The sequence below is a fragment of the Cryptomeria japonica genome, chromosome 9 (genome assembly GCF_030272615.1).
Source record: "Cryptomeria japonica chromosome 9, Sugi_1.0, whole genome shotgun sequence".
In the NCBI taxonomy this organism is placed as follows: Eukaryota; Viridiplantae; Streptophyta; class Pinopsida; order Cupressales; family Cupressaceae; genus Cryptomeria; species Cryptomeria japonica.
In genome coordinates, this window is record NC_081413.1 from 205,703,177 (window position 1) to 205,775,265 (window position 72,089).

At 34.7% G+C, this 72,089-nt stretch overlaps 2 protein-coding genes across 2 annotated transcripts in view; one reads left to right on the top strand and one right to left on the bottom strand.

Moving 5' to 3' along the window:
- The window catches only part of LOC131044577 (proline-rich receptor-like protein kinase PERK14), a 1,986-nt gene extending 1,422 nt beyond the window's left edge, over window positions 1-564 (bottom strand). Inside the window, exon 1 of the mRNA XM_059211543.1 lies at window positions 218-564. Within this exon, the coding sequence (XP_059067526.1) occupies window positions 218-564 (347 nt within the window). The remainder of the gene's footprint in view (window positions 1-217) is intronic.
- A 39,345-nt stretch (window positions 565-39,909) lies between these two features.
- LOC131044581 (ethylene-responsive transcription factor ERF024-like) lies at window positions 39,910-40,552 on the top strand. Its single transcript, XM_057977936.2, has one exon. It carries the CDS (start codon window positions 39,932-39,934, stop codon window positions 40,526-40,528), a length of 597 nt encoding a protein of 198 aa, XP_057833919.1. The 5' UTR covers window positions 39,910-39,931; the 3' UTR covers window positions 40,529-40,552.
- Window positions 40,553-72,089: the final 31,537 nt, after the last annotated feature.

The window sequence follows — 72,089 nt, forward strand, 5'->3', positions numbered from 1 at the left end:
ATATAAAGTTTTTGAAAAATGGAGGTCAGATGCTCATTCTATGGCTCCCGGAGTGCAAAACCTAGACCTCACTTTGACTGGAAAAAAATATAGTCAAATAGAAAAATTGGAAAAAATTATCAACACCATGAGGTTGGGCTCAGAACCAGCTTTCCGACACCTATTCATTTTTGAAAAAACAACTTCGTATGCCCAAGATAGAGCCAAAAAACCAAACCCCCCCCTGAAAAAGGCCGAGAAAGGAGGTCCGGTGGCTAGTGGGTGGCGGCTTGGTGGTTGGGCAGTGGTCGGCCGAAAAAAATTGAGCGGGGGCTGCTGGGGCAGCTGGCTACAGGTGGTGGCTAGGGAGTGGAGCAGGCTAGGGCTGAGCGCAGGGGTCGGGAAGCGGCGATCGCAGGGAGGCCGCCGACAGGAGATGCAGGCGACGGGGAGATCGGGGCTGAGCGCGGCGACAGGAGGCCGGGGAGCCAGAGGACCGGCAGGGGGCCAGAGACCAGAGGTGCGAGGCCCAAGGCCTGCAGGTTTGCGGGAGTGGCAGGGGCCCCATGGTACCCTGCGTACCATGAGAACGCCCCCCAAATTTTTTTTTGCAAAACAACAAAAAAATTTTTAAACCCTTTTTCGCCTCTTTTTTTTCTTTTGATTTTTTTGAAATTTTTTTTAATAAAAAATCAAAATCTGGCCTGCATGTCGGAAAAAGGCAAAATTTTTTTTTTTGATAATTTTTCTCGAACTGCGTTCTAGGGCCGTACGACCTGGATCTGGAGAAAAAATGCTCCCAGAGGCTCAGGAACCAAAATAGGTCAAATTTTATATGACCATAGGGGTTTTCAGGCCTTTTGAGCATGATGGTGAGGTCCATTTACTCCCAAAGTGCTTAGAAAAAAAGGTCAAACCCTAGGTACATAAAAAATTCCTGAAACCCCATATTTGCTTCCAAAGCAAAATTTTTCAAAACAAGAACAGGTAGCTGTAGATCTGAAGCTCTGATACCATATAGGAGTTGAGAAATAAGACCCCACAGTACCTTGAAGATCTTCTGCAAGCCGAATAACCTGTGACAAGGAGAAGCAATGAAGCAAAATCTGAAGAACATACAAAACACATAAAACTATTCTCAAAAGATGAGAGCTCCAATTTACCAAAAAAGTATTGTGAAAAGATAATACAATGAAAAGAAAAATTAACCTTTAATAGGTCAATAAACCCTAAAAAGGGAAAACCCTAGACTTGCACATAATAATTAATTATATGCACCTAATGTTAGCTTAAGTGTAAAAAGATAATTGGGAACTTAAAGAATTAAACAAATAATGTTTAATTAATCAAGTAAAGACCCAATTACTCTAACATAATTTGTCATTGAAGTTCAGACTTTGCTGATTTTAGAAAAAAAGTGCCATCTTAAGACCCCCTTTTGGTACCACAACTTGGTGCACATACCCTATGGTGTCATTATGAATTGTATGGTGTCCTAAGGGGTCATATGGTGTTATATGACCCCTTAGGACACCATATGGTGTCATTAGGGTTCGTATAGAGTGCTAAGGGGTCATATGGTGTCCTATGACCCCTTAGTTGTTGTTAGGGGTCATATTATGTCCTAATGGGTTATATGGTGTCCTACAACCCCTTAGGACACCATATGTCATCGTTAGGGGTTGTATGGTGTGCTAAGGGGTCATATTCTATTCTAAAGGTTCCTAGGACATCATATAACCCCTTAGGACACCATATGACCCCTTAGGTATCGTTAGGGGTCATATTGGGTCCTAAAGAGTCATATGGTGTCTCATGACACCATATGACCCCTTAGGACACCATATCATGTGGTTATGGGTCTTCTTATGTTCTAAGGGGTCATATGGTGTTATATGACCCATTAGGATACCATATGACCCCTTAGAAAACCATATGGTGTCATAAAGGGTGGTATGGTGTTGCAAGGGGTTGTATGGTGTCCTAAGGTGTCCTATGACCCCTCAGGACACTATATGACGTTGTTAGGGGTCATATTATGTCCTAAGGGGTAACATTGTGTCTTATGACCCCTTAAGACACCATATGGTGTCGTTATGGGTCGTATGGTGTTCTAACGGGTCATATGGTGTTCTATTACCCTCTAAGACACCATATTATGCCGTTATGGGTTGTATAGTCCTCTAAGAGGTCATATGGTGTCCTATGACCCCTTAGGACACCATATAGTGTCATTATGCATCGTATGGTGTCCTAAGGGGTCATATGGTGTTCTATGACCCCTTAGGACACCATATGACTCCTTAGGACACAATATGGTGTCATTAAGGGTCATATGGTGTGCTAAGGGGTCAAACGGTGTCCTATGACCCCTTAAGACACCACATGGTGTCGTTATGGGTCGTATGGTGTTCTAACGGGTCATATGGTGTTCTATGACCCTCTAAGACACCATATTATGTTGTTATGGGTTGTATGGTCCTCTAACGGGTCATATGGTGTCCTATGACCCCTTAGGACACCATATAGTGTCATTATGCATCGTATGGTGTCCTAAGGGGTCATATGGTGTTCTATGACCCCTTAGGACACCATATGACTCCTTAGGACACCATATGGTGTCATTAGGTGTCATATGGTGTGCTAAGGGGTCAAATGGTGTCTTATGACCCCTTAGAACACCATATGACCCCTTAGGTATCGTTAGGTGTCATTTTGTGTCGTCAGGGGTCATATGGTGTCCTATGACCCCTTACAACACAATATGACCCCTTAGGTGTTGTTAGGGGTCATATTGTGTCCTAACGGGTCATATGGTGTCCTACGACCCCTTAGGACACCATATGGTGTTGTTAGGGGTTGTATGGTGTGCTAAGGGGTCATATTATGTCCTAAAGGTTCCTACCCCTTTGATATCATTAGGGGTCATATTGTGTCATAAGGGGTCATATGGTGTCTCCTGACACCATATGACCCCTTAGGACACCATATCATGTTGTTATGGGTATTCTTGTGTTATAAGGGGTCATATGGTGTTATATGAACCCTTAGGATATGATATGATCCCTTAGGTGTTGTTAGGGGTCATATTGTGTCATAAGGGGTCATATGGTGTCTCCTGACACCATATGACCCCTTAGGACACCGTATCATGTTGTTATGGGTATTCTTATGTTATAAGGGGTCATATGGTGTTATATGACCCCTTACGATATGATATGACCTCTTAGGTGTTGTTAGGGGTCATATTGTGTCCTAACGGGTTATATGGTGCCCGACGACCCCTTAAGACACCATATGGTGTCATTAGGGGTTGTATAGTGTGCTAAGGGGTCATATTGTATCCTAAAGGTTCCTAGGACATCATATAACCCCTTAGGATACCATATGACCCCTTAGGTATCGTTAGGGGTCATATTGTTTCCTAAGGGGTCATATGGTGTCTCATGACACCATATGACCCCTTAGAACACCATATCATGTCGTTATGGGTCTTCTTGTGTTCTAAGGGGTCATATGGTGTTATATGACCCCTTAGGATACCATATGACCCTTTAGGACACCATATGGTGTTGTAAAGGGTAGTATGCTGTTGTATGGTGTCCTAAGGGGTCATATGATGTCCTATGACCCATTGGGACACTATATGACATTGTTAGGGGTCATATTATGTCCTAAGGGGTAATATTGTGTCTTATGACCCCTTAAGACACTAGATGGCGTCGTTATGGGTTGTATGGTGTTCTAAGGGGTCATATGGTGTTCTATGACCCTCTAGGACACCATATTATATTGTTATGGGTCATATGGTCTCCTAAGGGGTCATATGGTGTCCTATGACCCCTTAGGACACCATATAGTATCAATATGTATCGTATGGTGTCCTAAGGGGTCATAGAAGGGGTCATATGGTGTTCTATGACCCCTTAGGATACCATATGGTGTCATTAGGGGTTGTATGGTGTGCTAAGGGGTCATATGGTGTCCTATGACCCCTTAGAACACCATATGGCCCCTTAGGTATCGTTAGGTGTCATTTTGTGTCGTTACAGGTCATATGGTCTCCTATGAACCCTTAGGACACAATATGACCCCTTAAGACATCATATAGTGTCCTTAGGGGTCATATGGTGTCTAATGACCCCTTAGGACACACTATAACCCCTTAGGTGTTGTTAGGGGTCATATGGTATCCTATGACCCCTTAGGACACCATATGGTGTCATTAGGGGTTGTATGGTGTGCTAAGGGGTCATATTATGTCCTAAAGGTTCCTAGGACATCATATAACCCCTTAGGACACAATATGACCCTCTAGGTATCATTAGGGGTCATATTGTGTCCTAAGGGGTCATATTGTGTCCTAAGGGGTCATATGGTGTCTCTTGGCACCATATGACCCCTAAGGACACCATATCGTGTCGTTATGGTCTTCTTTTGTTATAAGGGGTCATATGGTGTTATATGACCCCTTAGAACACCATAGTGTGTCGTAAGGGATCATATGGTGTTATAAGGGGTCATATGGTTTCCTATGACCCCTTATGACAATATATGACCCCTTAGGTGTCGTCATGGGTCGTATTGTGTCCTAATTGGCCATTTGACATTATTTGACCCCTTAAGACACCATATGACCCCTTGGGACACTATATGGTGCTATGGGTTGTATGGTGTCCTAAGGGGTCATATGGTGTCCTATGACCCCTTAGGACACAATATGACCCTTTAGGACGCCACATTGTGTCATTAGGGGTTGTATGGTGCCCTAAGGGGTCATTTGGTGTCTTATGACCCCTTAGGACACCACATGGTGTCATTAGGGGTCTTATTGTGTCTTAAGGGGTCATATGTTGTTTTTATGACCCCTTATGACACCATATGACCCCTTAGGAGACCATATGGTGTCGTGAGGGGTCATATTGTGTCCTAAGGGGTCATATGATGTTCTATGACCCTTTAGGACATGATATAACCCCTTAGGAGACCATATATACTAATTTTCAAATAAGGAGAGATATAAAGGTGAAGAGAGATGAAGAACTAAAGAGAGGGAAAAGAACTAAAGGACAAGGACATAAATAAGGATATAGATATTAAGGAGTATGAAGTGAGAGGGAGAAAAACTAAAGGACAAGGATGGATAGAAAGAGGTAGACATATCTAGATATTGAAAAGGAGAGAGGAAGATAGAGATAAAAGATGAAGATAAAGGGAGAGGGAGGTGAATAGATATAGAGAAAGATAGAGGTAAAGACAAAGATAAATATATGAAGAGATGGAGAAAAATGGATAGAGAGGGGTAAAGAGAGAGATAAAAAAAGAAGAGATAGAGAGATATAAAGGAAGAGATAGAGAGATATAAAGGAAGAGAAATATCGATAGATAGAGATATGTAGATAGTGCAAGAGAGTGAGAAAGAGATATAGAGATTATAGATAGGGATAGATAGCGAGGGAGAGAGAAAAAGAGGAAGATATAGAGATGTATAAAGGGACTATAGAGAAGGATGTGGGGAGAGAGAAAAAGAAATATAAGGATCGAGTAAATAAAGAGATCAAAGTAGAGAAAGGGAAAGATACTTCAAGAGGGCAATAGAGGAAGAGATAGAGAAGTAGATTAATCATGTATAGAGGAACATATAAAAAGAGATATTGATAGGGAAAGAGATGGAGATGTGAAGATGGAGATAGAGATAGAGATAGATATAGATAGAACGTGATAGAGAGAGTAAGACAAATGGAGGGAGAGATGGAGTGAATAAGTGAGATTTAGAGATAATGAAATATAAATATACATGAAGATAGATCTATAGGGATAGAGAGAGAGAGGGGACAGGATAGGGTGAGAAAGGAGGTGATAGAGACAAGTAATATATAAATATAGGTAGGATAAGGTAAAGGAGGGAGATAAATAGAGAGAAGAGAGATTATTAGAGAGAAATATAGAAATAAGGAGTGACAATGATGGAGTGGGAGAGGAAGAGATATGAATAGAAAGATGGAGATATATGTAGAGATGCATGTAACTTGGGAATTTATTTATCTACATGGAATGAGAAAATAAGTGACATAAGTAGAGAAGAAAGAGATATATAAAATATATTATATAAGTATAGATAGACAAGTGATAGATAAAGGAGGTGACAGGAAAAAAAAATGAGACTTTGTATGCAAAATTTGTGAGTATTTAAAGTTTTAAAATTGAAGGACTAAATTTAAATGATTATAATTAATTTTTGGTCTATAATATCATCACACTAACTCATCCATTTTATAGGTCTATGAATTACCTTTCCAACGCTTGTAAAAAATCAAAATTTCGATAAGAAACACAAAAGTTATGGCCATTTTACTAAACTATATTTTTTATGTTGATAAAATCGGATATCCGATTTTAAAAGTATGATATCACAATAGTGACATCACAATGTTGACATCACAATAGTGACATCACAAATCAGATATCCGATTTGGTTTGATATTACCAAACCAAATTCAAATTTCGCCCGACCCAAACAAAAAGTCAAAGCGGATTTTGGCGTGTTTGGAAAGGTTGAAAACGCATTTTTTTCTCTAGTGCCACTTTTTGGTCCCCCTTGATCTTACACATACCCATCATAATAGTATCGAAACTAAACATGAGTTTTACAACAATAAGATATTCTTTGTTTATTGATTTTAACATACCAGGGTTTGCATTTTTCAAATGATCTTTGACTAATTCGTAAATTCATTAACACAGATTCATCACTAAATTTTTTAAAGAATTCAATTTGAGTCATGTCAAGAAGATGTTTTGGATGAGGATCACAAATTTTTGATCCCACCCTTAACTTTAAAACATCTCTAGCATTTGATGAAACTCCAGTATTATCATGCCAAAATTTTGCGAATAATAGTTTAGTTTCATCATTTAATTTCATGTCCAACCTTTGAAGTCTACCACTAAAACTCCAACAATGGTTTAGTGGATCAATTTAAATTGTGTCTCTTCTTTTGGCCTCTCTTGACAAGGTTCTATGATGTAAGTTTAAATAGCCACTTATATCACTTAACATTCTTTTACTAACAATTGTTTTGTCAACTATAGCAGTTGTTATAACTCTACGTGCCGCATTCTTATCTTTAGATCGACTTGTTTTTCCAATAGAATCGATGGCACTGGAAACAATAGATACACCTTGCTTATATGATTCATCTTTTATTTTTGGTTTTGCATATATACCTATTTTTTCACGACTTTACACTTTTTTAACATTTTTATTAATTATAGCATTAATTGACATTGAAATCCTAACTCTTTATTATAGAAAAATTGTTTATATAATTTGTTTGCATGTGTTCTAATTTGTCTCCAAGAAACTAACCCATTAAGATTATCTAGCACATTGCTATCAATATTAAACAAATTACATTCATTTTCTTTCAGAGAGGGTGGTGTAATATTTTCAATTTTTATTTCTTTTTGTATTGGTGTATTAAATTTATATCCAACTTCATTTAAATCAACAATTTGATTAGCATCATAGTCTTGGGGATTTAAAAACATACTAGGATTCACATCCACATGAATATTTGCATCAATAGTCATACCCATGTTTGGTTCTACATTGCTTGCATCCATATGTTGGCATTACAGTAAGAAAGATTGTTGGCATTTCAATATCAAGAGATTGTTGATATTCATGAAGGATATTGAGAAGGTTGTTGAAGATTATCAATACACTAGTACATTCAGGTCAAAATTTCGTGGGAAATCGTCGTAATTTCGACACAATTTCATCGCACTACTAACAAAAAAAATCGTCAAAAACTTTGTGTCGGAAGTTCCGACTATCCTTGTGGTCATCGCAATTCTGACATCACCTCCAACCTTTCCGACGATCACCATGGATGCTCATACCCCGAAAGAATACTGTCGCGATCTCGGCCTATCGTCGGAATTCTGATTCCAAAGGATAAAATTCTGACAGAGGAGTGCCATCAGATGCACAACATCCTCGTCGGAACTCTCCCGGAGACCGTCGACGACCTCTAGGAGAGTTCTGATGAGGAGGCTGTGCATCCGATGACACTCCTCTATTGGAATTTTATCCTTTGGAGTCAGAATTCTGACGATAGGCCGTTTTTTCAAATTTTTTTTTTTTATAGAAAAAGATTGACATTGGTATCTCTCTTCTATCTCTCTTCTCTATCCCTCTCTACTATCTCTCTTCTCTCTCCCCTCTCTAGGTCTCTTTCTCCATCCCTCTCTTCTTCTCTCCCTCTCTACTTCTCTTTCTCTACCCTCTCCAGGTCATTATCTCTTCCTCCCACCCTCTATCTCTCTCTCTCTCTCACCTCTATAGGTCTCACCTTTCACTCCTCCATCATTACCCATGTTGTCAAGTTGCAAGATATTTCCCAAAGTACTTGGTTGCTAGGGTTGATTTGCTTAAGTGTTGGAGTCGGAGTTAGATGAGACCTGCATGATTAAGCTGTATTAAGTGATCAAGTGACCAAGATCTCAATTGTAAACATGACTAGGTTCTAGGGTTTTAGGGTATAGCATAGGTCAAGATTGAGGTATGGTGGTCAAGAATTACCTTCCAATGACAAAAGACATCCAAATGATGAAGAATGAAGGTGATGAACTCATAGAAGTTTGGAGGAGATAATTTGACTAAGTTAGAATTTTGTTTAAGTCATGGTCATGATACTAGCTTGCTCATGAAGAGCAATTTGTGCGAATGAACCCTAGAAATGTGCCCATGCTAGAGAAGCAAGAATTCCAATAAAACCTAAGGAAATGCTAGTAAGGGGTCAAAATTAAAGAATTAGGGTACAAAAAACAAAATTTGGCTAAGTTGAGATGTTGCTCAAGGATGACCTAAATCATGGAGTGTAAATCAATCATGAAACATGAGAATGGATAGGTCTTGACCCAAGCAATGTAAGTCCCCCTTGTGATTCCAGTAGATATCACATCAAAATCATTGAGTCTATCTGCAATATAAAGTCAAGACTTGACTATTGGAATCTTGGAGTCATCCCATTTGATCATGTAGTTTAGCACTTGGGAGGATTTTGTTCAAGAGAGGATAGAATACTTAGTATTTTATTTTGTGTTGCATAGTGCATAAAAAACACATCAACATAAACCATTGAAAGGTTTGGTTAAAGCCTTCGAATCACAATCTCTACGAGAAGCTATCAAGAGTGCCTAGAATTTGGAAACTTTAGTATCCAAGAACATAATTCATAAGGCACCACTTTTAGAGCAACCAAAGAAGCCTATCAATGTAATATTTTATTTACCTTGGATATGTTTTATCCCAAGTGTGATATTCCACTATTAAAAAGCTTAATTAGGTAATATTTTTACTTAGGTAGAATAAGATAATGAGTTGCACATTCTCCTTCTTTGATTGAGATTCTAATTTTTCCTTGTCACAAATTTGGAAACTTGGATAAGCAATTTCTTTTTTTGGTTTTCTACCTCTTCATGATCCTCATGGATTTTGAATCATGGAAGCTATATATTGTAGGTTTTTCCTCGATTAACATATCAAATGAAACTATTGTGAGCTTTCATATCTTAACATACCAAGGGCTTAAGTTTGGGGATGACAGGGGGATGACGAAGGGGGCGGGATGGGATGCAAATATATATACAACTTGAAAAATTAATTATAAAAGGATGTGTATAGAATAAGTATAACAACTGTAAATAAAACTTTGCCACACTATGCAAATTTTACAATAAACATTAAAAATATGTCAATGATTGTAGAAAGAAGGTTTTGTAGAAAAGTGGCTAATAATTAAAGCTTGATGAAAACATAAATCCATTATTGTACATTATGAAATGTCATCATGCAAACAAACTGTTATTTGATCTGAGACAACGATTTAATTTTGCATATAGTGTATATGATAGAAAGAAAGCTAATACAAGAGCAATGCTTATGCTGTACAAAAACCAGTTGAAGAAATTTGATATCAGCTTTCTCTCTTTTCCATCATTCTCATCAAATTGTTCTACCCCATGAACAGGCAAAGAGCCCTTAATGCCTCCAACACCAAGAGCCATGACATACAGACCAGTGTAGAGTATTATAGTTTGTCCACCTTCCACCTGCTTGCAAATCCCAGCTTTGTATGCACTTCCCATGTCACATACCGGAGGCTTTAGTGAAGGAAAATGTGCTTGTACTATTAATAACACCCAACCCTGCATATTTCATGAACATTAGAATCTAAACAAGTCGGGAAGAATTTTTGTAAACTCTGGAAATAACGGTATTGCAAGTTGAATTCCACTGTCATTTCTGAGCATAAAACAATAGGTTCTATGTTATCACATTGTTTTATTTGTTTAGGGCTGATTAATTACAACAAAAACATAGGTTCTATATGATCCTAGTTTTCTATTGTACAAAATAGATTGCTTATAGTTGTTTATTTTCCTGGTCCTTAGAGCTTAGTTTACATATTTGCATGCTAGCGGGAAAGGTTTAAACATGGGATGTCAGATGGTTGTTCGCTCAAATTATTGAAATTATTTGTCTTATAAGTGAAATCCAGTGTTTGCTTTTGGATAGTTCTGTAATGACGTTAGTAAATTATTTGATTGCTTTGAAGGGTTCCTCTGCGAGACGACGAGTTCCGCTGGTTTGTTTGCCAACTTTGCCTATTCATAACAATGTGCAAAAGTTATGTCCGTGCTTAGCACTGATACTGTTCTAATATTATATAACCTCCTGCTGGTCACTCTCTTCTTTTTCATTCCTTTGATCACAAGGAGTGAGCGTTCTTCTATCTCTAGTCCCCTAATGCCAAAGTGGAGGGCTAAAGCTTAATAATGCGAAGGGCTTTACATTCACTATCCATAACGAGTCCTCCACTTCCCGCAATACCTGGGTTGTCCTTTGGAGCAATGTCAAAATTGAATTTGAATCTGCCTTTCTGTTGTGGAAGACATTTTCTATAGGCTTCTACCATGGATCCATTTATTAGGGGAATTAATGATCTCAGAATTTGAATGTCTATCCTATGATTTGGACAGGATTTAAGACTTTTAACTATCGAATGCTTGGCAAGAGGTCAAGGCATTTTAGTTACAGTGTTTCTCAGGCTTCTCTGGAGAGAGTTTTACCTTACATGTTTGTGTGCTTTTGTTAAGATATCAGTGGTAGTAAGTAGCGTAGTATAAGAATTTGTAGGTCAATGAGGTTTCTTGAGATAAGAAAGAATTGACCTCGTAAGATCACACTAACATAGAAGGACAAGCAAATGTCTACATCTAATCTTTGTTATTAAAAAGGCTTAATAGAAACTATCATTAAACTTGACTAAAAGATTGAATCAAACTAAAATGAATTAAAATGGAAAAGGTGGGGTAAGATAATAATCTGAAGAGAACAGTATGCATAGTTAAGGCTTTGACCATGTCAATGTTAAAAAAAAAATTCATAAAATTCATAATAATGGTTTCAACTAAAAAAACAACCACGAACCATAATCGTCTTCAGTATGTCTCTGTATTTTGTTGACAATCAGACATAACAGACAAAGTCACAAAAGCAAAACCGAGCTTCTTCTATTTGCAAGGAACTTCGCTATCTGCAACCATTCTTTATTTAAAGAACATTAAAAGGTAAGTATAATAACACACAGTACTAAAAATAAGTTTTTGAGTCTATTTTGAAGATGTCAACCAAATTGAGAAACACGTAAATTATAGATCACAAATTCAACGTTTTTTTGAATGCTTACAGAGAACAAAAGTTGCAGCAAGGATTCTGCCATGTTTGGATTTATCCATAGGTTTGTTTCTTCAGTCCACATATTTCTCTAGCTAGCGTGCTTCACCTCGTTCAAATTTTTATCAATAAAATGTTTTCATCAAGATAAAACCTGCAATCATGTTAGACAAGTATTGAAAGTATAATTCATAGAGCAACCATTTCAACTAGGTTTAGATAGCATATATTCATAACTATTTCAATTTTATGTGAACTACACAATATCTATAATGCATAATTGGAGTTAAACCATAATAGGGCTTGGATGATAAACATGATAGGGCACCCAAAGTTGTCCACATGCTAAGCCCAAGAGTGGATATACCATCCCTCTTTGCCCCATGTGGCAGTCAGCCATCTATATGAGGTGGTGTGCTTAGTGGGTAAACTTGTACTTGCCCTCCCTATCCATGCTACCTTATCCACCCTTCTATGATTGAGACCCGTTTAATCACAATGGTAGAGGTTGATGGGGAAACCACAATAAGGTGTCCTTAGCATCCCTCCCTTCTAAGCCCAAGGGTAGGATACACCTTTGCCCCCCTTGGCCCACATGTGGCAGACACATCAGTCATCCACCATGGGGTAGTGTACTTAGAAGAGGACCTCGTCACAGTTTCCCCTCCTTGTATTCCCCTATTAACCCCCTCATGATTGATTGCAACAATTTAAGAATCAGATATTCAATATTATTTCTCATATCCAATGTAGGTGAGGTTATGTATCAAGTATAATATTGCATTGCATATTATTATCTATGTCTATATGAGAATAATTAATCATAAGAGTACTATTATGCTGCATACCACAAATGGAGTAAGATTACTATTGCCTACAGTAAACAATAATTTCATATCTGATCTGTTTGCCTGATTGCTGATATATATATTAGGAGTTGATCTGCTCTTATGAGTGCTGATGCTGATTGAACTACTTTCCTTGATGCAGATGTAATTATCCTTGATGTCCTATTTGTTAATGCATGATAGCTTCGGTAAGATAAAACTTATTATAAGAAAGAATAGATAATCAACTTATTGATAAGAAAGAATAAGTGAGTCAACCTCAGCACTATGAAGTTTATTTCCATGACATGTTATGAATATATAAACATTTCCAGTACCTTGCCTGAAGTCTGTACAATGTAAACTTTTATGAGCATCAATCTTGTGCAATCATGTTGCACAGTAGTGCTTTAAATACAAAATTTAATCTCAGAAATTAAGAAACAAAACATCAAAGTTTAAAAAAGTGTAGCGATTGTGTTACCTCAGATGTTGATAAAATCCAGGAGTTTGAGGGAATTCTTAACTTAATAGTAAAGATAACCTATGAACATTGAAACCATAATATTTGTTAGTTACAAATTCAATTTTCTATCTTAAAACAAAATAAAATACCAAGAGATTTTCTAGCTGGAACAGAGTTTTCAAGCTCGAGTTGGAAGATTCGCAAAGATAATAATGTTGTGAGATCTTCAAACCATAGAAATCAATTTTACAAAGCAATCACAAAAAAATTAAAATATCGAGCAACATAGACGAAAAGATTAGAGCTGAAAGCTAGAACATGGGGACAAAGTATCTTTAAGAACACCATTAAAGTAGATGAGTACGGTGCTTAACATGGGCAATCCTCCCACATGAATAGTCAGAATGTGCAGATGATTTAACTTTTAACTTTTCCACAGAAAGATACATTGTTTTATTTATATAACAGTAACCTAGATTTAACCCAAATCATGGATTTATATTTTCCTCCATCTAACCTATTCTTTTTCTTTTTTTCTCTAAATCAAAGAAAGCTGAGAAAAACTGAATGTCAAAGACATAATAGTTGCCCAGGAAGACAAATAAAATCGTAGAACTAGTGGCTTTATGTAATAGATGAAAACACAAGAAAAGATGTGGATCCCAGTGATCTTAGATATATTCCCTTATGCTTAAATGAATGTCCATTCCCTGTTCCAAAGGCTCCCATTTTGGCACAGGTGGGGAGGATGCTGACAAAGGTTGTAAAATTTTTCAACAAGTCTAAATTTTGCATATCCAACGACCATCGCAGTCCATGCAACACATTTCTTGGAGGAATTTTGTCAAACAGTTCACGTACCTTGTCTCTGCTTCCACATGTTGCATACATGTCTGCCCATTGAAATTTGAACATTAACAATGGTGGTAGAGTTTTGGAACTTTGGGAACAAACTAAGAATAAGTATAAGAATTGCAGATGAAACTTTGGCATACTAAGTGTTTAAACTAGTCAACATAAAAAAAATGGAAACGATTGCATTAACAATAAGAATGGTGGGTAGAGGTTTGGGGTCAATGGGTAGTGCCCCTTGTGGGGGGTTTGGGGCAGAGCCCCCATCAAGGTTAGGGGGCATTGCCAAACTTTTAATATAGATGACATTTTCACAATAATTTCACCATTTTTGTTTAGAATTGGAGTTTCTAATTGGGGGCCCTGGGAGACTCATAGGCATCCTCAAGATGGTCAAGATACTCCTTGGAGTCCCTAGGATGTCCCTAAGTGGTGCAACAAGGGGATGTTTCCCCTAAGTATTGCAGCCTGAAAAAATAAGGATTTTGGAGGGGGGGAAGGGGTCCCCATGTTTCAATGGTTTCAAAAGATTCTAAGTTTTTTTTCTATCTTGTCATAATAAAATATACTCCTCTTGCATCCTTGGATGATTTGAAAATTGAAAATAATTTGACAAGAAAAAACTAACTTCTAAAGTTTAGGCTTAGTTTTCTTTTTTTATCCAAGTCACTACAACATTTCAATGATCAAAGTAGCTTTTTTTTGGTGGTTTCGAAGCATCCAAAAGGCTTGATAAATTCAATATTATCTTTCATTCCACCAAAATTGGAGATCAAGAAGCATGCTCACAAACAAGGATTTGTTTGTAACTTAAGGCAATCGACTACTTGTTGGGGCATTTTCAGGTCTAAAGAACCTACCATTGTGTCAAAAAGGCCCATAAGACCCCATTGTCATCTAAAACTTGTCTCTTTTGGTCATAGAAGCATTTAAGGAAAAAAAAAATCACAAAACCAATGATATGCCTATACCATACATATTTGAGTTAAAATAAAAATAAAAAATTCACAAGGTTTGGAGACCATTGAACAATTTGGGAGATTGCTAATACATACACTCAATTTATAAAGTCTCAATTTGATATACTTAATCTTTGAGAGGCCTATACAAAAGCATTTTGTAATTGGGAACTAAGATAAATTTCCATTTTTGGCAGTTTTCATCATGGATTACGGTATTAAATTTCGACATTCTATTGTCAAGATAAATTCAAAGAACCATTTGTACTCGAAACAAGGGATAGTGAAAAATTACATTATGTAGGATCTCCTACCCTATCTCATTGAATTCATTCCTACACCAAGTGACTATGAACAAAAGCGTAGGTATTTAACAACAATGACATGGTCCATGGACTAGTGATCCTCCTCTTGATACTCCATCTAGAAATGAGAACATCTCTTATACACGTTGCTACTTCAGAATTAAAAGTTGCTTCTTCTAGAACTTTCCATGATTCTTTGCAATAGGATTATATGTCTTCTAGATTCACCCCACTAGGACACATTTATATCAAGCATCTTTACTTTTCTGAAAAGTAGACCACATTTCAGATCTAGATGACACCATAATGACTTTGATTTCCTCTTGCAAGATATTCCTCCATCATGTATTGCTTCATCAAAGTTCAAATTTGCTTCTTCAAGGGCTCTCAATGATTCTCTATATAGGATTCTTCATGTCTATGAGATCCACTTCATTGGGAGGCCTACTTAAACATTTCACATCTATTTGTGGACTCCCACCTTTCAAATATGTTATGAAATCAACTATGTTATGCTATTTTGATTTTATTATCATTTATATTTAACAATTTTAAAAATGTTATCACTTACATTAATTTCTAGGTTAATATTTATTTTGTAGATTCTAATAGAATTGAATACCATACCCAAACAATATCTAGTATGAACTAGTTAGTTACAAGCTAGGTTCCAAGCGTACTTGGTAACACAATTTTTGAGCTTGTGTTTGTTTATGATTTAACGATTGATGCATCTAGCTTTGCTACGCATCTACTTTGAATACAATGAGAGGGTGATTTTGTCTAAGCCAAGAGACCCTGCTATCTAATATCACCCAAGAAAGATACTGATATTTTACCTTGGAAATATAAGCCTTTTGTAAGTATAATCCAATGAATTGTGATAATAACTTAAAACAAAGTGAATTAAAATTTGATTGAGTTCCCCATTGTATTTTAACAAATCACCTAGGAAGATGTTCATTCCTAACAATTTCCAATTCTCTTTCCAAAAGGATGAAAAAGAAGAGAAAGGAACTAATTAATGTTGGGACAGAATTTAGAAGACCTATGTTTTGTGTCTGAAAGCTACTAGCCTAGAGAGCATGGAAACAATTTGAAGTCATGGGAGAGAGTTTCAGTTCTATCTCCAGAAATTATGTCCAATACTCTTGTATTGAATTTTTAAATCCTTCTAAGTTTAAATGTTCATGAGGAAACTCTAAAATTTTAATAAAATACATAAATGAAAACCAATTTTGTTTTCGTCGAAATACTTTTGAAAATCACATCACCTCAGTAATTGAACTGTAACAATAAGATTGCATACAAAGTGCAGGTTTGCTATGAAACATGTTAAAAGGGTTAAACTGTTTCAATTAATACAAACACTGGAACTATTAAACAATGATATCTTGTTGGTAATCAAGATTTTGGACTATACCCACATTTTACACCTTTTCATACAATTACAAAGAACATAGAAAACATGTACGTGGAACTACAGATTCCAACATATGTAAAAATACAACAATCTAAATAAGAATGGGAAGCATGTGGAGAATGGTTAAGACATGCATAAATAAAAGGAAAACAAAAATCTCTCAATGTGTATCACAAACAAATCAAGGAAAAAAGCTTTTAGGCAGGGGACCGATATGATCATAAAAATTTTAAAACTTCCAAAGTATAGAGCATTTGAGATTTTACAGAGAATGCGCTAATTCAAATTTATTCATGATGAGGCATGTTCACAACTTTTGCAGTCGCACCATGGTGTTGTTCGTGTTGGCTCTATTGGACCCTACAATTAAGATTCAATATACGTCCATTATTCAATAAGATTAACTGTGCAACATAATGAAATATTGAAAAGTGTGTTATCTTATTCCCTGTTAACATCTAACATTCATTCATTCTTTCATTCATTCTTTCATCCATTATTAAAATATAACATTCATTCATTATCACATAACGTTCATTAACACATAAAATTCATTAACTTTCATTAAAACGCAACATTCATCAATAATCATCAACACATATCATTCATGAACATTCATTAGCACATAATTACATTCATTAACACATAAAAATCAGTCATTATCAAATAAGGTAGATTACAATCATTTCTTTCTTTGTTTTTTATTTGAAGCTATGAAAAGACTAAGTGGAACATCGGTTTCTTCATCATTTCCCCCATCTTCGAATGTTCTGCCCTCTTCTTGTGCTCTTGATGTATGCCTAGTCCTATACAAAGGACGAGGATGCCGAACCAAAGGGGGGTCCTCTGCAATAACAAAGAATTGGGTTAAATTCAAAACATTTTTTTATTATTGTTACAAGTATTTCATTAATTTAAAGAACACAACCATTACACTCTTTACCTGATGGGGCCACATCATTTTCCACATCATTTTGTCTAGCCTCAACCTCGACATGCTGAACACCCTCTAGATCCTCTGGAGTTGAAATACGAAATGTTACATTAATCAATACACCAATTGCAATTAAATTTGTTTAAAGGAATAATAGTGGTCCTCTTTACCTGATTGGGGAACATCATGTTCCTGATGTTGTCTACCCGGATCATCCTCCACTTGGTCACCACTGACTACATGCTCTAAAATATTAACAATAAAGGTTACATTAATTACTACACTAATTTTCAATTTAAGATGTTTAATTGTATTAATAATTACATAAAAAAAATTGAATAGCAAATGAATACCTCCACTACTAGGATGCACATCCGGACCTTCATGTACAGGTTTTGTTCCACGATTATCATGCTGCATTCCAATGTCACACGCAGTATTATCATTGCTTTCTTATTTAAAAAAGAATAGTCACTTTATGTTGAAACTTAACATCAAATAGATTATTGGTTAAGTATTCAATTTGAAATAATTTTCATTTAGCTTAATTACCGTTGTGACAGATGCATCAAAATCTTGTGTTTGCCCACTCAATTCTCGTAGCCGTTCAGCCATGACTATATAGCCTTGCTGGTAGCCAATTCTATTGTCATCTTTTGTGGGCGCTCTATTGAATTCAGAGCCCTGCATTTTTGCTTAGTATTGTGAATTTTGCTTGTATTGTTTGATAAAAAAAAAATTGTTTACAATTTATAAATATTTTGATGTGATACTTAATTTACTGATTCTTACAATTCGTGCGGCAAGTTTCATATAACCACCAGAGCCGAGTTTGTGTTTCCCATGCTTTTCTTGTCTTGCCTTGGTTGCCTTTGACGTGTCACTCAATCTATGAAAAGTTTGAAATATGTTAGATTATATAAATATAATGAATAATTAGTACATATTCACATTCTTAATAGTATCACATACCTTCTTCTAGCATTTGGTGGTGTATTTCCTTTTTTCCTTTCAATTCTCTCCTTTGCATCCAAAATCAGGTCCTTCCACTCCCTCTCTGGAATCATGGGGGGATGCTCATACTTTACGTTCTTCTCTAAATGTGTCCTGTATTGGTCCCTCACATACTTTAGATATGTGCCAGCTTTTTCCAGGAGCTTAGTCTTGTTGAATGTGTCATTTCCAAACAACCCTACCATACAGTTTGTGAGTTCATCTTTTAACTTTTTTTCTTGGTCATTCCACCTTTAAAGCAAAAGCAAACCTGCTAGATTTAGAAAGAAACTGAAGCTACCTTTGATATAGTTCAATAAATGGATAAAAGGAAAACTATTCTAGCAATGATATGAAATCAAAATAGTGGATAAGGGTTAGTTCACGTATGATGTTCCACCTTTTACGTATGGTGGGCCCAAATATCTGCAATGTAATGTCATTAAGATTTTTATAAAAAATATCATTTCCTGCAAAAAAAATGGGATCATTAGTCCAAAATGAGTGATCAGTGAGTAAATTACAATTAGACTATATATAATAATAATTTTAAAGTACCTGGAACCTTCTGTATCTTCAAGGGAATCAATTCTTCGTCACTCACCACCAATGTGGCCTGCAATGTTCCCGTATTAGCAATACGGGAAGATCCAGGAAATGATGGTATGTTATCACCAGTAGTTGCCTCTGGCGCATCCTCATGTGCATCTCCTGCCACAGTAAATGAATCCACTATGAAATGCCTCCAAGAAAGAACACTTCAAGGGTAATAAACACATAACGAAAGAGAGAGAAAAAGAGGGATCTACCACTAGTGGGCGGGTCAACACGAGCCGGTGCAACAGACGATGTCTGCATGCTACGTGTTGCTGACATTGCAGTTAGCAATACAGTTGGGGTCGACCTCAGACCCATGTTAGCACCTGAAGAGTAATACATTAAATATGTAAAACATTAAAAAAGCAAGTTCACAAGTCCAAATGAGTGGTTTTAATATATAGAACATGGTCATCACCTGAACTACCCGCAATACCCTGATCATCGCCACCAGGATGATGAGGCCTTATAAATTTCTGTAAAAACAACACATACATATTTTATTTAATGACATAAAAGAGAAAAAAATATAAACCATTATTGAACTTTTGTTATGATTAAAGCTTTCATTACTGCTTACTTGCAAGTTTTCCACTGTCCGCAACAATAGTTGCACCCTCTCTATTATCTCATCAGTCTGAGGGCTTATGGTTGCCAAATCAACAATCTCTTGGCCAATTTTTCTAATATTCTTTTGTACCAATTGTATAGGGTTTGTGCTAAGTGTGATGTCATCAGCGCATAACACTGTCGAGTGCCCCACATCCATATGGAGGTTCTGAGGTACTACAGGTTCCTTTCCCTTATCCCGAACATCCATTTGTGACAAGAATATAATTAACACTATCAAAATTACTTCAAAACACTCAAGAAAAGATCATAATGTAACAGTTTGCTTCTATCTAATTTGTATAATTACAATGAGGTTTACCTGCTCTGTAGAAGTGTTGGGACTTACACCCCTATCTGTGCTATGTGGTGGATCCATGTGGCCATGTGACAAAGAAAAAATATAAAAATGTTAGCAAAATGAAACCAATAGACTTAGCAAAAAAACTTAATAATACAATGGTTTATTGGATTCATTAATTGGAAGTTGGCTTAAATGGCATATATATAGTACGTACCACCCCCATGATAGTAACTTTGTTTGTATCTATACGATTCAAATTGTAATCGATTAGCAGCTCTTCCCCTGCACTTATTGATTTTATCACACATACAAACACACAATTTCCCTCACGTGCCTCAAATATGCAATTGGGTTGCTTATTAGTTGACCTAGGTCATGTACTATTTATAAAACCTACAATATTCCCTGTTGCTTTTGGCCTTCCATCAATGTATACAACCACTGGTTTACTTTGATCATTATCTTTTTGTTGTATATAATTGGCTGACAGTGCATACCTACACATACTTTTTTTATATCAAACAATCTGCATCCAATCATTATAATTGTAACAAGATCCAACAAAATCCATCAATTCAACAACTTTGTTGTAAGAGACCTTTATGCTGTCCATGGAAAATAGGCCCAAACCATGTAACGACGAAGGTGCTATGTGATATATCCTCTCGTTAACACAAAAATCAATGTTTATTGGAGGAAGTTCCTTGGGTACACATTGTTTCAGTAGATGTTTGTACCTCAAGGGCACCTCAATGTCGCCTTTGGTCTCATGATCATAAGAACATGACCCCCCTTGAGCAGGAAAAAATTCCATGCGTTTATTGAATTTTCTTCTAATCTTTTGACCTCTAGTTGATCTCCCTATTTGAGATCTACTACATGTCTCACTTTCCTCTTCTATTCTTGCATTTCCCTCACTCGAGGAAGACACATCTGACAAATACCTATTTGGTGATACCTGTGCACCATCAAATGAGAGAGTTAGTTGGTAATGAGAGAGATATTTTGCAAATGAGGGTAATATTGATGAAGAAGTCAGCCATAAAGTTGATGTTGAGATTAAAATTTGAGTAAGTCCAACTGGGGCCTCAAGTGTTGATAACTGTATTAGATTTGCTGCTAATGTTGAGGTTTGAAAAACTGAGGAAGTTTGTTTTTCTTGTAATTTTTTAAAAATATATTATTTCTATAAGGTGTATTGACTTATACCTTTCGATCCATGAGACTGTGCAGGATCCTCATCAAAGGGGTTCAGGTTCCTGCACCAACAATTGAGCATCATAAGCATAAAATTTGTAATTTGATAAACAATAAATATGGTAGTATCATAAGCATCATAAGCATCACATATGTATCATGATATATGTAATTGAGCATCATAAGAATCACATATGTATCATCATAAACATGTAATCCATCACATACGTATCATAAATCACCATCCATCACATAGCTAATAAGTAGTCCACATTCCATAAATAAACACAAAGTTCAAAAAATGTCACATGTATCATCACAAGCATGTAATCCATCACATATGTATTTTAAATCATGATCTATCACATAGCTAGAGGTGCATCATGAATTAATTAAGTAATGGCATTAGAATTCAAAACATTTGAATTATTTATGTAACCATATAAGTCAAATCAATTTCTATCAAGATATCAATATTAAATAGATAATATAATAATCGCATCTCATACATTTCATTCATGTCATTGATATTCTTCATCCAACTCATCATCATGACCATCATGATCATGATCATGATCATCATCATCATCGTCGTCGTCATCATCGTCATCGTCAGTGTTCATCATCGTCATCATCACCATCACCATCACCATCACCATCACCATCACCATCACCATCACCATCACCATCACCATCACCATCACCATCACCATCACCATCAGCAGTAGTAGCATCATCATCATCAACTTCTTCTTCGTGTACATTTCTGTCAGGAACATCATTGACTAACTGTCGATCATGATCATCATCTATATCATCTTCTACTTCTTCGGTATCTTCTTCTTCCATCACATTATACATTATTGGCCTTCCTCTTGGATCATGTCTAACAACAAATGACCAACCCGATTTATGTGGAACCTCCGAGTAAAATACCTGCTCATATTGACTTGGAAGAACATAGGGCTCATCCCCAACTCGTTCAAATGACCTTGTATTAACCATTGTAAATCCATTATCATGTTCGATAACAGTTCTATCAGGATCATTTTTATTCAGTCGTAGCCTATACCATTTGACGATGAACAGAACTAATTTGAAGGAATTAAAGTCACACTCAAGTATATCATCCAAAATGCCATAGTATCGATTTTGCGACTCTTGAGGATGTATGTTGTTTCTAGATGAAATATTGGTCACCTCAAAGACTGCAGTTATCCCAGAATCACAAGTTTTCTTCGTGTCATCCAACTGTTTGATGTGAAATTTATGACCATTGCATCACATAGCCTTGTGGTGTTTGACCTGCAATATGTCTAACATATTAAAATTATTGCATCATGAGTTGATAAACATACGGGTGATTAATAAAATTATACGTACCTGTTGATCTCTGAAACCATATGCTAAATCAATTTCCCTTTGTGTAACATTGGAATCTCCATTATGATGAGCTTCTTTAACCAATGAAGTGACACCATCCCATGTTCATGTGCGACCAGAATGTTGACATCGTTCAATCCACACCATCATCCAATCAAGATTGTTTGCAATATACAAATGTAGTGCATCCCACTCCCGACCAACTGTACAAATAATTAATAGACCACTTACAACTGATTTATTTAGAAGATGAAGAATTAATTTACTACAATAACATCTTATAATTACCTCTCACTTTCTTCAATCTACCTTTCCCCATCAAGTGCTCCCCTTCAAATTTATTAATGGGGTTGGGATCCCAAATGCGATCTACGTGGATTTTTGCTGCAAACTTAGGAAGATATTCAGTAATGTACACCATAGTTTAGTATACCATATATCCCTCCACCATAGAACCCTCAGGATGTGCTCTTTGTCGAACCAAAGGCTTCAAAAATTTCAAGTGCCTCTCAACCATCCACATTGACCTAGTGTGTATATGTCCACACAATTCGATCTCCTCAACTTGGTGTATGAGGTAGTGTTCTTGTGCATTGAAAAAAGTTGAAGGTAGACACTTTTGCATTTCACACATTAGATGAGGGATTTTTCTCTTCCAATATTTTATATCTTCCTTGTGGATGTCTTTAGATGACAACCACCTAAAAGAGCTTGAAGACACAAAAATATATAAACGAGACTTTACAAAATAATATACAATATATTGCATAACAAGTAAAACAAATGGCAAATATAATATCTATACAACAAATTGAACAAACATCACTACTTACCACATGCATTTTCCAAGATCATATATGACTTGCTTGATATTATTGTCGAAGTGGTCTGGGAGAGATAGAGGTAGAACGTATTGCAACAATTATAAAATGATCTTTTCATTGTTTTCTAACATAATACAATGAAAAGTACATGCACAGTCTACAAATATATAGTAAATACACAAGAACGCAAATTACCTTAATGAAGGTATGCCAATCATGCATTTTCATCCCTGGCCCAAATTCACTCTTCTTTGATATGAGATTGTTTATGTTCGCAGCAAATCCTGTGGGAAATCGAATTTTTCGTATGACTTCTTTTATAGAATTGCTTTGCTGCTCCGTTAATAACCAAGGAAGGGCACTTATATTAATCTGATCTCCATTGCTATTTGATTGAATGACATTTTTCATTGCATGATTGGATTCCACAATGTCACTACAAATTTTGACAATTTTTTCTTTGTCATGCCTTCCATCCAATATTTTCCATAATGTCTCTATTATATTCTTTCCGATATGCATTGTATCAAACAAATGCACAATTTGTAGCTGCTCGTAGTAAGGCAACCTACTGAATTGTCTGGGATAACTTTTTAGTCCCTTTGGAAGGTGGCCATCCATGCCTTGATGACCTTCAGTATCATCAATTACATCATCAGTAAAGAAAACACGATAGAAAAATTCAAATTCCAAACATAAACCATTAGATGGAATGACATTACCTTGATGATTAATTCTATTATATTCCAACTTCCATAAGTGAGGAGTCATTCTTCGTGGCTTTGATGTAGTCTCTTCTTTCCCATTGAAAAGATGTTTTTCAGTATTTCGATACTTATGATTTTTGTGAATGAAGTGCCTATACTCATCAAACACCTGCTTTCCTAAACTTTTTGAATGACGGGATTTCATCTTTGGACCACAAACTGGACATGCAAATTTTCCCTTTGTTTGAAGACCTACAAGATAATGTATAATTCTATTAAATCTATTAATTTTTATAATTATAATTATCATCCGCAACTTGAACACTATAACGTACCACAAAAATGTGTTAGCCCTGGGGCATCATGTATTGTCCATACAAGCATTGCATGGAATTGAAATTGTCTTTGTCCTATTGGTCTAGAGATGTCATACATGGTCACACCATTCCATAACTCCAACAACTCGTCAATAAGAGGCTCAATATATACATTCATATCTTTAACTTGATACTTGCCTAGTGGAATGAACAAAAACATTACATAATTATTATGACCTTTTTATTGCAATATTTATAATTAAATGTAGATGACTATTAAATGATAAAATACCTGGAACAATCATTGCCAACATTATGTGCTCCCTCTTTATTGACATCCATGGAGGAATATTATTGTTGATAACAAAAATAGGCCACACCGAGTAAACAGATCTCAACTCTCCAAATGGATTGACACCGTCCGCTGCCAGTGAAAGCCTGAGATTACGAGGTTCTTCTTTAAAGTGTGGCCACTTTTCCTCTATGTCCATAAATGCTAAACCATCCATAGGCATTCAAATAATGTCATCTCGACTTCTATTACATGCATGGTAATCCATAAATTGTGCCAAGCTAGTGCACCTGAATAATCGTTGCATACATGGAATAATGGGAATATAACGAAGAACCTTGCAAGGCACCTTTTTTGTTATTTGATCTGTTCGATATCTACTGATATGATATTCAGGGCATTCTGTTCCAAATTCATGTTGTTTATGATATATAATATGATCATTGTGACAAGCATCTATTGTTTGATACTCCATTCCAATATCTTTCATAATGGTAGATAATTCTCGGTATGAGTGAGGTAAAATATTTGATGGTGGTAAGAAAAACTCACCTATCAATCTACAACAAAAAAAAAAGTTTGAGGTGTTAATATAAAGAATATTAATGGTACATGATTCACCATTTATTAACTGTAATGACATGTATGACACACCTTAACATACGTGAGATTGTTATGTTGGATAAACCATTCATAACCTTCAAGTTCACCAACAACAATACAATAGAGAGAAGAGTTGTTTGGGAACCTTTGTAAAGGGGCTCATATGCCTTCTCAAGAAGAGGTAAATCATGAACATCAAGGTCATCCTGATCATCATGATCAGTTGTGCCAGTACTAAATGTGTCATGGATCAATGTGTTTGTACCATCATCTTCAATTGTGTTTTTTGGTGCATGATCGTCATCTTCCATGGGATCATTATCTTCAGCTTCGATATTCACACCTCCATGTTCCTCCACTTTGAAAACCATATTCTCAGGGTTTTGTTGATCCATACCATGTGCTTCGGGGTGCTCCACCTATATAAAATTGATATACATAAATAAACCGTGATCATGATCTCATTATCAAGTGATTTCTTATGTATATAAATTGTTAAAACGATATAATGAACAACTTACCAGTGGATGATAATCATGTCCCCCTTCAATGCGACCATGCTACCTACAATGTTTCTTAGATGTTTTGATTAGAAGTCTTCTAGTCTTTAAGCCCTTACAAATTTTGCAGGGACAATAACATTTCCCATCACCTTTTCTTTTCAAGTTAGACCATAATCTAGCAATTGTCTTCTTATTTTGTTCTTCGTTGATATTATCTGACATGGTCTTTCTTCACAGGCAAAAAAATCAGGCTATGGAAACTTCAGTGCAAAAGCTTCACAAAAATTTCAAATCGAACCAAAACCATTTAACTCTTCTTTTTCATCTTAAAACATTGAACTTAATAGAGAACGTATTTAATGTAGCTGATTGTGTGAATTTCTGAGCATTGTGTCTGCAAATTCTTACTAAAAGTTTGCCTGTTGCAGACTTTCTGAGAGACATTTTTGAGTATTCTAAGCAAAGCATTTATTTTAACATACACTTATTCATCCACATTGTAGGGATAACAATACAAGGCTCACATATTGGTCTAAGAGGATGCCATGGTCTCACAAAGTAACCAAGAACCATATGAAATGATGGTCTTGAATCCACACACAACTAGGGAGGATCCATAAGATTATGTATGACTTCCCCCTTGTTTGTTTAATGGGATTAGCCTCCAAGACATAGCCGTCAATAATCACTAAGAATGTACAAGTGGATCGTAGCTACCCATACAACAAACACTTACCCCTATCCTCAAATTTTCCTAATGTTTGATTCCTTATATTCACTCATCCAAGGTTATCTATGTCGATCTTGGTGAGGAATCACATCACAACAGAGAAGGCAACATTTAAAAATAGCAAGAGTTTCACTAAACTACCAAAGATCATAAATATTGAAAGAAAGAAAAAATAGTACCAATAATAAGTCAAATAAATGTGTTCAATTCCAATAGCAAATCAAACATAGCCACAATAACTACACAATAGAGAAAACTCACAATAGTGATTAAACTAATTCAAACAAGATAAAATAAAATTGTTGGCCCATGCAACAAAGATGAGAGATCATCAATAATTGAAGGAAACTTCACAATCCTTAAAAGTGCACATTACATAACTATACGACTAGAAATTGTGGCTAAATAGAGTGAAGATTCATCATGACTCCAATAATAGTCCCTCATGTGTGCATTTGTGGCATGAACACAAAAACTCCCACATGGCATGGCCATGTACCTAATGGAGAAGACATGCCTAGGCTACATGCCCAAAAAACATGACTATAATAATAGTCCCTCATGCATGCATTTGTGGCCTGCACATTACAAATCCTAACATATCATGGCAATACACCTCATAGAGAAGACACACCTAGGGCCACATTGCACATAGCAATGTGCCTCACAAAGAAGACATGCATAGGGCACATGCCACATAGCAATTTGTCTTATGGAAAAAATGTGCATGCATGTCACACACCAAAGCTATATGTATACATCACGAGGCACATTCATATGTTATCAAACACAACCTATTGTATCCAACATGAGTTCCTCTCTACATGTGTGCAAATATTCCAACACTAATCGCCACTAAGAAGGAATAATATAAAATGCATCTTCAAATATTTGTGTGTGTGTGTGGAATTGTGTCTTTGAACCCAAATCACTACCATCAACAACATGTAACCATCACCTACACTATATCAAAAAATAAGTATGGTGTGACATCATATCTATTTGCATAATGTCAAAACACATGCAAACATGAAAATCATCATAACATGACAAAAATCAATCTCCACATGTTGGAACAAAGATATAAATAAGATAATAGGGTAAGAGGAAACCCGTACCAAGAACCACATACCAACTATCGGCAATGCCATCAAGATAAATGTAGGATAGGATACCACTATGAGCCATCCAATGGTCCATTCTATGAGGAGAACTAGGGGATACTATCTTTGAAAGGTGTGGTCAATAGAGATAATCCCTACTAATGCCACAATATGCCACCATAGCTTCTTGAGTTTTCCATTCTTCTACTTAACACCACATTTATTGAGTTCCTCAACAAAGAGGCTGGTTCTCAATAGGATGCACAAACATGTAAACACACAAGCATGGTTTCATCATACTTGTACAACAATACAAATTCATTTTTCTAGTTAATTAATTAGTGTAAAAATAACTCCATTACATAACATAGGGCAATAATCACCATAAGTTTTCAAATAAACTGCCCAAACATCAATTGGAGTTACCCTTTCTAAGGTACAAACATAATTTATTTATAACTTCAAAATTAAAATAATCACAATACATCCAAATAAGTTCACTAGTGCATGGAAATAGACAACATGATCCATAATTAAACCCATAAATTACCCTAATTGGATATGCTAATAAAATGGTGTCTCAAATAATAGAGATTATGTTGGACCTATAATAGAGATCTGGACTTTGTTTCATCATACACAAGCATGGTTTCATGATACTTGTATCCAAATACACCATCCATAGATAGGTACTCAATACCACAATCTCATGGGTACCCTTTTAGCTGAATTTACCCTATATTTAGGTGAATCTACCCTTGTATCATTCCTTGATCTAGTATGTCATTCCACCAATCAATAATTTTTCCATATTCTTGGGAGAATACACTATCCCTTAGGTGAATATGCCATATCCTTAAATGAATCCTCCTTGTCATCATCCTAAGTCCTCTTTTTGTTAAGTCTTGTCCCTTCATCTTTAGGAAAATCCACCTATCCTTATGTGAATCTACTTTCTCTAAGTCCTCTTTTTGTTCAAGAAGACACACTCAAGCCTTCATCACATTCCATAAAAAGAAAATCATTATTCCATATAATTGGAAGGAAATGATATATTGCAAAGATTACTATGAAGGTCTAAAATAGTAAAAGAGATGAGACTAATCTTTTATTTCTACTTAAAACAGTGAATTGGTTGAGATATACTCATAGACAAAGTGGATGACATGTATGAGAACAACCTCAATAAAGGTAAAAAGGACAATAAATAGTAGTGATAGCTGACAATGCATTGAATGTGCCAGGAAAAAGATAGTGGAAGCCATGGAGAAATCACTATCAAAACAAAGCCATTAAATAAAACTATGTTGGTGCAGCTTGAGAAGCACAGTAGAACAATGAAAAAAGAACACTACTTGGTCCTTGAAAAGCATGTAGTCGCAATGATTGAAAACCACAATGACAACATAGAGGGCATGAATGTTTGGAGTATTTCCATTCTTAAGAATCTCACAATAGTCCATTATTAGGATAGGTGAAGTGCACTATGAAAGTGTCTTAAAAAGCTAATATATCCATAAGTGATAGTGCCAATGCTTTGAGTTCAAATCCTCATGAAATACAGTCATGTTTATCTCAATGTCAGCCAGTGTCAGCCCTGAGACCCAAATTTCAACCACAAAATTGCATCTATAAACCAGATCGGGATTTTTATTGTTGATAATGCAACATTCTCAGTTAAGTTAAGTTATCCATATTATTTGATGTTACCAAATTTGTCCCTTCAACTTTGAAGATCCAATGTATACATGGTTTGTGGTCTCAACATATTGTGATAAACAAACGAGAGGAGGTATCATCTAGACACAATTTCTAGGCATTTCTCAAATGCAAGTGAATTTTCTATTGAAGAAATAATAGTTTGTCTTGATCCAGTTTCGAATCCCCAATTGTGCTCATTCAAATATTCTAGGGCTCTTTCACCACCCGTACCAAATGCTATTATCAAGACTTACCCCCTCCACAAATTTTCTAGGATTACTAAATAGTCACACATTTCAAGATGGGGTATAGTCTTTGATTTTAGTGTGATGGATTTCTTTTTTCCTTGGTTGGTTGTTTTCCACCCTCATCTTTGTAAAACTGTCCTAAGGGTATGGAGAGCTTCATTGCCAATATATCTATGTCATCAATGGTATCCATTTCCTAAAAATCTCTTTTTTTGGGTTGACTATTCATTCTTGCTCCCTTTCCTTTCCTATTGCTACTGTCAATTTGAAACGTTGGAGCTCATTCTCCCCTTTGGTGGAGGTATATCATTTGAAGCAACCATTGTTGGAAGGTAAGCTAAACATTATGATAGGGGATGTCCTTTACTAGGTTTATTCAGTAATGGCTAAGGAGATTGGAGATCAGGTGTTGGCAGAGCTAGAGATGTCCCTTTTCTAACACTCTTCATCCACCATTTGACAAACACCTCTTGCTATAACGAAGAGCCCAATTATGAGGAATAAATGGAAAGTTGGAGGACCACCTAAGAGAAAGAAAACCCTTGAAGATATAAAAAATGGTCTTCAAACTACATTCAATGACAAAATGCAGTCTTAGAGAATTTTCTGCTCTCATAAGTATCCATGAAAATAATATCCTGGAACATTAGGGACTTAAATGCCCCTAACAGGAGTCAACTTATTATATCTCAATTTGAGTCTGGTGGGCTTGACATTATTCTCCTATAAGAAACAAAAAATTTAGAGCTAGAAAAGGAACACCCATTCACTAAATGAAATCATTGGAGCTTCTAGACATTTAGCTATTCTATGGAATCAGAAAAGAGTTCAAATTACTGAAGTTTCCTCTTCAACAAATTGGATTCATGTTCTTGTATCTCTCTTTTTTATTAATTTTGAACTATCTAACATTGATGCTCCCAATTCTATAGTGGGGGGAAAATATCATGGGATGTTATTTTAGTTATATTAACACTTCACAATAACGAAGGTGTTGACCCTTGTCATAAGATTTTGTCATTGGTGTCAGAAAGGTAGTTTGCATTTGGCATTGGATGCTTTTCAAGTATCCATGTGGTATTTGACTTGATACATGACTAGAGCGTGTTTGGTCTATACATGATGATGACTTGATACATGACCATAGCATGTTTGGTCTCAATATGATAGTGCATTTGATTGTTTTTGGTGGGTTTTAGTGATCATGTGGAAATATGAACAGGATTCACATTACAGTGACATCAGTGAACAATCATCTCTTAGCATGCATCTTCATTGACTTTGGTTGCTATAGAAAAATATAGTGATCATATGCAAATACAATTACATGGTTTGAAAAAGGATACATTACCATATGATATAGGCTGACAAAGATAAAATTTAATATGTACTTGGAAAAGGGTCTTATTAGTAAGACTCATCATTCATATGTTTACTCCAGTCTATGTTTATATTGCATAGAATATCAAATTTGGTGATACTATTTGAATATGTGAGCATATGTTATATGGTTTTGATCATTGGCTAAGAGAATTGTTGCCTAGTAGTTTTCTAACGACATTGAATATAGTGTCTAAAAGACTTTGTGCTTGAAACACTTTCTAAAGGCATTAAAAGAATGGTTCACCTTATGTCACTAGAAAATGGGAATATATTATACTTAACTTTTATTTATCATCCCATCAAAATTCATTTACAATATCTCGAGCTCAAGCTATGACACACACGATAATTAGGGTTCTTGCTTCTTGGATGAGGAAGAAATTTGGACATTCCATGATAGTTTGGTAAGGAAGTCGATGACCCGTTGAATAGTGAATGAAAGGCATTGGTTTCAGTTACAATGGATATTTATGTGTATCTTTTCATTATTCTCATTTTGTTTCAAGGTTTGAAAAGTAAAAGTTTGTTACCCTGTTTCCCATTGATTGTTATATTTTCAACTATGTAACTGGTAGCCTGTGTCTGATAAATATACAAACTGGTATGTATATTTATTGTATGATTAAGGGTTGTTTTTGTAAAAATCCTCGTTACTGTCGTGTCTAAATATTGTTAAGCATTTGGTTCAAAAACATTTTATTAACTTATTTCGAGCTTTGCATGTGTAGTGTCTATTGGGTCAAGGGTTTCATGATCCATAACTGTTGTATTTTGTTAATAAAGTTTCTCTGCAATGTTTGCCAGCATCCTCCCTGCGTGTGCCAAAATAGGAGCTTTGGAACAAGGTATGGACATCCAACAAAGCATAATCGAAGGGGGTTTTTTGTCAGAAATTAGTTGCAAATGCTCCAATAACAAAAATTGCAAAATGGGGTAGCATACACACGACATGTGATTAATTCGCAAAATGGATTAATTTGCAAAAAAAAAACCAGTCTCAATATGATTGCAGAAAAAAATTAGTTGCCCTTACCTTGCTTGTGCAGAGATTGCTCCAGTGGGGGGGGCAGGGAGGCAAGACGGTCGCTGCTTTCTTCGAATTGCTTTCAAAATGAAAATGCGTTGTGTTTTTTTTTTTTTAATAAAATGCCCGATGTCGTCAGAATTCCGACGAACATGGGCATTTAAAAAAAAAAAATCAAATTTTCACACAATGCTCCTTGTCCGTTGGAATTTGACCCCAAATGTATTAGTGATATAACTGAAGAAGGATGATAACTATCTTTATAACATTATTTTGTCATTGATGTCAAGAGATTGATTATCTGATTCAGTATGATGTTGCCATATCTTGAGAAGATTGATTTGAAGAGAATTAAGATGTTGGTAAAAGACACAGAAAGAATGTGATGAATAAGAGGAGAAATAAGTTATTCAATGGGCAACTATTACCAAGTTAGACAATGACGAGATCATGATGTTTAGATTGTTTTGATATTCTACATATGTTGTTGATTGTAAGGTTAATACTATACTATGTCACCGAGCAAAGAACCTAGTTGGTAAACCCTAAGGAACCTAGTCGGTAAACCCTAAGGTTATTGATATCGGTTAATGAAGGCGAAATGTCTACCGAGTAAAGTTTAGTATTTACCGAGTTGCAACTGAGTTATGACAGTGCACATTGGATGGATAAAAACATTATTTAATGAAGGACAATGATTAGCTGGAAATGTATAAATGATTGGTATGCCATGCATAAAGTTTGTTAAGGATCTATGGCAAAGGAAAATCGACAGGAAGATCTACAGTGCAAATTGAACCGCAATAACCTTGTGCAAGTTCCAAGAAAGGACTGCAAGTCCCGAGGCAAGGTAAAACATTTTTAGATTGAAAGGATACATTGAACCTATTCAAGTTTGAAGATCTGATGGCTAAGATTGATCATGGGAAATGTGATCAAGGAGATTAAGCAGTTAGCAATTGTTTATAAATGAGGAATTGTTGATAAACAATGTATGCGGGCAAGTGTATGCACAGGGATGCTACATAGTGATTACTGAGCACAAAAGCTTGAAGACCTGTTTGAATAACAGAGTAGAAAGCCCAGCAAAGGGATAGATAAGTCCTATGACTAGATTGTTTTGAGCAAATAAGAATCTGCTTCAGCATTTTAGATGTGAAGTTGCAGATAGATTTTTATTACTGTTATTTTGTAAGTGACAGAAAATCTCTTAACCGAGTGGACTTAGCAGTCTTATATGTAAACCCTCTAGCAAGGTAACATTCTAAATGAGTGTTTGAAATCCTTTGACAAGGTCACTTCTAACAAAGTGAAGATCCTAACAGATCTGAGGGAAATCCCTTAACCGGGTCACATGTAGCAATATGTTTGTAATCTTTAACAGGATTTTCTTTTAACCGAGCATACTCTAGAAGAGTATATTTCTTAGTGGGTCTGAAATCCCACAGTGGTTTTTTCCTATTTGGGTTTCCACGTTAAATCTGGTGTTATGAGTGTTATGATGATTATGTGTTTATGAGTTTGCATGTTTAGCAGTTTTGGTTATATTGTTGAAGTATAAGTTACCGACGTTGAATCTGTTGTTTTTATGGAAGATTAAGTTTGTATGATTCACCCCCCCCTCTCATCTTGTTAGCTATTGGCATCTGTACTTTACATTAAGTATCAGAACTATCACCATCATGATCTCTTCAATGGTCTCATCTACAACAAGCACTGAACTAGATGCTTCAGTGTTCTTCAATTGTCATTGTTGTGATCTTCGATCTCTTTGACATTTTGCCTCCTCCTCTCTTTGTGCTTGAATTTCGTCCGTTGTCATTGTCTTTCTTTGTTTCTTTTGATTTTGCTTTGAACCCATCTTTACAAACTCCTCTTCAAAAAATAATATTTTTTTTTACCGTGTTCTTCTGATTTTTGTGTAAAAAAGCTAAAAAAGTAGTGCCAAATGCTGTAAAAAATGTTTGTCAGTACAAATTCCAATGATAATCTAGTAAATTGATGCAATCTGTCCTTTTTTTGGATAGTAATGGTAATTTCAGGAACGTGCCCCCATTTTCAAAATGGGGGATGGTTATTTATATAACGGGCCCTCGTTTTAAAAACGGGGGCTTGTTCTAAAAACCAATGGTTAAAAAAGGAATGGGCCCCCGTTTTCCATTCTGTGGAAGTTGATTCCACAACTCGCCACTTGCCTCGGGGTTAGGTCTAGGATAGGCCTGGGATGGCCACACCTGAGACATGGACCTGCAAATTCAAATCTCCATGAATGAAAGCACAAATATGAACTTCTGAAATAGTTTACGTGCCTCTAATTAGAGATTTTCTATACGAAATTAAAACCCATTTCAGATTATACTGTCTAGATTCTAAATAAGTAAATTTATTTAAAAATTGATTATTTTAACTATTTTTCATTTAATTTATACTAAATCAGGTCCATAAACTTGAAATATTAACTAATTTTGTTAATTTAATAACTTTTTTATTTTCATGAATTTTGAAAAAAAAATTATGTCATCAATCTACACAAAATTCTTTTCTATTTTTTTTTTTAAAATAAAAAAATGTTAAGTTTACATCAAATTATGTGGGCTATACACGTCAAATTTTTAAAAAGACAATTACGGTCATTAAAAAATTAATTAAAAAAATATATTTTTTTAAAAAAGAGAAAAACATGCTCATCAATCTTCCATGTGTTACAAACCATTTCCCAAAACGGTTTGAGAAAATAATTTTAATTGTGTCAAAAAGTGTGGGTCGTACACATGCATGGTATGGTCCCGAAACAAACATTTTTAAAACATAGTTTTTAGAACTCCATTCAAAAAGTTATTTTTTATTATATGGGTATTAAAATCAATTACATATTTGGAAAGTAGACTCAGAGGGCTAACGCTTATATTTCTGACTTTTTCCAAGATTCAAGCTTCAAGTGTTTCAAAATTTAAGCTCAAATGAGACAAAACCTAAAAATCAGGGAAAACACTTCCACTTTTTGGCCAAAAAGTGGACTCAGCTTCTTGCACTGATCCCAAAGTTTTTCAAAAAAAATTCTAAGGTTATTAAAAAGTTTTCTATGTGATTTAATATGCAATTATTTATCTAAAAATACAAGAATACAAAAATAAACATATGTACTTGCTAGAAAAAAATTTAAAAATCTAACAATAAACAAAAAAAACAACATACAAGCAATTTTAAACAAGAAAAAAAAGAATTTGGTGCACCTGGTATACTAATTTAAAAAAAAAAGTTTTCTATGTAATTTAAATATGCAACTATTTATCGAAAAAAATAAGAAGAGAAATAATTTTAAACAAGATTTATTTCAATGTTATATTCAATTCATGTGGATATTGCATCTTTCAAGTAATTTATGGCATAAGTTGGAAGAACTGCTAAATAATAAGATGTTTACTATTGAAGACTCAAATAATTAGAAATATATATATATATATATATATATATATATATAGAGAGAGAGAGAGAGAGAGAGAGAGAGAGAGAGAGAGAGAGAGAGAGAGAGAGAGAGAGAGAGAGAGAGAGAGAGAGAGATTTATTTGAAGAAGGAAAGGAATATAGGATACTCATTCTACAATAGAGATTAGGTTAGTAACTATCTTTTAATTGAGTTATCAAGATTATGAAGATCTATTCTATAAAAACAACCTACTATTGTCAATGGAGGCTCATTTATCATATTAGTAAATTGTACTAATCGACTAATGATAGTAGCAACCAACTATTGTATAATTCTCAATTTGATTGATCTTTTCCTTCAAGGACACAACCTCTACGGAGTCTCATGCACTCAATTATCTCACCACTTTATGCTCAAAATACTAAAATAATCGACAAGCTTCATTTACAATTTCTCTTGATCTCTAGTTATTTTCATAGCTTCTTTTTATTGGTGTGAATAAGGTTTTTTCCTAACTAGTTTCCCTCTTTATAATGTGAACAAGGTACATTAACTAACTAGACATTAGTAAGGTTCTTTTCACACATGTTTACATGTTAAGTTTTCTTAAGGACCTTGAAATCTTTCTAGAAGGTCTTACTTGTCATGTAATCTTATCTTATCTTATCTTATCTTTACTTGTGTCATGTCATAGGATTAAGACACTTGTCTTGGGCTTGTCTATTCCTACCTATCAACCTTGCATTTATTAGTAAGGCCTCATATATACATTACTTTCAAATCAACATTTTGCATCCATAATCAAGCAAACTATTCTTTCCATACTCTCTTGTAGAAGGTTATTTTATTTCATAAGTGATCTTGAGGTGTGGGGAGTTCACTATCAACTCCTACATTTTTTTATCATGAGTACCCACATCCTCTATAGCATCCAAATCTATTCCTTGGATTTTCCATTTCAAATCCACGTTCTTTATGAAATTAGTGGCTGCTTCTATATAGCCAACTTACATCCACTTCAACATTAATTATTCTTCATGAATGTTGATTTGAACAAACCCTACAAATTTCTACAATGATAATTAGGTTCATCATTCTCTTATGGAGACCCATTTTGTCAAAATTAACCTATTGTTATCAATGAAGGCTCATGTATTGTATACAAAATTCACACTAGTTGGCTTATGATAGCAATAGCCAACTAGTGTATCATTTTCAATTTCATAGTTTTTTACCTTCAAGGGTACAACCTCTATTGATTCTCATCCACACAATTGTCCAATCACACAAGAAGGTATCTTATTTGGTTTTTGATACAAAATGCTAGAACAATCAATGAGCTCCCACAATACAATACCATTGATATACTTACTAAATTCAATTGAACACATACATTTCCTCAAATGCTCATTTTTATATTTTTTATATTAACCTAGAAAAAAGCTCATTCTTCTACTTTATCTTGAATTTGAAAAGAAGAAACCTCATATTATGAACTTGTAGTTCACTCACAATTTTCATTAAGTTTAAACTATATTTTACAAAATTAAATGGATACCAGCCATCCTTACAATATCCTACAACAACACAGACTAATTTATGATTAATGACAATAACTTATGTATTGATACATCCTAAAAACTGAATTGCCATGCCCCACTAGTAAACCCTAATATGACAAACACATACAATGAAAGCTAAAAGACAATATTGTCAATATTGTCAGGAATAGCAAAGCAGCTGGTATTTCAAAACGATGAATTGAATCTACCCTCACAAGAAAACGAAAGCTCAAATCATTAGAAAGCCTTTCTCATCATAAAAACATTTTCTTCAATCCATGGCCATGGAATGGAGACCAATTCATTTTAAGTTTCTAAAAACGATGAATTGAATCTACCCTCACAAGAAAACGAAAGCTCAAATCATTAGAAAGCCTTTCTCATCATAAAAACATTTTCTTCAATCCATGGCCATGGAATGGAGACCAATTCATTTTAAGTTTCTATCCACGCACTGTACTTTGTGTAGATAGAGGCGACGTTTTCTCATCAATTGTAAATCACATGTCAGTTTTCTCACTTGTTCGTGCATGTTTTTTTCTTTTCAGAACCCTAACTTTTTACTTACCTCTGAACGACTGATCCAAAATGAACCACGTTTTATATCTCGTATTCGTAAGGTAGAAGCTTGCTTTCACTGAAAGTAGTATATTATTCTAGTCTGACATATGATATATTAATTGGCAATCCAGCTGTTAGCAATGGCCCAACTGCGATTAGCCTGTTGAAAGTATAAATTTTATCATTGAAGTTTTATATGTTTATTTGGATATGGGTTTCAATTTTAACAGTTAGTATGAAAATAAGACTATTATTTATTTATATTAAAGTAAAGGGAAAGAAGCCTAAATACAAATGGAGTTTCTCTTAGGGAGGATAGTGATCCAAAGAAAGCAATGGTTTTGTATTATTGTAATTGTCCAACTCATTGCGAGTATAAATGTTTCAACAATAAAAATAAATGAGGTATGATGGTTGATTCATATATTAAGATGATAATCAAAGTCATAAATCATTTTCAACAAATGTTAAGTTTCTAAAAAATGATGATTTGTGAATAAATATAAGTGCAACTCAACATATGATTAGTAATATTGAAAAATCGATAAATGTAATAAAGCATTGAAGAGTCATTGTTACATTAAGAGATTATTCATAACTACATATTGAAAGAGTTGGTAGAGCTCCTCTCAATGTTTCAATTCAAGCTAAATTTTACTTGTTTGAAGATAAAAGTAAAATCTTATCTCAATCCCATCTTGCTTAGCCAAATCAATACCAAAAACATGAAGGGTAATGTGTTTGATAGTAAGGGGAAAATTCTATTTGATGGATACATGTATGAAACAAGGACTATTTCACTTGGAAACAAACTCCTCTAAAGCCTTAGTTTCAAGCATTTAATTAAAAAATTAACTATCATGAAAGAATTGAACATACGAAGTTTGAGATGTTAAAGGAAATGTTCAATGAAAATATAGTATATGATCTTACACTAATCAATATATATAGGTATTTTGTAAATCTTTTACTATGGAGAAATAATATGAAAAAAGATTCAATAATTTAAAATCTTGGAGAGCCTCTAAGAAACTAGAATTAGTTAATCATAATCTATAAAGACCAAAGAAGATAGTTTCCAAAGTTAAATTTCTATAGTTTATCATTTATTGATGACTTCATTTATAAGGCATGCGTTTATTATTTGAAGAACAAGTCTAAATCATTTGTTGTTCTTAAGAAATTTGTAAATCAAACCAAAAGTAGATATTATAAAAAAATAAAATATTTACATTAGGTAGTATGAGAGTATTCGTTAGGTAAATTTTCAAATTTTTACAACATAAAGTAAATCAAAAGGCAACTCTTTGTTCCATATAATCCACATCAAAATGGAGTTGTTGAAAAAATAAATAGGAGACCTCAAGAAAAATCTAAATTAATGCTCACTTGACTATTACTCATACCAACATATCTTATGAACTTGAAATAATTTTTTTTATGTTATTTTCAAGAAACAAAAACTTTTTACTAGAATATTTGAAGAATGAATTCTTTGAACATGCTAGTTGTCTAAAGGTAGATTGGGTAGGCTACAAACTACAAGGACATTAAGAAATCATATTTTGATTATTATGTTGATCATGGATTTACTATTGTTTTTGAATATTGATATAAAATAGAAGGCAATTGTTGCAACAAGATGTAAAGTAATATGACCTAAACAAATTGTTCATGGTCTTGGATACTCAAAATTTGATCTACAATTATGTATGGTAGATATCGAAAAATATAATATTCTATGCTTGCACAAAACATATGGAAGTACATTGTAACTTTTTTCTCATATACATCTTCAACTAAGAAATTTAACTAGTTTATACATCAACCAATGAAAAACTTGAAGATGTTGGTATCAATCCTTTAATTAGAGATAAGTTTGTAGAGTTTCCAGAAGACATTAAGATTCAATATTAACTATGAACTTGAAGATGTCACGAGTCTTCTGATTTCAGATAAATTTATACAATTATTCTACATTTATAAATGAACAGCTAATAAGCCAAATTCTTACAGATGACCTCATCATCTATTTATGAACAAATGTTGAAAATGTAAACTTTATTCATCACATTCCCTATATATCTAGTTGATTTGACAGAGGCATGAGTTTGAGCACGTTCCACAAAAAAGTTAATTTCTACACGCAAAAGGTATAATAAATTAAGATACATTCAATTTGGATCGCTGGTACATCAGATATTTCTGTGGAGAAACTACTAGTGCAAAAGCTGCTAAGGAATCCAGCTGTGAGTTTGATGATGATGGTTTTGTAATATACGCTCTCCACTGGTGTATATATTCATTGGGTATTCCATTATTCTGATGTATGAAACATTAGATCATATTTCTGAGTAACTGATATCCATGTTATGGATCAGACCCATAGGACTCGCATGTACAGAGGAGTGAGGCGCAGAAGATGGGGAAAATGGGTGTCTGAGATAAGAGAGCCTGGGAAGAAGAAAAGGATATGGTTGGGATCATATGCTATGCCTGAGATGGCGGCTCGGGCATATGATGTGGCGGCTGTGAGTTTGAAGGGCAAATCTGCATTACCCAATTTCCCTCATTTGATTAACTCCCTCCCTCGCCCTGCCTCTCTTCATTATCGGGACATTCAGTTGGCTGCTGCAGAGGCCGCTTTCTCCTTCAAGGACTCCTCCAATTCAACCGCCACCATAGAAAATGGTGATGGTAATAGCAAGGACTCTTCCAATTCAGGTAATAGAGATGAAGAGGACAACCGCAGTAGTTTTACCAATGGTGATGATTTTGGCGAAGCAGTCAGCAACTTGAGTAACTATTTTGATGAAGGGCTGTGTCAATTTGATTCGCCAAATCTAGTAATTAGTATGGCTGAAGCTCCTTTACTGAGCCCTCCACGCTTTGATGAAGTCTCTGGTTATGTAGATGGGGATTCCTACATGGAACTTGAGACCTTGGGATTTCTTTGGAGGGGCTTCTGATATGATTGCAGAAATAGAAAAGAATGTTTAATGTAGACCTCCTCCTCATTCTAGTTCCGATTTTGCCATTGTATATGTCCTGATTTGATTCCTTATATCAGAATGTTTTCTTCTTCTTCTTGGAGTGCATCTTATTTCATCTCTTTTCTATGTAATCTCGCTTCAGCTCGCCTTGTTCATTAGGTTGGGTCTAGGGGATATCTTCGATATCTAAAATAAAAAATTATTGTGATAATTCACAAGATGAGTGTATTTCGATGATTCCTGAAAGGATGAGATTAAACAGTAAGACCCATTGGCCGGATGCTTCAATTCCAGCATCGATTTTGGGTTCCACAAGCATGTTCTTCATAATCTTCATTTTTAAAAATTGAGCAAGTTAGTTTCTTTAATCTATCAAACTGTCCCAATAAAGCTGTTGGGAAAAGTTTGCTGAGATTATAAATAGGAGACTTTTATTTTTAACATAAACATTTTAATGGAGTTGGAATCTTGGTGGCAAAAATCAGAATATCATAATTCAACCATCAAACTATGTCATTATTGACAAACTATCTCTACAAAATTAACATGGTTAATTTAGAATGTTAAATAATCATTATTATTGTTTTGTTTATTGATCATTTTGTTCATTAAGTAATCATGATTATTATTTTGTTCATTAATTGACTACTAAGGAGATACTTAAAAAATATAGAGTTCATTAATCTCAAACTACATTTAACATACCCATGTTTCTAATGTGCATCAACCTATTAGGGAGAGGAAGGTATGGTTCATGAATCATTCTTTTATCTATCAAACTATCACAACAAAGATTTTGGATAAATGTTTGATGAGGTCACAAATAGGGGACTTCATCTCCTGCATAAACATTCTAATGGAGTTTGAATCTTGGTGGCAAGACTCACAACACCACAATTCAACCATGAAATAACACCAACACCAATAGACTACCACAACAAAGTTAACATAATTATTGTAGAATGTTAATTAATCATTATTGTTGTTTTGTTTAAACTATTTTATTCATTAATTAACTACCAAGCAAATACTTACAAATATAGAGTTCATGGATCTCAAACTACATTTAAATACCCATGTTTGCTAATGTGCATCAACTTGCTAGGGTGAGGTGTTACAAGTGTGGTTGCCGTTGCACCAAAAGATCGACCTGCTAATGCTCCATACAACCACTAGATTTATAGAATCCACATGATGCGGTTAAGCCATGTCACAAACTCGAGCACTGCGCTGCACAACACAAGGAGATCAAGGGCACACACCTTGTGTCATGTCCCCACTTCTCTAGTTGCTATACTGATGTATGGATTTGCCTGATATCCATCCCCATAGGCAAGTTTACAGTGTAAGGGGATGAGTGGTTAGCCAAAAGGGTCATCTAACTAGACATAAATTGCTTTGGTGAACTTTTAATAATACAACTTTATAATTTTATGTTGTAAAGTTACTTTTTTCTAAAAATAGAAAAGGTTTTATAAAAGTAACTTATAAGTTACTATTTAATTTAATAAGTAACTTTGTTTTAAAAGTTACATGACCCACATCCCTAGGTAAGAATAACTTAAAAGGTGGTTAAGGAATTCATGATGAAATGACCCTTAAGGCTGGGCGTACAATTGGAAAGAGATTAGAAGATTCCTTGGCATCTTGGAGATGCCTCTTAGGGGTTCGATGCTTTTATACAAGGAGGAATTCATTTTGGTAGTTTTTCAATAAGGCTGGGCGTACAATTGGAAAGAGATTAGAAGATTCCTTGGCATCTTGGAGATGCCTCTTAGGGGTTCGATGCTTTTATACAAGGAGGAATTCATTTTGGTAGTTTTTCAATTATTCATTCTTTTGTGAGATTTTCTTGGTTTGCACAAGTTGAAGCAAATACACGTGGCCGTACCACTCTTCTTGCCTGTGGAGGCCAATTAAATAAATTGAGGGGGTTTGGCTCCTCTATTAGTGTGTGAATTCATTGTTGGGGTATTAATAAATGATCACAGTTGGTTTGGTGTGAAGAAAATATCAGATTTGGGCAGCAGCAAGAATTCATTAAGGAAAATGGACATAATTTGGGAATCTTGCCTGGCAAGAATTTGGAATTCCAACTGGGTCTGAATAATTCTTCAGTATTAATTTTTGGTAATTATGCTAGAGTTAAATAAAGTCATTTGCAACCCTTAGTAGCAGCTGGAAGTTCTTAGAGCAGCCATTGCTTCAGTTTAGGCTCAAATCCTACCTTCAAACCCCAACGCTAGCACTGGACTCCTGGTAGGCCTTGAACGACTTATTTCTATCAAGAATCCTCTTTATTATTTATTTGTACTTGCTGCAAATAATAATCAAAAGTCTGGAAACTATTATCAGTTCTATATTTATTGTATTGCGTTTATTATTTCTCATGTATTGTCAAAAATCTAAAAAACTACAAAAAAATTGAAAAAACAATAAACTTCCAAAAACACTTTTTGCTGGTCAAAGAATTTGAATTTGAAAACAATCAACAATTTGGATAAGAATTCTAGTCAGGGATCTTTAAGCCTTGCAACAAGAGGAAGGTATGGTAAATGAATCATTATTTCAATCCCTAGTCTATTTAAATTTAAGACTACTTAAAAAATTTTATTTCGCACGAATACCTTTGATTGATGTTTTTGTGTGAATTTAGTTAATATAATGATCCATGTCTACATATTAAATTGACTTTGTTGGGTAGGTACAATCTTCGCATGAACAACCTTGTTTGATGATTTAGTGTGCATTTAGTTAATATATTCATTTGTGTGTGTATATATTAAATTGGTTGTCTTGAGTAGGCACAATCTCAAACTTTACTTTCGTCAACTTCCCTTTGACATAAATATGATCAATTTCAACAAATAACTTGAAAACTTTGGTCATCTTATTATTGTAAGAACCGCATATTCAATTAAACAACAAAATAATATAGTAAAAAGATTAACCAATATAATATTTAATTTTTTTGAACAAGAATAGTCAATTAAATCATCAATACATGCCAACATTTTTAAATTTTTAAATTTATAAAGAATATCCAACATTGAATGTTCCAACATGATAGATAACATAAATCTTGATATATAAGTAGGAATTGGTCCTTTAGAATCAATATGGGCTTATAGGCTCATTTACAGAATTATCAAATTAAAAACATCAACTGATAGAATATTTTGAAGTGAATATCTTTTGATGGTAGTGAGGAGAGAGCTTCATCGAAGTAATTGTTCATCCAATCATGAATAAGGAAGCTTGCTTGATCTTACTTCAAACTATAAAAATCTCATTCTTCATGACGTATCTAAAAATTTGAAGCTAACATGTATAATAGAATCTAAAATAGTACGTAGCATGTTATCACTAATAATTTAGCATACTATATCTAATAGTCATGATAAGATATATATCTAATGCATATGTTCTCAAAATACATGATATGATAGAGATTAAAAAATTAAACAAAGTATTGCACTTGAATTCAATTTATAAGATTTGCGTAAGCATATTTTAAATATATTATACTATGTAGAAATTAGGATCTATAAGTTCAATAAGATTAGTCCATATAAATCAAGAAGAAGTCAAAGTATCTCTAACAATTCTATGAAAGGACTATCCATGCAAAGAAATCGTGCCCTTATCTCCACATATATATCTTGACATTCTTAACAAGATGAAAATATTTTCTAATCATAATAATAAAAACAACACACATGAATATTACTATCCATGTTAAGTACAACATAAAAACAACACATTTATCACAATTAAGTATTAGATTCCATAATTAATCGAATAGAAAATAAATATATTTCTATAGTCCTTATGATTAGTATTATGTGATAAAAAATAGTATTCCAACATCTCTAGGGACTCTTTGTACGAATTAACCTTAGGTTTTCGTTACGAAAAATTTCATCCTATCATCCTCTTCCATTTTTGCCAAGTTGTCATTGTTTCCTATCCCTGGACCCCCTTTACTTGTCATGTTGTCATTAGTGACTCTTGTCTCATTAGATTTAGACTTTTCCTCATCTGCCTACCATATAGGTACAAGTTTCTCATCAATTGGGCAACTCCAAAAAGTTTTGAACTTTTACCTCCATACACTATTCATCCCACTTACAACCTTACATGTTTGTGCATCACAATTTCAATTCTTGATTGTGGCCCTAATTAAGGTACCATCTTTATAATAATATTACTTAATCAGAGGATGTGATACATGTGTATTTCCTACCCATTGAAGCTATTTGTATTGGTCTAACTACCATCAATGTGTTAGTTAGGGTTTATGGCTATAGTTCTCATCGTTGTTAATCATAGGAGTTGTTGCAAGTTCAAGTATCTTTTTCCATACCTCCCCAATACTTTCATGTGCATGTGGATGCAATTTTTCGATGTGATTCAAGGAAAGGACAATGTTAGTAGTGTTGGATTACAAATATTGTCACTCAACTTTGTTTTATGATGTAGAGGACTTAGAGGTGAATCTAAAATTAGAAAATAGACTTGCAGCTGGTCAAGGTGATAAAACACATGGTGCGACTCAAAATCATGTCTCTACAGTGATAGGAGGGGCCTTGTCTTAGAGGCTACAAGAGCAACACAAAGAAAAAAATCTCCATTTCTTGGGAACACTGATCTCAATTTTATTTTGATATTGGGGAGAATCCAATACAACAAAAAATCCAACTTACAAGGTCTCAAAGTCATTCACAAAGTCCTTCCCTTAGACTGTCCTATTAGGCCTATTAGGCCTACTAACCCTACTTTTGGGGTTTTTGGGCAGTAACTTTTGAACCATGGGTCATAAAAATAAAAGGAAACTTGTTTAGGATAACATTTTGAGGATTATATAGCATATTTAAATTTGGCCTAGGGTATATTTGGATCAAACAAGTCAAAAAAATAGATGTCCTCATTTTTAGGGGGTAATTAGGTCACTTTTAGAAAGGAGATACCCCCCATAAAATTACACAAACACCAAGAAAATAGTTCCAAAACTTGTATTATATCTCCAAACCACCAATTACACCAAATTTGTGTGCCCAAGCATTCAAATTTTTCTCAAACCTACTCCAACCATCATTCTCATGCTTACTTGGCCTAACACATGATGATGTTAGGCAATCAATGCTTCATTTCTATCCCAAAACACATCTCTTGCAAAAATGACTGAAAACCCACTTGAAGGATCTCCAAAAATACCATCCGACCAAATTTTGGCTTCATATCCTAGTGGGAAGGCGAGATCTCTTCATTTCTTTGTAACAACCCTCAAAATAAGGGTTTCAGACCCACTTTTAGAAAAATGATTGTACCGGGCTCAAAACTCAATGAAATTTAAAAAAAAATGGTATCAAAATAAAGGTGATTCGTAGGGAATATAAATTATTTTTTTCTCACATATTCATCTTACCACACATAAAAGTTATGAATAAAATAGCAGCGCTGTTGCAGAAAATTTGCAGGAAAATGCTTCTAGTTTTTATTGATTTCTTTCTCCAAACTTCACATACAACAACAAAAACCAATATAAGACCAAAGGGAGGATTTTTATACATTCCCTAACCATTTCTAATGGTTATAAACATATTTTGAACTTGGTTAACCATTGGGATTACAATTTGATAATGTTGCTTGACAACTTGTAAAAGTTGCAAGCAACTTTTACATTTTGTGACACCATTTTGAAATGACTTCAAACCCACCAAAAAACTTTCCAAAATGCTATAAATGACTTCAAGACACAAGTTACATCATTTTCATCCATCATTAACCCATTTGAGTGACTTGACTATCATTGACCCAACTAGTACCTTATAGGTCTTTATGGCAACAATTGGCATCAAAGGCCTTACAATTGATTTGAAATGATTGACAAAGACTACAAATGGATTTAAATGGAATAAAATGGTCCAGAGGACCTTATTACAATCCCTACTTAACACAAAAACAAAACATCATAATAAAAGCCTTTGTGAGGCATCATTGTAGCCTAGGTGCTCCTACACCATTTTCCAACGCCCAACAAAGTGACAATTTGAAACAAACAGTTGAGATAGGTATGATGATCTTCTATACCCATTCTTTGATTCTTTAACAAGAAAAAACTACCTTTAATAATATGTCCGGAATTAATTTCAATTATTCTTTTAACCAAAAAGAAAATAAGGCATAGCTTTTAACCAGAAAGCGTTCAAAGGAAAAGATGATTCAAATTTTTGGAGAGGAAAATAAACTTAACTTAAAAATTGATCAACTCTCATAACAAAGGATGAGAATCAAATATTAAACATAATATCATGGATACCATTGTGTTCAACATTCATATAAAGATCAATGCGTTTTCACAACAAACCATAAAGAAAGCTTCAATCAATTTCTTAATATCATTTGAACCATCAATATAACCAGTGAATTCAACATAAGAAGTATAAAAACCCCCAACATAACACAATGTTTATGTTTAGAATAACTACACTCTAAGTTCCATTAAGTTTCATTGAAAATCATTGAAACTAAAGAATCAAACATAAATGTAAATCTACTTCTGACAACACAAAGTTTTCCCAGAGTAAATTATTTTAGTTCAAAACACTTCTAATGTTTTTTGAAAAAATACCAAAAAGATCTAGATATCAATTTCCTTATGATATTTAAAGCCTAACTACATAACTAATTTAACCTAAAAAATAACAACTTCTTGGAGACAACCGGTTAAACTAAAGTTTAAGCATAATTAAAAATAAATGAACCGCTAGATCCAATAGTTTGAGGGAAAAGACATAAATTAAACATAATAGAAAGACAACTAATCTAAAGCTCCACATCCTCCTCTATCCCTTCATTTACCACTTCTTCATCTTCTGCCAATAAATTGATTGCTACTTCTTCATTTGTCATTGCTTGTTCGTTAAATCCTCTTGAGGTTGTTGTGCCACTTGTGCTTTCATCCCTTTTATGTATGCTCTGAATCTAATAATGATCAAAGTTAATATATCAGCTATTGGAATACCAGTAATGTTAACCCTAGTTCTACATTTTGCAATTTTTTGATCAACTTCCACCATTTTCTCGGGTATATCATTTACCCTATCTATGATCGAATTGAGCATGTTCATTGCATCTTTCAATAGGTCAAGTGAATCTGATCTTACATTTGTCAATGAGAGACTATCCTCAACTTTCTTACAAAACTCCCTTCTTATGACCTCTTTCTCCAACAATTCTTTTCTTTCCTTGAAAATATCAACACCCACTGCGAAGAAATCACCTTTCAATTCCCTCAATGTAGAATTGTGTTGGGAGATGGCCAAGGTTATCTATGATTGTGATTCATTCAACACATGAAGTTTCCATTCTAATATATCTTCCAAACCACATAATTATTCTCAGTAGGATCAATAATGATTTGTTCAGACATTAGGATAGTAGTTGGTGTATCTTCTAATGGAGTTTCAGGATGTTGTTGGTGTTCATGTTCAAGACTTGGCGTTTGGAGATCATTGCTGAAGCGTGTGGACCTATACTTGGTCCCGTTTGATCTAGGTTATTGATCGACATTAATGTAACGTGTGGATAGGACCTATTGCTGTATTTCTGAGATGTCTTATGTGTTGGATTTTTTTTTTTTTTGGTCTAAGGCCGACATGGTTTGTAATTATGTAATTGTTTTATTGTCTGGTGGCCGACTTGATTGTTTATGGTTGAGGGTTTGTATAAATAAGATGCAAGATATCATTATAGATCATCATGGTTATTATAAGAGGTCATGGTCAAGGGATGCAATGTTTGAATAATATAATATCATTCAGGAAAAGGAGTTGGTCGATCATTGGAGATCGAATTGGGTTTGTAAGAGGATTTAGTCCTCCAGTATTGAGCTTAACCGGAACTATACTCAGGCATAGGAGATGCTATCTTTTGCAGTTCAACACTTCTCTAGATTGTAGTCTGGATTTGTATGTAGTGAGTGAGGCTCCTTTTGTGATGACCAGTGTGCTCTAGGTTGTTGGCCTTCTTGCATGTGCAGACCCCTTCATTGTAAATTCACATACTTACTACAAAAGTATTATCTTATTGTGGGTAGGCTTCCCACTATGGTTTTTCCCTTTACTGGGTTTTCCACGTACAAATATTGGTGTTGTGTGGATGGCTTTTATTCTGTGATTATTGTTTATGCTTAATTGGATTAACTGCTATTCCGGTATTATTGTTTTGGGTTTCGGTATTTTTGTTTTAAATTGCTATTGCTTCCAGTAATCTATGACAACTGATTCACCCCCCCTCTCAGTTGGCTTCTGGTTATCTGAACTGTCTAATTGGTAACAAAGCTTTGGTCCTCTCTATAGAAAGCTTAACCGCTTGAGGAAGATCCTATGGTGACTAAAAGTTCAAGTTCATCTAGTTCTTCTGGAGCTATCTTTCGAAGGGATATACCGAGGCTTGAAGGAACAAATTATACAGTATGGAAGATTTAGATGGAGACTCATCTGAGATTTCTTGGCAAGGAGATTTGGGAGATCACATAGAATGGTGTCACACCCTTTAATCTAGGATCTGGAAATCCTCCTTTGACAAACCTGGAAAAGGGGATTGAGAATGATTGTAGAGCAAGAGAAGCCCTCTTGTGTGCACTTTTTCATCAACAAATTATGGGATTAACAATCAAATCATTTGGAAAGGCTATATGAGATAAGTTGCAGACTCTTAATGAAGGTGACCCTACAGTGAAGATTGATAAACTTGATGGTTACTGGGTGAGATATAAAAACCTGAAGATGGAAGAAGATGAAAGAATTGTTGCATTCATGGAAAGGGTAAATGAGATTGTTATGGGAATTCAATGTTGTCGTGGAACTCTGAGCGAAGGTGAGATTGTTTCTAAAGTCCTGAGAGCCCTACCACTGGCTTACAAAATGAAGGCTACTGCTATTAATGAATTGACAACAATGGCTAATACATCTGTCAACATAGATACCTTGGTTGGGAAACTATCTTGTTTTGAGCTTGAGGAATTTGGACCTTCTGGAGCTGTGAAGACTGAACTTACTTTTCATGCATCTACATCTACAACCGGTAAGCAAGACTGGAAAGCTTTATATGCAAAACAATTAGAAGATATGAAGAGAGAAGATGATGAGTTTGAGAAACTTGAAGCACTATTTGCTAGAAGAGTACTGAAAGGACCGGTAGGAAGTAAGTATGAAGGAAAAGCACCTTTTAAATGTATTGCATTTAGATATCCTAAAAGAAATTCAAGATTTGAAGAAAGAGTTAAAAGATCATTTAAACCTAACCCTGAATATCAAAACAAGTATAGATTCAAAAACAATAGAAACAAATCATTCTACATAGCGGATGAGGAAGGCAATACTGATTTAGATGATGAATCGACAAAAGATTCTACTAGTGGATCCGACAACGGGAAGGAATGGGTATTCTTGGCTATCAAGGAAGATGATCCGACACTGGAAGAGAATGTTCCTGAGGAGAAGGCACTTGCTGCTAAAATTTAGGATAAGGATGAATGGGTAATTGAGAGTGGTTGTTCACATCATATGACTGGAGATAAAAGGAAGTTTCTGTCTTTCCAAGAAATTGATGGTGGACTAGTTAGATTTGGAGATGACAAGACACGTATGATCAATGGAAAAGGAACTATATCATTAGATGGTAAGAACAATACTGACAATGTTTATTATATTGAAGGTTTGAATCATAATATTTTGAGTGTAGGACAATTGGTAGATAAGGGATTTCAGTTACAGTTCAAGGATGGAAAATATAAAATCATTAATAGATCTGGCTTGGAGATTGCAACCGGTACATGGACAAAAGGTAACATATTTCATTTGAACACCGGTGAGAAGACATGTTTGATTGCACAGATTGATGAGAACTGGTTATGGCATAAAAGGTTTTGTCATTTTGATTGCATTGTAAAGATTAGTTAAACTAAGGCAGTTAGAGATATACCTAAGATTATGAAGCCCTATAATTCAGTATGTAAAGAATGTCAAATGGATAAACAGGTTAGAACCTCTTTTAGGAGTATACAAGATAAATCAAATGGTGTTCTTGATCTTATTCATACTGATTTTTGTGGCCCTGCTAGAGTTAAAATTTTTCATGGTGATAGATATTTCATGCTAATCATTGATGATTATTCTAGAATGATGTGGGTTACTTTTTTGGGAGAAAAATCTAAAGCATTTAAAAAGTTTAAAATCTTTAAGGCTAAAGTGGAAACCAAGACAGGATTGAAGATTAAATGTTTGAGATCAAATTATGGTGGAGAATTCACATCCAATGAGTTTAATAACTTTTGTGACAAGCATGGTATTAGAAGACAATTTTCTGCTCCCCGTATACCTCAACAGAATGGAGTTGTGGAAAGGAAAAAAAGAACTATTTTGGATGCTGCTAGAACAATGTTGATGGAAGCTAATCTACCTCATATCTACTGGAGAGAAGCAGTTAGTACAACAATTTACACATTCAACTGAGTACATATCAAAGGAGAAACTAGTAAGACACCTTATAAATTATGGTTTGACAATACACCTATAGTTAAGTATTTCAGAATTTTTGGTAGTAAATGTTATATTAGGAGAGATGATACTATTGGGAAATTTGATCCTAGAAGTGATGAAGGCATATTTCTTGTTTATTCTAATGAAATTAAAGAATATAGATATTATAACAAGAGATTGCAGAAAATAGTGGAGAGTGGTAATGTCAAAGTAGATGAGTTGGGCAAAAGTCAAATAAGAATTTATGAGAAGGAACCGACAATGGAAATGATTATATCTGAACCGGTAGCACCTTTACCGGAATAAAGAGTTGAACTAGTTACTTTGGAAACATCAGAGAATTCTACAATAACTGAAGAAAAAGGGAAGAAGAACAGATAGTCAGAAGACTCCTAGGTATGTGAGATTGAATCATTCTAAAGATCAAATCATTGCGGATAAGAGCAATGGAGTGATGACAAGAAGAAGACTGAAAACTAATCAGGTATGTTTAATTTCACAAGTTGAACCGGTATCAGTAATTGAGGCATGTAAAGATGAATTTTGGTTAAAGGCTATGGAAGAAGTTATAGATCAGATTGAGAAAAATAACACATGGACTTTGGTTCGTCGGCCTAAAAATAAAATGGTTATTGGAACTAAATGGGTTTTTAGGAATAAATTGAATGAAGATGGTAAAGTTGTAAGGAATAAGGCTAGATTGTCTTTTAAAGGATATTCTCAGAAGGAAGGAATTGATTATGGAGAAAATTTTGCACTGGTAGGTAGGATTGAAGCTGTAAGATTATTTCTTGCCTATGCTACTTATAAAAACTACAAGGTTTATCAGATGGATGTTAAATGTGCATTCTTTAATGGAGATCCTAAAGAGGAAGTTTATATTGAGCAACCTGATGGTTTTTCACTATCAGATGGTACTGATACGGTTTGCAGGTTAAGGAAAGCTTTATATGGATTGAAACAAGAACCTAGAGCTTGGTACGCAAGGTTGGATAAATATCTTTTGAAGCTTGTTTTTACTAAGGGAGGTGTTGACAATGATTTATATTATAAAATCACTAATGATAATATACTGATTGTTGAAGTATTTTTTGATGACATTATTTTTGGAGGTGAAGATAAATTATGCATAGAATTTTCTAAGAACTTGGAGAAAGAATTTGAGATGTCTATGATTGGTGAGATGAAATTTTTCTTAGGTTTGCAGATTACTCAGACTGACAAAGGTATTTTCATCTATCAAACTAAATATGCTAAAGAATTATTGAAGAAATTTTGTATGGGAGATTCTAAACCGATAAGTACACCTATGATTACAAGTGAGAAATTGACAAGGAAAGATGTTTCTGCACCGATAAATCCTACAAGATACAAATCTATGATTGGAGGTCTACTTTAGTTGACTCAGACTAGGCCTAACATTATGAATGTTGTTTGTATTGTTTAAAGATTTCAGAGTGATCCTTGAGAAAATCATGAGATGGCAGTGAAAAGGATTTTTAGATAGTTGCAAGGTACATCAGAATATGGTTTGTGGTACCCTAAGGATGATAACTTCACTTTATGTTCATATACAGATGCTGATTGGGCTGGAGATGTTGATGACCAAAAAATTACTTCCGGTGGAGCTTTCTTTCTTGGAATGAAGTTGGTTTCATGGATCAACAAGAAACAATCATGTACTTGGTTATCTACTACTGTAGCTGAGTATGTTGCTGATGCTACTAATTGTACACAAGTTTTATGGATGAAGCAAATGTTGAAGGATGCAAAGGTGGATTGTGATGCACCGATAGTTATCCATTATGATAAATCTGCTGCTATTGATATATCAAAACAATTTGGCATTTCATTCTAAAACAAAGTACATATCTATCAAGTATAACTTTTTGAAGGAGAAGGTGGAAGAAAATGAAGTTAAATTGGTTTATGTAAACACTAAAGAGCAGATTGCGGATATTTTCACTAAACCTCTATCCAAGGAATCATTTGAGTACCTGAGAGATAGATTAGGAGTTTCTACCCCTCTGGCAGAGACTTGATTGATGTGGTTTGGCATCAGTTCGGTATGCATTATCAGAGATACTATTCATTCCAGCACTGATGTGGGATGCTACTACTTAGGGGTAGTAGTCAGCTTTGAGATTCAGAGGCTTATGTTTTTTCTTTGATATTTCTGTCATATTTTTGGCATTGATGTCAAAGGGGGAGAGATAGTGATGTGAAAAAGAAATTCAAAGCTTTTATAGAGATATTATTCAAAGAGGGAGAGACATTGATATTCACAACTATATGCAGGAGATTGTTGGTTGTCTTCCACGGGGGGAGATTTGTTTGGCATTTCTTGGTACTTAGATGTTTTTCACATCTAGTGTTGCCATCAATGCCAAAGGGGGAGATTGTTGGCCATTTGGTAGAATTGATTATGTGTTGCATTGATGTTTTGTCATTGATGTCAACACTAGATTTTTGGATGCTTTACCGACACCCTTTTGGTTCTGGTAGGTTGAGTAGTTTTTTGTTAACTTGGATCCGACATGATCTAGTTGACTCCGATATAATCTAGTGATGGAATTGACTTGTTCATAATGCTTATACTCATATTTGGTCAGTTGATTTTGGTCTGATGATTGGATGCTATCTTGTTTGCTATGAAGATTGGTTTCTAGTTCCAATGAGGGTTTCATCGACGAAGATTTTGGTGCAAATCTTTGATGCATTACATAATTGGTGTTGGTGCAGCTTCTAATGGAGTTTCAAGATGTTTTTGGTGATCATGTTCGAGACTTGGTGTTTGGAGATCATTGTTGAAGCATGTGGACCTATACTTGGTCCCAATTTATCTAGGTTATGGACCAGCATTGATGTAATGTGTGGATAGGACCTATTGTTGTATTTCCAGGATGTCTTATGTGTTGGATATTATTTGTTTTTGGTCTAAGACCGACATGGTTTGTAATTATGTAATTGGTTTATTGTCTGGTGGCCGACCTGATTGTTTATGGTCGAGGGTTTGTATAAATAAGATGCAAGATCTCATTGTAGATCATCATGGCTATTGTAAGAGGTCATGGTCAAGGGATGTAATGTGCAAATAATGTAATATCATTCAGGCAGAGGAGTTGGTTGATCATTGGAGATCAAATTGGGTTTGTAAGAGGATTTAGTCCTCCAGTATTGAGCTTAACCGGAACTGTACTCAAGCATAGGAGATGCTATCATTTGTAGTTCAACACTTCTCTAGATTGTGTTTTGGGTTTGTATGTAGTGAGTGAGGCTCCTTTTGTGATGATCAGTGTGCTCTAGTCTATTGGCCTTCCTGCATGTGTAGTCCCCTTCATTGTAAATTCACATACTTACAACAAAAGTATTATCTTATTGTGGGTAGGCTTCCCACTGTGGTTTTTCCCTTTACTGGGTTTTCCACATACAAATCTTGGCATTGTGTGGATGACTTTTATTTTGTGATTATTGTTTATTCTGAATTGGATTAACTACTATTCCAGTATATTGTTTTGGGTTTTGGTATTTTTTTTTTAAATTGCTAATGCTTCCAGTAATCTGTGACAACTGATTCACCCCCCCCTTTCAGTTATCTTCCGGTCATCTGAACTGTCTAATAATTTTGATGTCTATATATGTTTTGCAGAAGGTGGCTTCCAATGTATAGTTAGATTTAAATAACATCCCTTCCGGTAAATTATTACAATTGGTTAATAAAGTAAATACCAATTTTGATTCTTCGGAGAAGACGGCTACTCAGAAAATTTTGGGCAGGTTTAAGGAAGATAGAAAACAAACATTCCTGAAAAATAAATGAAGATGATAGGGTAACATTAAATAAGAGATTGCAAACTATTTTTGACACGTTGTCAGAAGCTGATAAATTGTATAAATCTTGCCTCATTTTGCCTAAATTCACTATTGATATTAATAAACATATAGGTGTCTACCAGGGCAAGCTTGCTAGTATTTCTCAATATTTTTACCCTAATGTAACATTAACCAAAAGTATTGAATAACAAATTATAGCCTTAAATGATCAGATCTCAAGCCTTCTAGTGGATAGGGCGAAAGTTTTGAGGAAAGTGGGTGAACTCCGGAACCTGATTGCCATCCGGTTAGATACTATGCTAAGTAATAAGGTAGATTGTATGAAGGAAATGGCTTGGCCTGTATCATTAGGTTTGAGAGAATTATAAATTCATGGTACTATAATTAATGTATTTATCACAATTTTGGATAGCCTGAAGAGGGTGAGAAACTCACCTGGGATTTTTGAAGACTGTTTATGCTAACCTCTTCAAGTATTTGTAAAATGATTGTCAACTGTATATCAATTTTGGTTAGCATCTCATCTTTGGCATTGTTGTCAAAGGGGGAGAGATGAGGTAAAAAATGTACAGACTAATTGTGTATAGAGTGTACAGTTCAATGATGTAGATTTTTGGATTGTTGATCTAAGGGAGAGCCTTAGAATTCTTTTATTCTTTCATCCAATGTACAGGTTTCGACACTTAGCCATTTTTCACAGGTGTTGCCATCAATGCCAAAGGGGGAGATTCTTGGAAATTGACACTCATCCAATGACTTTGAATGCTTGATTTATGGTCTAGGGTTGTCATTGATGGCAACTCTTCTGGTGATTTAATCAAGCGGTCATGATTCATCTTATCTAGAAGCTAGAGTTAACCGGTATAATAGGGTATTTCGTTAATGTTTTAGTCCGGAATGATTTTTTATGATTGCGGTGTTTTTGGTGATTGTTTTTGTGATCTCAGTGATTGGGAAGACACTTAGGAAGTGTGTGATTATAATATTTTGGTCTGGTGCTATGTTTCATTCGAGATTGAAACCGACTTGGACCTACATGCTACACTTCTTGAAGCCTGCTTGAAGGAGATTTCTTTTGTGTTAAGACCGGATATATAAGATTGATTTGGCGATTGATTTTTTAGTGTGTTATTGGTGTGGTGATCTGTTTTGGTGCAATTGAGTGTAGTTTCACATGCACACTTTGCTTTTAGACGAACTAGTAACTGACATAGACAGAAACAGAGTATTTAACAAAGGAAAGATAGTCTGAGATTCAGTGCTTAACCGAAACTTGTTCTTGCATAGTCAGATGCTAATTGAGAGTTCATTTCATTATATTTTCTCATTGTAATCAAATTGTAAGTCAATGAGACTTCTCTGAAGGTTGTAGCCATCTGGGAAACTATATTTGATAAGTGAGCTCTAAGTAGTGAGCTTGAATGCAAGTGTGTTCCCAATCTATGTAATATTTATGTACTCCTGGCCATAGTATATGAATATTGTGGGTTCTAGCCCCACCGTGGTTTTTCCCTTTCTGGGTTTCCACGTAAAAATTCTGGTGTTGTGGATTTGTGTATTCTTTGTTGCATGTTTATGTTCTTTTTTTGTTATGCATTGCTAATCGATGGATAAAGAATAAGTTTGAGGATTTGATTTCCTGTAGATCACTGATTCGATTTCTGGTAGATCACTGATTCACCCCCCCCCCTCCCACTCTTAGTGATCTCTAATTCTAACAACGTGTTGATATGAACATTGATTTGTGTTGTGGTATAGTCTAATTCTCATTCCTTCCCACCAATAGAATTTTTAGTGTTGACCTATTTTATATCCCTGTCTTGGCTGACTTGGAAGATTAGGCTTCCCAGAAGACAATATTTATAAGAGGATGATTTGATTGTGTTAGTATAAAAAAGTGTGCCATTTTTATTGAAGATATGTGAGATTGATAGGAAGGATTTGATTAACGATGTGGTGCAAAGTGTGTCGGTATGGAGGCACCAGAAGAAGTTCGTCTTTGCAGATTATGTTACAGTGGTGGATTACTATTCTTTCTTTCTTTCTTTCTTTCTTTGTTTCTTTGGTAGTGATCCTTTTTCTAGGCAGTGAACCGCCTGCAGTGAGCATTCTGGCAGCGAACCACCCTTTGTAAAAATAACCTTAACTAATGTCACCTTAACTGGTGTTTTATATTGAGAACTAACATTCTTCATGGCTTTTCCTTTCTTGGGTTTTCCACGTCATATCTAGTGTTGATTGTTTGATGTGTATGTGTTCTTTATGCTATATCTACTTTAATTAATTTTATTGGTTATTACGGATGTGTAAAAGGATTTAAGAAATTGATTTAAGTTATCGATTGATTCACCAACCCTCTCAGTTTCTCAAATATTCAACAGAATGTTTGTTTATAAAATAGTGTTATTTTTTTGGATATTAGAGTTGTTGGGATGTGTTATTGTCATTGATGTCAACACATTCCTGTATTTCTTGTGCTTCTGTGTTGCACATAATTGGTTTGTTGTAGAGAGCTGGTTTGGTTGGAGATGTGTTGATGCAGAGTAGTTTTTGAGATACTTATCTCTAGTTGATTCAATATGAGTTTCAGTATTCCGAAAGGTGGTTTGATCAAGTTATGTGATTTGGTGTGATGATTGGTTTTTTTGTTGGTTATGTATTGTAGAGATGTGATTTTTGGTTTGTATTGATTTCTCAAGAATTGATCCCTTATGTTGTGCTGATTTTGGAGAGTGTTTGGGACATTCATATGTGTCCTCAATTCATATGATTCATGATTTGGAACCTCACAAGCGTATCTTTCAGTTTGTTGTTGGTGTTCTTGAGCTCCGGTAATGAAATAAAGATGATTCTTATAATCCAAGTTGTTGTGGTTATTTTAGAGGAATTCACGTTGCTTGTTGATGTACTTTGATTATGTTCTATGCATTTTGGTGGTCGACATTGATTGTGGTGCACATTATTGAAGATTTTTTTTAGCTTGGTGGTATTCTTCATGTTATACAACTTTCTAGTCAAACTAATGGTTGTTGCATATTGTGGATCATCTTGGCAAGATATTTGGTGGTGTTTCATATTCAAGGATTTGATTTCAGTCCATGCTATGTCCTTTCCGACATTGCATTGGTCCACATATGGATTTATGTATCGTGTGATGTAATTTTGTAATTAGGTCTTATGTGTTGAGCCGACCTTAAGGTTAAGGTTGATGATTTGTATAAATAAGTGTTGTAATCATGTAAGATGTATGTATGTGGTTGTGTTTGCATTCCTTGAGAGTATTGTATGTGCAAACAAGTGAATTGATCTTTCAATAGTGTCAAGAATAGTAGAGAAGTGTTGCAGTGCAAACAGTGTGCTTAACCAAAACTATGATCAGGCATTTGGAGATTCTATTCTTTCAATTCATATAATTTGGATTGTTGTCTGATCTTTGTAAGGTAGTGAGCCTTCCCAAGGTTGTAGCTCTTTGTTGTTTTTGAGAAGTGAGCTCTAGGCAGTGTGCCTGAATACATGTGCATTCTCGATTATAATATTTATATATACTACTACAAAGTATCATGATATTGTGGGTAGGTTCCCAGCGTAGTTTTTCCCTTAATCGGGTTTTCCATGTCAAAAAATTTGTGTGTTATGTGTGTTGTTGATGTGGTGTTTATCCTTGCTATTATTGTTCTTGATTAGATCTAAATTTGAGGTTAATTTTTTTAAGTTTGGTGAAAACTGATTCACCCTCCCCTCCCCCCCGTCTAAATTTTCTTGCATTGTTCTTTCCAACAATTGGTAACAGAGCTAGATCCTCTGGAAGGAGCTTAACTGCTTTAGGAGATCCGGGATGCAAACTATTGTTTTCAAGGAGAATCTAAGATTTGATGGAACTAATTGCACTATATGGAAGGACCACATGGAGTATCACTTAAAGTGCCTTGGAGAAGATTATTGAAAGATCACAAAGAATGCCTACAATGTTCCTCAGAATGGTCATGTTACTATAGCTGAGATCAAGGATATTGAACATAATATAAGAGCTAAAGAAGCATTGCTAAGTTCCCTGACTAATGCAGAAATGACTAATATGATGGGATTGTAGATTGTGCATGATATTTGGGAGAAGCTATAAACCTTGTATGAAGGAGATAAACATGTGAAAGTTGCTTAATTGAAGAGATTGAAAGGAAAGTATGAGTTGTTGAGAATGGGAGAAGATAATATTTCATCCTTTATGGCTAAAGTGAATGATTTTGTGTTGAATATCAGATGTGTCGATGGAGTCCTTGAAGAAGATGACATTGTAGCTAAAGTGTTGAGATCTTTGCCTCTTTCTTATAAACACAAAGTTGCTGCTATTGATGAGATCTAAACTGTGGTAACTGTGACAAGAGATATTCTAGTTGGTAAGCTTGTTTCTTTTGAATTGAGTGAACTTGGTGAATCGTATGGCAAAACTGAGACTAAATTTAAAGCTACTATATCTAAGAAGCGGAAGTATGATCCAAGAGAGAATTCAACTAGGGTTTCTAGATATGAAAGGGAAATGAGAGAGATGGAGGAACATGAAAGAGAATTAGAAGATCTTGAAGCACTTATTTCTAGAAGATTGCCTAAGGGAGCTGATAAGTATGAACAGAAGTTACCTTTCAAATATTTTTCATGCGATAAGATTGGTCATTTTGCTTCTAGGTGTCTTGAAAGAGCATGAAGAGTGTCAAAGTATGATAAGCCTTACAAGAATAATCACAAGTATAGATATCAAAAGAACCGTTATTATGATGTTGATGAAGGTGTGACAGATGATGAGTCTGAGAAATTGAAATCAAAAGATGAATTTGAGTTCATTTCTATCAAGTAAGATGATCTTGTACCTGTTGATTCTACAAGTTGCATTATTGAAGCAAAAACCTTGGTTGCTAAGATTGAAGAGAAAGATGAATGGGTGATTGACAATGGTTGTTCACATCATCTGACATGTGATAAAAGTAAATTTGTGAATATGGAGAAGTGTGATGGCGGGGTAGTAAGATTTGGAGACAACAAAGCTTGTGTAATCCATGGTAAAGGTTATATTTCTCTTGATGGTAAGCATAATATTGATGATGTTTTATATGTTGAAGGTTTGAAGCATAATATTTTGAGTGTTGGATATATGGTTGATAATGGATATGATTTACAATTCAAGAATGGGAAATGTAAGTTCCTGAATAGCTCCGGTGTAGAATTTGCATTAGGAACTAAAACTATTAAAGCTAATATCTTTCATTTGAATGCTGGTGAGAAAATTTGCTTGATTGCTCAAATTGATGAAAGTTGGTTATGGCATAGAAGAATGTGCCATGTTAACTTTGACTGCATTAAGATAAGCTCTACTCAAGCTATTAGAGATCTACCTAAGATAGTGAAGCCTACTAATCTGGTGTGTAAAGAATATCAATTGGAAAAGCAAACAAGAATTTCATTCAAAATAAAAATGTATACATCTAATGGGTTATTAGATCTTGTGCGTACTAATTTATGTGGACCGTATAGGGTGAGAACCTTGGAGGGTGTCAGATACTTTATGTTGTTGATTGATGATTATTCCAGGATGATGTGGGTCACTTTTCTAAGGGAGAAATATGAAGCACTGGAGAAATTCAAAATATTCAAAGCTAGAGCGGAGATAGAGATAAGATTGAAGCTAAAGTTTCTAAGGTCTGATAGAGTAGGAGAATTCACTTCCAGTGAGTTTAATTCCTTTTGTGAAGAGCATGGAATCCAGAGACAATTATCGGCTTTGTGAACCCATCAACAAAATGGAATTGCTGAAAGGAAGAACATAATTGTTTTGGATGTTGCTAGAACTATAATGATTGAAGGAAATGTTTTACATATCTATTGGAGAGAATTTGTTAGCACTACTATGTACACATTCAACCAGGTGCATATAAAAGGTGATTCTGGTAAGACTCCTTATGAGTTATGGTTTGGTCATGTTGCTATAAATAGATATTTTAGAATCTTTGGAAGCAAATGTTATATCAAAAGAGACGAGGATATAGAAAAATTTGATGCAAGATGCGATGAATAATTTTTTTTAGGATATTCTACTTATATACACCTACAAATGGTTTGAAGATATTTAATTAAATAAGCAATTATTTAATTAATCACCCTTCCTAATTTAATTGAATTCATTAGGCAATTTGATTAAATTCTCCCTTTCATCTACTTATTAATAAATCTAAGGATTTATCTAATAGGTTCATTTCAATGGTCCCCTTTGATTAATTAATTCAAATTAATCAATCTTCCCTCCCACTTAAATCAATTCTTCTAATCCTCTAAATTATTAAAACAAATCAATTTATGAGTTGTTGAGAATTAATTAGTCTTTTCCTATTATTTGAATTTTTAAATTCAAATTACCCACATGACTCCTAACTTCTAACCACATAACCTAACCATCCCTCTAACCTAACCCATTCCACCTAACCTTGGGTTTAACTAACCCTATCCTATCTTGCACATTCTAACCTCCTTATCCTAACCTCCTATGGTGTGGATATTTTCTTCTTGAGACACATGGCACTTTGGCCACATGTCTCCTCTCTTGGACACTTGCCCTTTTATGAGCAAAGCTCCTTGACACTTTTCACCACAGAGATGACAAGTGTCTCTTCCTCCAACCTCTTCTCCAACTTTCTCCAATTTCACCCTTGATATCTTCAGACTCAATCTTGACCGTTGATTCCTTCCACCTCACCCCTGGCCTTGGAAATCCTATAAATATCCCGCATTTTGGAGCAATAAGAATCCCATCTCATTTCATCTTATACATTGTTATTATAGGTAGATCCCATCTCATTATAAATTTAGGCATTGTTACTATAGGAATATCATTTGAGCATTATTGTTATAGGCAATTGCATTAGCTTAATTTGATCATTTTCTAGCATAATTGTTGAATCATGTAGCTTAATGAATGTCTTTTCTAGCTTAATTGCATCATCAGTCATAGCTTAATCATGCATATCATTAGCTTAATTAGTCTCTTGGATCAATCTAGCATAATCAATCTCATCTTTGCATATCATTATCATTTCAAATCCTCCATCTAGGTGTAGTCAAGTCACTAGGATTGCTTATCCAGATCTGAGAGCAAATCCATACTCACATCTCTTAGGAGGCGATAGGTCACTTTTTCATGGTTCATCTTTGTTTTCTTATTATTTGCTAACCATGCTTGTAATGATCTATTGAGTGTTTTGTGTTGCAGTTACAGGTATCACACTTCATAGGCACGACACTACTAAGAGCAAAGCTTGATGGTGTACCAACAAAAGATTGAGAAAAATAGTGGAAAGTGTGAATGTGAAGGTTGATGAGTGTCATGAGAAACAAATCAGAACATGCAGATATGAATCTAATGACCTGAATGTTACTTCAAAGAAAGTGAAGAATCTGAGCATAAAACAAAGTGATCTAGAAGAGTCAATAAAACAAGATGTTGCTGACGGTGAAGAAGTTCAAGAGACTGAAAACTAGAACAATTAGAAGACCCCTAGGTATGTAAGATTAAATCATTCAAAGAATCAGATTATTGGTGACAAAAATAAAGGTGTGATGAATAGGAGAAGAATTATTGTTGAAGAGACATGTTTAATTTCCAAAATTGAGCCTAAAGATTTTGTTGAATCTTGTAAAGATAAAAATTGGGTAAAAGCTATGGAAGAAGAGCTAGATCAAATTGAGAAGAAAAATACATGGGAAATTGTTTCGAGAGCTAAGGACAAGAATGTGATTGGTACTCAATGGGTGTTCCGAAATAAATTGAATTAAGATGGAGAATTTGTTAGAAACAAAGAAAGACTGGTATGTAAGGGATATTCAAAAATGGAAGGTATTGATTTTGAGGAGAATTTTTCTCTGGTAGCTAGAATTGAAGTTGTTAGATTATTTCTTGCATATGCTACTCATAAGAAATTCAAGGTATATCAAATGGATGTGAAGTCTGCCTTTTTGAATGGTGAATTTGAAGAGGAATTCTACATTGAGCAACCATATGGATTTTCATTGACAAATGAAGGAGACATGGTATACAGATTGAAGAAAGAATTGTATGGACTCAAACAAGTCCCTAGAGCTTGGTACGCTAGATTGGATAGGTATTTGATGAAGTTGGGATTATTGTTGATAGTAACTTATACTTCAAGATTGATAATGAAAATATTTTGATTGTTGAAGTTTTTGTTGATGACATTATTCTTGGAGGAGATGGTGATTTGAGTAAGAAGTTTGTTGATGATATACAAAAAGAGTTTGAGATGTCTATGATAGGTGAGATGAAATTCTTTCTGGGATTGCAAATCACATAGACTGATAAAGGAATTTTCATATCTCAATTAAAGTATGTGAAGGAATTTCTGAAAAAGTTTGGGTTAGATGATTCCAAACTTGTTGGAACTCGTATGGTGACTAGATACAAGATGACAAAAGATGATGAATCTCCGAAGGCTAACCAGATCTTGTGTAGATCTATGATTGGTGGATTGCTATATTTGACTTAGACTAGACCTAATATTATGAATGTTGTATGTATTGTTGTAAGATTCGAGGATGATCCTAAGGAAATTCATGTTACCACTGTGAAGAGGATATTCAAATATTTGAAGGGAACGGTTGATTATGGTTTGTGGTATCCGAAGAATGATGATTTCATTTTGAGTGCTTATATTGATGTTGATTGGACAGGTGATGTTGATGACTAAAAGAGAACTACCGGTGGAGTATTCTTTTTGGGAAATAATTTTATTTCTTGGGCAAGTAAGAAGCAAGATGTTATTTCTTTATATATTGCAAAAGTTTAATACATTGTTGCTACTAGAAACTATACTCAGGTAATTTGGATGAAGCAGATGCTAAAGGATATTAGAGTTGTTTATAATGAGCCTACTATTATATATTATGACAATTCAAGTGCTATAAATATTTTTAAGAATTTGATGTTGCATTCTAAGATAAAACACATATCAATCAAGTTTCATTTCTTGAGAGAGAAGGTGAATGAGAAAGAAGTAAGATTGGAATATGTATCTACAAAGGAACAGATTGCAAATATCTTCATGAAGCCATTTCCTGCAAATACATTTGTATATCTGAGAGAGAAGTTAGGGGTGATTTCCCCTCCTGATGTTAACTAGATACATTGAGTTGCATCAATCTAGTGGACTTGATAGTGTTATCATGTTATCCAGATTGATGAGTGTGTGTTGCTACTTAGAGGGAGTAGTTAGTGTGTGATTAGTTGTTCAAAATTGTTTGAGTATGTGTCTAAAGAGGGAGAGGTTATCTGGTAGGAGGAAGAGAATAATTATTTGTATGTTTCTTTGGAATTTTTGTCAAAGGGGGAGATATGCATGTGAAAAATTGTCTTATCTATCTGAGGTAGAGAGCTATGTGCGCATGATCTCAAGGGGAGATTGCTAGAGTTCATTTTTTTCTTTGCATTGATTATTTTTCACTTTGATATGTTATAATCAATGCTAAAGGGGGATATTGTTGGATATTAGAGTTGTTGGAATGTGTTGTTGTCATTGATGTCAACATATTCCTATATTTCTTGTGCTTCCATGTTTCAGAGAATTGGTTTGTTGCAAAGAGTTGGTTTGGTTGCAGATGTGTTGATGCAGAGTAATAGGTTTTGAGACAATTATCTCTAGTTGATTTAGTATGAGTTTTAGTGTTTTGGAAGGTGATTTATTGAGTTATGTGATCTGGTGTGATGATTGGTTTTTCTATTGGTTATGTATTGCAAGGATGTGATTTCTGGTTTGTATTGCTCTAGAATTGATTCCTTATGTTGTGTGGATTGTGGAGAGTATTCAGGATGTTCATATGTGTCCTCAGTTTGGATTTTTCATGATTTGGAACTTTAGAAGCGTATCTTTTAGTTATTTTTTGGTGTTCTTGAGCTTCGGTGATGATATAATGATGATTCTTGTAATCCGAGTTGTTGTGGTTGCTGCAAGGAATTCACGTTGCTTCTTGATTTTCTTCAATTGTGTTCTATGTGTTTTGGTGCTGCACATTGATTGTGGTGTGCGTTATTGAATATTTTATTGCTCTGGTGGTATTCTTTGTGCTATACGACTTTCTGGCTGACCCAATGGTTGTTGCATGTTGCAAATGATCTTAGTGAGATATTTGGTGGTGTTGCATGTTTGAGGATTTTATTTGGGTCCATGATATGTCCTTGTTGATATTGTATTGGTCAGCATATAGATTTATGTATTGTGTGATGTAATTTTGTAATTAGGTCTTATGTGTTAATCCAACCTTAAGGTTAAGGTTGATGATTTGTATAAATAAATGTAATCATGTAAGATGTATGTTTGTGGTTGTGTCTATTTTCCTTGAGAGTATTGTATGTGCGAACAAGTGAATTGATCTTTCGGTAGTGTTGAGAAGAGCAGAGAAGTGTTGCAGTGCAGACAGTGTGCTTAACTGGAACTATGATCAGGCATTTGGAGATGCTATTCTTTTAGTTAATGTAATCCGGATTGTCGTCCGATCTTTGTAAGGCAGTGTGCCTTCCCAGGTTGCTGCCCTTTGTTGTTTTTCAGCAGTGAGCTCTAGGAAGTGTTCTTGAATGCATGTGCATTCCCCATTGTATTATTTACACAAACTACTACAGAGAATCATCATATTGTGGATAGGTTCCCACCATGGTTTTTCCCTTAACTGGTTTTTCCATGTCAATTTTTTTTTTGTGTTATGTGTGTTGTTTATGTGGTGTTTATCCTTGCTATTTTCATTCTTGATCAGATCTAAAGTTGGGCTTAATTTATTTAAGTTTGGTGAAAACTGATTCACTTCCCCCCTCTCAGTTTTCCTACATTGTTTTTGCCAACACATTTTACCTCTCAAGTATTGGTGGAACCCTATAAAAGGTAATAGTAATTACCTTCAATGACCTCATAAATAAAATCATCCTAATCTACTTAGATGAATTAGCCATTTTCTCTAAGATTTGTTATGAAAACTCTTCAAAATTTCTTATTTTGGAGCTACTTATTTTTTATTGGTCATAGGTTGTTTACAACCAATCAAATATATCTTAGTTTTGGATATGTTTTTTATGAAGGTAAAACGGGTTTTGAAGGGACCCAAAACTCTTTACAAGATCAAAATGCTACCAAAAAGCATAAAATAGACAAGATCCAGTAGCCAACCAACAACAATAGCAAAACCATAGGAAAAAAACATCGATTGAAATAGGGACACAACCCCTAAACAACCTACTATAATTCCTTGAGAATTTTTGCAACTTTCAAATCTTTCTGAATAAAGCAATAGTGAAGGACCATTACCTCCTAAATAACCTGAGAATGATCACCCATAGCTTTGGCTTGGCTTCAATTCCTAGCATAAGGTCCATGCACCTTAACTAACACCTTTTTACCTTGTAAAAAATATTGCCAAAAACCCCAACATCTGTCCCAATAGTATCCTCTTAATCCCTCGTAAAATTGTCCTTTTAAAAATTATCACCCATTGCCAAGGCCTAAGATTTCTCATTAAGAATACAAAGGCCCATAGCACTATTTAGGGCAGAAAATTAGTTGACATTCACCATAATATTTTTGTGAACCTTGTTCACAATGTCTTCTAGCAGCATAATCCTCTTCTCATGATCTATTTTCATAGCCTTGACATCTCTGGCCAACTCCTCAACTAAGGTCAATATTGTCACTTTGTCTCATTATCCAAACTCCTATTGCCACCACTTTGTATAGTATCAATCCTATTAGAAAGGGAATTCATGCTCTCTTTAATAAGGCTAATTTTAGAGATGAACGAATTCGTTAGATTGACTTTCCCTTCAACACATTATTTCACAAGCACAGTGATATCTTCAATGGTAGTGGTCTCCATAGAATTCTCTTTAGGTCAAACCTCCTCATCACCTCTAAAACCTCATTACTAGTTGGAAGACGTAAATCTGGGATTACTTCACCTTTGGCAACAACAACCTCCTTAATACTTAGATCATCCCTCGCAGTTTGGTTTTCAAGATTCATAGAACCCCTCTTCCTCATAGCCCCATCAACTTTCTTAGCTTTCTTCCCTACCTTCCCTTTCTTAGCAATCTTAGTTCTAGAAGATTCTCCCACCTCCATGCTTTGATCATTCCTAAACTTTTGCCTTTTCACCTCAAGCCTAGATATAGCCTTCTTAACAAGATTAGTTATTTGATCCAAAATAGAGTTAATCTCCTCAACATCGTCATCAATGGAAAAAACATTAGACAACAAAATGTAAGATTTGGGGAATTTCTTTGAGCCTTTCCTAAGAGATTTACTTCCCTTTAACACTTAAATTAATCACTCTTATTCCCCTCGTGAATCCATATACTCTAAATTTGTGGACATGTTAGAGTAATGGACCCTAAAATTATTAGAAAATTCAATGTTTTGTTTGGACTAAGAGGGCTTAAGTGGGATAGAAACTGATAACCATATTTCATCATAAGTAAATGAGACCCTCATGAAGCACACGAGAGGTATATTTCTTCTTATGATAATTAATGCCAGTAGTCAAAGAAGATAAGAGTGTAGCATTGTAAATTATCACCGGGCCAATTTACACCTCATGTTTGTGCCCCTACTTTACTATGTCCTATTCTCGTCATCTTTTTGGGTCTTTTTGTGCCTATTCTCTAGCTTCGAGACCATGAATATCCTTTTGTGGGTTCTACCATGGGACACCCATCCTATTTTAACATTATTTGGGCCCTTATTGGAGAAGGGCAAAGCCATGGAGTGCCCTGGTCTAGACCGTATGGCACCACAAAACACCATGGTATCTCCTAATATGGCCCCAATTTAAAATGGGGTAGGTGATATGTCTCCTCAATAAGATTTGATCCTCATGTCTCTGTATGATCATTGGAGGTCGAACTAATTAATAGTTTACATAGATACCCCTATATAAAGACATTTTATCAACACATTTTCATCTAAGCAACCCCCAACAATCTAAGAAATCAATTCTTATCACTTGTGCATCCATTAATAATTAATTATCAAGCATTTTCAAAGATCTTCAAGGCTTCATATTCATCATCTAACATTGCAAAGAAAATTCATGTCAATTTCCATGAAAGTATGAGTGTGTGATTAGGGTTTTGTCATGTTCATGACATTTCATACAACATATGTGATTACATCCAAAGAGAAAAGCATCATCATTAACAATTACAAATATAAGGTATATCTATCTAGTATTTATTTCAATATTTGTATCATTTCATTCAAGGTTAATTCCAAACCAAGGTTTGACTTAGGTAAACCCCTATTCCGAACAATTTACCCCTTCTTTCTCTGTCCATGAAACAGGTAGAGGGTTGCATTCAGGAGAACTAGGCCAAATTGGAGCAACATAGTGTCAAAAAATTAGGCCAAACCTCCTTGGAATAGATCTAAAACATCCTCTTTTGCAAGATACAAGTTGGTGTCTCCATACGACAACTATAGATCACTGCTTATGCTCGATCTCTTCAATATTCACTCATTTACCCTAATCTCAACATTTTCACAATTCAACTTAGAAAGAGGGAATCAAACCCCTAATTAGTGGTGAACCTAATCAGAATTCAAGTAGACTTTTTCCCAAGAGGGATTAAGCCTGGATCTATTAGGTCCCTCCCTCTTTGAATGTTTTGGTCTCTCAAGAAAAATTAGTGGTTTTATTACCATAATTGGTGAAACCCTAAGTTTCACCATAACAAAGAGATAGAAGGGAAAGGACACCAGTCTCATATGTTTAAAATGGTTGAAGAAATGAAGTGATGCCCATATAGACTGGAAAAAAATTCATCAAGGGTGAAAAATATCATTAAAACCTTAGCAGTTTCATCCCAAAAGGGTTTGATACTACCTCTATCATAGTTGTAGGACTCGGTCCTCGTCACTTTGTCAATTTTATCATTTTTTAAGAATGGGGCAATGACATCTTTAGATGCTTTACGATCGCTGGAAATATTCCTGCCTTCAATCGAGAGGCTGATAACATGTGCAGTTAGGTCCTCAAAGATAACCAAATCAATTTTGAAGACTGATAGTACCCCCTTATTCCATCCTTTGATGAAACCTTTAGTGAAAAGTGGGTCAGAGCCATGAAGTTTCTACATGTAAGGGGTAATGCCACCAACAAAGAGTTTAATCCAAATTTTAGGGTCCTTCTGCCACTTATCACAGGATGTAGGTTTCATCCTATTCCTATCCTCACCCATGATCTTGCAAGGACCAACCAATAAGTGACCAGGTAAGCTAATAGTATGAATAAAAATGGATATAATTGAGGAAATACTAAAACTAACTAGAGACTAGAGGATAAAGAGGTTAAGAGTGCGAAAACTACACATACTTCATGTGACTTTAATACTAAAGTGACAAAGGGTAATAATGACAACATAAGGAAGCACCACCTAATCAAGAAAATATTTCAAAATCTTACAATATAAAAAGGGGCGAGAGAACATAGAAATGAAATATCAACCCATGGATAGTCTAGCTAGGCTCTTGAACCCTCTTCGAGAATTTGATAATGTTAAGGGAATCTCTTTTAATTCACACCTTCTTCTACCACTAAGAGTAAACCAAATTGAGACCAACTTAGGTTGCATTTGCCTCAGCAAAGGGGTTTGTCTTGGTACCTAATGGGATGACCATGTACTTTTGGATATGTTACTATGCTTCCATGATGACTAATTTTCCCCATCTATGCTTCTATCATGGTGAATTTTTCCTATATCTATCTATATTTTTTCCCATGTTTTAGGGTTATGTCCTAATGTAATATTTATTTTAATAACCCCAAAAGTTTGTTTTTCAAAATTCTTACTTAAAAATATATCTTAAAATAAAATATTGCATGTCCTTTTAATTATATGTGATATTTTATTCTTACTTTGATGTTGATTCCTTAGTGTGATTCTAGGTCCATTTTAGCCCATGAATTATCCTTTTTCCCACCCATAATGTAAATATCGTATTTCATGTAGTATTTGTAAGATCAAATATTGAGCTTTGATACCATGTTGTAGCTATTGGATATTGGTTGATATGTTATCATTGATATGTTGTCATTGATGTCAACAAATGTGACATATGTGGAGATTGTTGATGAAGAGATTGTTAGAAATTTTTCTATGTATTCCAGTGTTGCAATTTGATTGGATGAGTTGGTTTAGCCTATGTATTGCAGATGAGTTGATGTAGTTTAAAGGGTTTCTAGTATGTTGTCTGTAGATGGTTCATTCCTATATGTAGAGGATCGCATGATAATTTTATCAAGTTATGAGATCCAGTATTGAGGATGTTTTGTTGTTGTTCGTGTTATCCGGTATTCTGATTTGTGCTCTGTATTGCTCCAGAGTTCCTATATCTTTGGTTGTAGATGTGTGTAATGTGTTTTGGATGTTAATGTGTGTCCTCAATTAGCTTGGTTCATGATTTGGATATCCACAAGTGAATCTTTCAGGTTGACAGCCAGTTATGTTGATGTTCTTAAGCTCTGGTAGAGAAATGATAATGATATTGGTAATCAAGAAATGATGATGATTTTGGTAATCCAAGTTTTTGTTTTTGGCAAGGTGGTGATGCCACTTGATATATTTTATTAATAATAAATAATTTTTACAATATATTTAAAAGCTAGTTCAAACTGAGCTCCCAGAGAAAATAACCAGCAAGAAAAACTCTGGTCATTGCTCATCAACTTGATTATAGAAGAGAAGTAGTGAACAATCCTCTAGCCGGAGCTAGTTACAAAATAGAGATCAGCGAAGGAGCATGCAGGCTCATTTACACATAGGAGCATGCAAGCTCATTTTATAGAATAGGAGAATGCAATCTTATTTACAAAATAAGTTCCTGGGATATCTTGAAGGCCCTACAACAAAGAACTCCTGCAATCAAAATTGACATGCCTCTGCACCAAAAAACAACTGCAACCAATATATATATATACATTTCTCTCTAGCATTTCCTCATTCACCTCTTCTCCTTTGGAATTTGTCTATAATGGTAGACCACAGATCTCATGTCGTTGGTGTTAGTCATGTTTTGGAACCTTGTGTTTCTTGTAAATATATATATATATATATATATATATATTTACAAGAAACACAAGGTTCCAAAACATGACTAACACCAACGACATGAGATCTGTGGTCTACCATTATAGACAAATTCCAAAGGAGAAGAGGTGAATGAGGAAATGCTAGAGAGAAATGAAGCCCAAAATTTTTATGTCGTAAATGAAAAGAAAGAGGAGATATATCATAAAAAAACTGACAAACTAAAAGAAGCAACGTACAGAGATAATCATGAAAACAACGCTACGTCAAACTTTAAATGACATATGAAGGACGAATTCCCAATGTGAAAATAAATATCTCTAGATTTCACACCAGAAGAGAGTACCAAACACACGAACAACATCAATAACAACCAACTCATTATTAATGAATGCCAAGTGATGATCAAGTAAAGCAAAGTACCTCAAATAAAAACCAAATGGAATTATGAAAAGAAATACCTCACCAAGAGAAGAGAATATCAACTCGTATAAACGAGCAATCATATAATAAGAAAGATTAAATCCTCAACTCTCTACAGGCTATAATTAATAGGTTTGGGAAGCTCATCAAATCACCCCCCAATTGAGAGGAATCAATAACAATTTTGTCACAACCCATATTAGCGAGGCAATCAGCCAATACATTACCATCATGATAAACATGTGAGATGATGAGGTGCTCAAACATATCAAGAAGAGTCCATATTTGTTCAAGAATATACTAGAAATGTCAATTATCAGCTTTTCTTGCCTTGCAAGCATTAATGACAATAGCTAAATCACCTTCAATATGAAGGTATTTGAAATTCAAATCATTAGACATAACAAGACCTTCTAAAAGAGCACAAGCCTCAGCCATATTATTTGTGCCAGGAGAAAATGGCATAACTTTTAATGTTAATAAAGAACCCAAATGATCACGAAAAACTATCCCTATTCCTGAATCATGAGGATTTTCACGGGAGGATCCATCAAAATTCAATTTACAAAAAGGGGCATTAGGAGGATGCCATTTTATGGAATTTCTGTCTACAGGT

Bases quoted from the DNA above. Each gene is read 5' to 3' on its own strand.
- LOC131044581 (XM_057977936.2), top strand. From the start codon at position 39,932: ATGGATCAGACCCATAGGACTCGCATGTACAGAGGAGTGAGGCGCAGA.